Source organism: Siphateles boraxobius, unplaced genomic scaffold (assembly GCF_051911475.1).
Source record: "Siphateles boraxobius isolate OS27281-9 unplaced genomic scaffold, OSU_SipBor_1 6, whole genome shotgun sequence".
Lineage (NCBI taxonomy): Eukaryota > Metazoa > Chordata > Actinopteri > Cypriniformes > Leuciscidae > Siphateles > Siphateles boraxobius.
The window spans coordinates 29,774,279-29,846,367 of NW_027509186.1; the positions used below are offsets into that span (position 1 = coordinate 29,774,279).

General features: G+C 37.0%; 2 protein-coding genes across 3 annotated transcripts; one reads left to right on the top strand and one right to left on the bottom strand.

The window, feature by feature from the left end:
* Positions 1–16,235: 16,235 nt before the first annotated feature.
* LOC143716308 (A disintegrin and metalloproteinase with thrombospondin motifs 8) lies at positions 16,236–30,088 on the bottom strand. The gene is made up of 9 exons (XM_077208791.1): positions 29,089–30,088; positions 26,063–26,302; positions 24,342–24,474; positions 24,094–24,261; positions 22,470–22,762; positions 21,513–21,699; positions 21,266–21,438; positions 18,346–18,521; positions 16,236–18,261 (listed from the first exon to the last, which is right to left on the bottom strand). The coding sequence occupies exons 1-9, from the start codon at positions 29,791–29,793 to the stop codon at positions 17,529–17,531; spliced, it is 2,808 nt and encodes a 935-aa protein (XP_077064906.1). The 5' UTR covers positions 29,794–30,088; the 3' UTR covers positions 16,236–17,528.
* A 2,737-nt stretch (positions 30,089–32,825) lies between these two features.
* adamts15b (ADAM metallopeptidase with thrombospondin type 1 motif, 15b) lies at positions 32,826–42,044 on the top strand. Of its 2 annotated transcripts, none has more exons than XM_077208795.1 (8): positions 32,826–34,026; positions 35,317–35,449; positions 36,372–36,539; positions 36,625–36,908; positions 37,906–38,083; positions 38,152–38,327; positions 39,359–39,534; positions 39,821–42,044. In XM_077208795.1, the coding sequence occupies exons 1-8, from the start codon at positions 33,100–33,102 to the stop codon at positions 40,590–40,592; spliced, it is 2,814 nt and encodes a 937-aa protein (XP_077064910.1). In that variant the 5' UTR covers positions 32,826–33,099; the 3' UTR covers positions 40,593–42,044. The 2 variants fall into 2 exon arrangements, with proteins under 2 accessions (XP_077064910.1, XP_077064909.1); XM_077208794.1 differs by having other exon boundaries at positions 32,950–34,026; positions 37,885–38,083.
* The last annotated feature ends 30,045 nt before the right edge of the window (positions 42,045–72,089 follow it).

A 72,089-nucleotide genomic window follows, 5' to 3' on the forward strand; every position in this document is an offset into this window, starting at 1 on the left:
AGTTCATCTCTCTCGAGTCTTCGGGTTCGGGACGGGTCCGAGTCTTTCGTTCTTCCTGTCAGTCCCATAGAGGCTATGCTGTCCACTACCGGAAAGAGAAATGATTAGTTCATTTTTTCCGAGTCTTCGGGTTTGAGTCCTTCGTTCTTTTGCCACTTGACTTGTCACCGTATTGAATAGCCTACTAATTCACAACCTTTCTACAAACAAGCACGAAGTTAATGTATAATATAATAGTAGTTAATTAATGTATAATATATAATAAAACACACCACAGATGCACAAGAAACATTTAGAAAAGAGACGGACAGGGACAATAGGCTAATAAGATGGAACTTTTATTTTTCAGATAATGTTTATTGCACATATTTTGTATTTTAATTCCTAAATATAAAACAATATACATTCAGACGCAGTCAATAATACGAATCTAACGTTGTATTTGATGCGAGATACCAGCGGTCACGTGACAAAAGAACGAAGGATTTAAAACCCGAACTCGAGACTCGGGAAATTAACTCGAGAAATGAACTAATCATTTTTCTTTCCGGTACTGACAGCATAGCCTCTGGACTGACAGGAAGAACCAAAGACTCGGACCCGGCCGAACTCGAGCACAAGACTCGAAAGATGAACTAATCATTTCTCTTTCCGGCCCTGCTGTATCACACACGGCACGGTCGGCCCAGCAGACAGATCAGAGTCAGACACTGACGAGTCGACAACTAACGTCTCGAGACACAAGAGGAGAACTAACCTGATAAATATGAAGTTGCAAAGGAAAGAATGTCTCGGATCAGGAGGTGAGGTGAACTAACAGAATCAGACTGCAGTAGCCTGAACTTAAGACCCAACTACTAATCAATTAATAAAACATTTTGGTTTCTTATAATTTGGCTTTGGCTGCATTACCCTATAGTTTATTTTTATTCTTTTTATAAATGTAATCAACATTTTCGTAAGTACTAGATGTGTTGGGATATTTAACATGCCTTTTTTAATTATATTATGCTGAAATGAACGAAATGAACGAAATGACTCGAAAAAAGATTCATTCATTTTGTTGAACAAGACTCAAAGATCCGAGTCAGTAAAATGATCCGAACTTCCCACTTCTACTTCGATGATTTTCACTTTTGTTGTCTCATGTTTTCTCAACGAGCTCCCCCTTTTTGGAGTTTCTCGCATTTTGTGTTTCTCGCTCGTTCTCCTTCTCACGAGATTTCCTATTTCCAACTTACCAGGATGTTAATCCTCATGTTGCAAGGTTGGCTTTCCGCCTAGGAATCAGGATATTATATGATAAATCACCAGAACAGGATATTAAACCATCCAAATGATTTCTAAACGGTTTTATTAAAGGGATACTTCAGGATTTAACATTAAGCTTTGTATTAGTAGAAAACCAGTAGTATTTTCGAATTACCGTGCTAACCCCCCCATTTCCCCCTGATATGAGAGATTTATGTATTTTTAGTCTGGAAAAAATCCTCCGATGACGCAAAAATCGTCATTTTGCGTCATCGGAGGATTTTTGGCCCAGAGGCTTAAAACTACAGCCAGAACTAGTAGCTAGTTCCGCATGTTTTTACCACGCCCATATTGGGCGGGATCTCACTCACATAGTGTAAAGACGGTGTCAGCCATCTTTCTGTAGAAGCTAAGCTAACAGGCTCTTGCTCTGTGTATAAAGTTTGTATAGTAGGCTAATCACGATAGTGAAAGGTAACGTTAGTTTAGAAGTTGAAATGACAGAAGGGGATTTCAAAGATCTGTTGCGCGAATCTGATGCTCGCGGCTACCTGTACGAGCCGCAATACAGCGATGAACTGTCGCGTGAGATGGAGGAACAACAGGCGGCCGGAGCAGCTGCTGCTGCAGGGGAGCATACCTGACTTGAGCCCGGCCAGACTCCAGCTGGTGCGGACCGGTCGTGTCAGTGCTCTCGCTGTGCGCCTATGGAAACAGATAGAGAGACCTATTGCTGTCGCGAATTTCAGCGATCCCATTTTCTTCTGGATGAGATAAATTGGAAACACCAGCCAAAGCCCGCAGGGACAAACGGACGGCTTAGTGTAAAGTGAGTAACGTTATTTGGTTTGTTTTTCTTTTTTTTTACCAAGACGTAATGTACAGAGTTTGGACACCCGGCATTATCTCAATGTTCTTCCCGCGTAGTCAGCAGAGCTATTGTTGTTATATTTAAATCTATGATAGTAGACTATACTGTGTGCAAATAGTCGCATTGCTAACGTTGTGCTTACTGTTTTGTAGACAATATCGCCTAACAGCCTATCGTCACTTTATGGAATGGTTCCTGCAATGCGAGCAACTTGGTAAAGACTATCGTCTCATTTTGCCCATGTGTTGTCCAGGATATCAGACGGAGATATCCAGCTCCTGACGGGCAATACTGTGAATATAAGGAAACAGCTGAAGCTCTGGAAGAGCTTTGAGTGTAAAAGTGTGAATATTAATTATCTTTTTTATTAAAAGTTATAACACATTGGTTGTGGTTCTTTTTATAAACCTTTACTGTTACTAGAGTATGTATAGCCTAGAGAATGTGTGGAGAAATTTTTCGGATACTGCCGCCTGTAACCGGTAGGCGTGGTTAGCCTGGCCTCCTAAGGGCAGCAAAGCAAGTGCATTCTGGGAGTTGTTGTCTTTCAGCTCCATGAGTAAAAAATACATTTTCTACCTTTTCTCAGTCTAGAATGCTTCAATTTCAAAAATAATTTCACAATTCTACTATATAAATGATCACTATTAAATACACATTAATCTTCCCAGAGCTGAAGTATCACTTTAAGTTGAAATAATTGCTGAATGCCCCTTTAAATTACAAACAAGCCTACATTATTAAACAGTCACTTGTCGCCAACTGGTGGTGTAAAGATGTAATCAATACAATCGTTATATACTGGCCATGTTACTTTCAAATGATGATTAACTCTATTTTTATCGCTACCATAGATTAGTTTAAATTAGATTACTGTTTATATCCAAACTATAAACTTAAAAACTATAAACTATAAACCAGTACGTCTGTGATAATATGAATATTTGTAAGACTGAAATAATGATACTGGTTGAAATGACTGTTTGTTGCGATTTCACGCTACCTTTACCTATACTGAATGATAAGTGATAGCCTAACTGCCTTCTCTGGCTTAGCGGCAGGGCCAAGATTTGAATGTTTCGGTGTGATTTTGTCAAAGGTTTAAAAGACGCAGGCGAATCGTTGTCATTTATGAATGAGATCTCGATGTTTTAACTATTAGCCTATACCCGGGCATAGGCTACCTAATCCTCAGAGTTTTTGCGTCAAAGGCTAAAAAATATTTTCATTTATCATCTTCCTTCTAATTTTTTTTAAAAAATTATTAATTGTTGAGCCTACCTGCTTCATATTTGATCAAAAAGCACTGTAAAAAACACACAAAAATACAGCAATATAACTAGGGGAGACCGGGTATGGTTGTAACACGGGGAGAGTTGTAACATCAGCATTTCCGCCAATTGGGGATAAGATAGGAGTCATGTGATCATTTCAATGTTTACCTACTGTCTCCCTGACAACGCATGGTGGTTGTCAAGTCTGAAAACTGATTCAATCTGAACTTATCGAGAAAAAACTGATTTTGAGGTAAGAAAGTAATTTTTTTGACCAAGACTATTTTTTGTCTAGTATCTAAAGTATTGCAGATAAATAAGATTGACTTATATTAGATTAAAATGTAGTTTCTTAGGCAAAATGTGATGCAGTTTGCCCCTGCTAATTTCAAACTAGTATGCTAATACAGCTAGCTAAACAGTGACTGACAGGGGTGGGGTGGGTTGTAACACTTCTTGAAAAAGTGTTACAACCATCCCCTATCATACAACTGATTGATTTTAATATTTTTATAGAATGCCTAGGCAGTGGAAAAGAAAGACAAACAGAGGTGTGACTGCCAGTCTTTTAAAAAAAGAGGAAAGAAAAGACAGAGCATCGTTGGTAAGAATAAAGGCAAGAAACAGAAAAAGGAGAGAAAGCCCACCAAGAAAATGTTGAACTTTGAGGATTCTGACATCTCAGATGAGGAAAACTTTTGTGTTGTGTGCATGGAGCCATATGGCAACTCAAAGCCGAAGGAGGTCTGGGAAAAATGCGCCCTATGCAGTCTCTGGGCCCACAAAGCCTGCACTCCTGGGTTACCAGCATTCATTTGTCAGCACTGTGACTCTGATTAAGAACACACACACACACACACACACACACACACACACACACACACACACACACACACACACACACACACACACACACACACACACACACACACACACACACAGATAGATATGTTTTTTTTGTTAGAAATTGTAGTTTGTTTATACTGTATACTGTTAAGTATTACTGTTAAGTAAGTTTGTTCAAGTAGACACATTTACATACACACACACGCACACACACACACACACACACACATGCACACACAAGTTCTGACACACAAAATCAGACAGTCTGTTCCAGAGTTCCAGATTGAGAAATTGTTCTTTTATGTCAATAAACATGTTTTTGAAGCATATCTTATAGTGTGGCATCCATTTTTGCTTCTTTTGTGTAATTGTTACAACTTACCCCAGCATGTGTTACAACCTACCCCAGTATTGGGGTAGGTTGTAACGAAGGTACTTCATGTATTTGACACCACCTCACAAGGTCTGTGATATTCTTGTAGAGGATTGCATTGGATTGATTTGTAGTGAACACGTGTGGGTACTTTGTATAAAAGTTTGAGAACTCTAGCTACAAAATTCAGTGAGTTATAGTTACTGAAGCAAAAAGTGTTACAACCATACCCGGTCTCCCCTATAACAACATTGATCTGACTGCATTGACACTATTGAGCTGGACGATGACATCACTGTTTTCTCCAGAGTTGCAGCCTATAGATAAATGAACTAAATTAATAACTTGTTTACAACAGTAATAAATCAACACTGAATTTATACTTAAGCTGGACAATGACACTATTTTCTTCTGCTATACAGCCGAAACAAACTTTGTTGCATTACTTTCCTGTTATCGCTGTAAAGCTGCTTTGAAACAATCCGTATTGTAGGCCTATATATATATAAATAAAGGTGACTTGACTTGACTTGAATATATTCTAAAATGTAATATATTCGTGTGAATGTGATGCGCTGAAAAGAAAAATAAATTTTTATTTTTTCCACTTTTGACTGAAGTGTTTAAAAGGGCCATATAAGGGCAATTTTTAGAAACACACACACAAATTCTCTCATCTGTAAAAGGAGACACATATATTTATAACAGTCTCATCTCATTATGGGTGTGTAATGATAAACGTGTGCTGAAGTTTGTGGTTATGCATCTCATTAAACAGTTTGATCTCTGTAGATTGCAGGGAAATGATCTAGAATCTTTTATTTGCTCTGTCACCCTGAGCAGTGGCTGGTCTTATCACAGGAACATTCTCTTGGCTCACTCAAAGGAATTTTCCAGCACTCTGTGTAAAGAGCCTTGCAGTAATAGCCTTCAGGGTGCCTTTAGATCTTACTTAGCCTACTGTATATCTCATATACAGTTATATTTGCACTTATTATTTCAATCGAGTTGTTAGCTCTCTTCAATGACTCAATAGTTCCAGTAATGAAAAGTAAATAATTTAAAAAAAATGTTTTCATGTGTAGCCCATGTGCATTGTATCAAGATAGGAACTTGCTACATTATGAAAATGTCATGTTTTATAATGTTGGGATATGTACCTGTAAAATGCGTGGCTTAAACATATCTAGAGGCTGTTAGCGTATAAATTCAGCAATATCACAAGAACAAGGGTGCTGTTGTTCAGAATGTCAAAAACTGCTGTGGGCTACAGGCGCGACGCCAGGTAAACAAAAACAGCAGATTCCAAGTGGGCTTGTACAACAGTAGCCTACAATTCAATAAAAAATAAGTTAATATTGAGTAACGTACGTTTTAGACAGAGGCTATTGTGTTTGTCTGTTTTGTTTCGGCAACCGTTCCAACACAAATTAAGCAGCGACTTTAAGATTCTCCGGGACTGCCGTCTCGTTCCTGAATGAATCAGTGTTTTCGGTTGAATGAGTGCATGAATAATTTATAAATTGGCATAAAGATGTAACGTTCAGAAAAAGTCACTGACAAAAAAATTACGGTCTGTCTGAAACACGGAATTTCTTTCCTGTGCTTAAAACAAAAGAATATATTTTAGAAATTCATACAGGTTTGGAAAGACTTGAGGGTGAGTAAATTATGTTCTCCACAAACAGGTTTCACCATAACAGGTGTGTGTGTGTGTGTGTGTGTGTGTGTGTGTGTGTGTGTGTGTGTGTGTGTGTGTGTGTGTGTGTGTGTGTGTGTGTGTGTGTGTGTGTGTGTGTGTGTGTGTGTGTGTGTGTGTGTGTGTGTGTGCGTGCGTGCGTGCGTGCGTGCGTGCGTGCGTGCGCGTGTGTGTGTGTGTGAGAGAGAGAGAGAGAGAGAGAGAGAGAGAGAGAGAGAGAGAGACTTAAGTCTTCAACAGGCGTTATGCCCAGCTTCACTAGCTACTTCCTGCACTTCAGCCAGCTCCTTTGTTTCCTGTCTGCCATTATTGGACAAACTGATTAATCCAGGTGTGCCTGATTATTGTTACTGAGGCCAGGCACACCTGGATTAATCAGTTTGTCCAATTATGGCAGACAGGAAACAAAGGAGCTGGCTGAAGTTCAGGAAGTAGTGCAGCTGGGCATAAAGCCAATTACGAGCCACTGTGTGTTTGCTCTGAAGATTTTGAGTTAAAAACATATTGTAAATCAATGTCTAAACATGTTTACATTATCAATCAAATTACACCAGTTCTGTTTCACGTGATAGAACAGGTTTTCAACTTTTCCACTTATACTAGCTTTCCATATGTAACTTATTTACAGCCCTTCTTACAGAAGCCTAAAGTGAAGTAACAGTAGGATCATGTCTTTCGGTTTTATTAAGACCAATACTTACGTCCTGCAGGGGGCATGACCTGAACATTGACTGTTATAAAAAGGACCATTTATCAGGCTTAGTTTGTGATATCTATCTCCTCATTATTCAAGGAAAGGAATCTATATAATTTCTTGGCACAGTTTATCCTGCTTTAAGAGAACGTAAAGTTTTATTGCATGCATTAAAAAAACTGTAACTTTAGCTTTTTCCAGTCCTTCCACACCTAAATGAAACTACAGAAATAAAATTGTTATGGTAACAACAGGCTGATTTCAGCAGTAGTGATCAGATAAATGACTTTCTACTCAGTTGCTTATGAAATTATCCATGCTATAATAAATTAGGTATGCCAAATGAAAGTGTATTTAAGTGCTGACTTCAGTTGTTTAAAACTCAGCCCATAAAATGCAGGCATGCGAGAGTGCAGGCGATGTTGAAAAATAAAGCAAAACAATAAAAAAAGTTCCATTTTATATGCGATTTGATAAGCCATTTTTGAATGCAGAATAACACATCTGGCCTTTGCTGTATGTTGTGTGAAACATATGTGATAAAAACATTTGTTGATTTTTCTTATTATCTTTCCTGAACTATCAACTTGCACAACACTTAATTAAATGGCAGTTGAATGATTTAGTCCAAAAATCTGGACATGTCTGTCTATAACATTCATTTTTCTCCTTTGTTCTAAACCCCAAACCCATCAAATAAGACTATTTTTCACTTTCTCCTGTCTGTGTTTTGATCGAACCAACAGAAGTCTGTTTTTAAGGGATACGTTATAACTTCTATACGTTATAACAAAATATGTCACAGGTGTCACAGGGGTTTTTACTGGTATCATGTCCGGTTGGGTTTTCCATTGCACCTAATAACTGCAGTGGAATAAATCTGCTTGAAGGTGCACAGTCATTTTCAGTCATTGTTTCATTGCATTTTTTGTTGGTGAATTCAGTGTGCATTTACCATGCGGCTGATCAAATATATGAAATTTTAATCAAGACTGAAATTTGAAAGATGAAAATGAACTCAGTGAATTCAAACTTTCTAAATATACGAAAATATCATGCACTGTCTCATTATCAATATTCAATATATTTGTGTACGGATGTAAAGGTTTTAGAATGTTTCAGAATATGTAGGAATCTTTCATTCCAGAGTTTACTGCGTAAATCATGACCGTGCAACATTTCCATGTTCTCAAAATAAAACAATAAAAAGTTGTGAAATTAATTACAAATGGAATTGTAGCAATAGAAAAACAAAAAAAGTACTAGGACTGTTTTAAACTGCATGAAGTGTGAGAGAATGTCTTTATTAGGAAATATATTTTTGATCTTTATTTTTGATACACACGTTTTCAATTAGAGCTGCTAAATAAGAGGGATCCTGCTGTTTTATGCCTTTATTTCATTTGTGTGTTGTTCACATGGCACCAAGCACATATTTTATTGGACAAAGTGAAGCAAATGTGAAGCATATTATTTCTATCCACCGTTAAATAAGTTAAAATTTGATTAAATTGATTCAATTTTAATGTCTTTGTTATGAATCTCTTATGTTTCATAATAATGAACATGTCCAAGATATTTGAGTGTTTTGTGCATAAAGAGCGGAACTAAGCCTGAGGTAACCTTTTTGTAGTTGTTTAAATAGAACACAGTTGTCAAAATGTAATGCGGGTAAAAAGAAAAACAGAAAATCTGTAACTACTCAAGGGAAAACAAATACCAGGACAAGAGCAAATAATTAAAACTTGATCAAAGCCTGACCTTTCCCTTTGTCTCAGGTTCAAATTCTGAAAAAAAGAAAAACAACTGGAAATCACCATGCTAATCACTGCAATTTACTGCATAAAATGTAAGTAAATATATAAACACTTAAACTGTAAAGTTTAAAAGTATCTGGTCACATGCATATAGTGCATGTTAGGCTACCTTAAAAAATACCTGAGGACACATGTGAAAGAGTACAATTCAAATAAGGTTTTTAGAAGAATAATTCTCATTAATGGAATTTAATAAAGTAATGACTTTGTCAACACAGGAAGGAGCTTAGCTTATAAACCATTTTTATTGTGTGATCATAAAAGAGAAAGTAAAGCCAAAATCATCATCAGGATTTTCCAGAAGTCGGTGCAAAAAGAATTATTTAATAGGATTTTTGCAAAGCTGAGTCTTATTCTTGAAGTGTTTAGTAAATCTTTCCTTCTGGCAGATTTAGAATAGCATAATGTCTGAAAAGTTGTACATACAGGTTCAGTGCTTTTGAAAAATGTACATAGACAATAATTAGGTGGGGGGGGGGGGGGGGTGGGGTCCAATAATATGTGAATTGTACAGAATATTTAATGCAAATGTGACACTGTCTCTTTAAGACACATGGACAGTGTTGTAAATCGTAAAGGCTGTTGCTCAATGAGAAAGCCACACTTACAGATAACAACAGCTTGAAAATTAATTAAACGTATTGAGCTGTTAAAGCTATTGCCACAAGGTTTGCAGAAGTAATTCCAAACAATTTTTCCACCAAAAGACTAATCTGGTCACAAAGACGGTGGTTAACTTTACTGAGGCCAGCACATCTTTAAAGAGTCATATCATCTGGACAATAAACAGGATATAAACAATGGTTGATTTATAATCTGTTAAATACATATTAGCTACATACATGATGCAGTCCACTGTATTTTGATGCAAGACACTGTCATTTTAGGTGCTTGAATTGTTCTATGAAAGCAAATTTATTCTGTAATTTACCCACTTTTTCGATCACAAATTGGGTATAAGAAATAGTATTGTACGTTTGACCTGAAAATAATGATTAGCTAGAACATTTTAAATGCTGCATATTAAAATGCTTATTGAACTTCTGACACAAACTTGCTGTGGCATGTGGAGAGGTTCTCTGATTCAACTGATTTTCCATACTCCCTTTTCCTTGGATTAACCAGAGTTATAATGGGAAACTCAACGCCCTAGCTCACCTTTCATCACGATTTGTGTGCCTGCCAGCAATGGCTGATGGTAAGCCATCTTCACTGTCTCCCTCCTGAACTGAAGACATGATGCACTATTTCCACAATTAACATCATACTTGCACATACTATTATAATTTTCCGAGGGTAAAATGCTTTATTTATGTTATTATTTCATGTGCACTTCTATATGATTTTATGAAGATGTGCATCCTGGAGGATGATGTCTGTATGATTATGTTCGTGTTGGGAAAAGTTACTGTTGATGCATTACAATATTTCGTTACTCCCTAAAAAAGTAACTATTGTGTCACTTTTTATGGAAAGTAATGTGTTACTTTCTCGTTACTTTTTCTCACCTGAGCTGGGCTTGCTTGTATGTTTTTTAATAAAATTTAAAAAAGTTATATTTTTGTCAAATGTAAAAGCCCTGTCACAACAAAAGTTAAAGTAACACCAGGTAACTTTTGCTCTCGGAGTCCCCCTACAGTTGGGAAACAGTATTGTCCTCTACTACTGTCGTAAACTCTGTCATCGTGCATTTGTTGACAACCACGATAGCCCTGAACATAGACATCATATAGATAGACGCCCTATCGACCGCTACTGCCTATTGGCGCGGACGAGCCGTGGGGCCGCCACCGGTTTCCCGCTCCGCTCCGTGTAATCTGTTTGGCAGGTGCAATGAGCTGTCAACGCATTTAATTAATCATATCTCACTGAATACCGAACTGATTTTCACACGGTTTTTTTTTGCTGCAAAGGTCATACACGTAGCTACGATACAGGACACATTGAATATTTTGTTCACAAAATACAACTAGTACGGTAATGTTAAATGTTAAATCTTACTTGTGTAAAGTAAAAAAAAAGTGATGGTCCGCCGATTTGAGCAGGAATATGCTGCACAGTGCTCTGGCATCTACTGCTGCTATGCAACGCAAATAGGAGTATGACCGGTTTAAGATGGCGGCCACATTTCTTGCGCCACAGCGGCCAATAGGGCATCTAGTCTCTATATGATATCACTGTAGGAGGAGGTCACATGCAGGTGTTCTGCTTGCGTCGCGTGTGAAATATCTTCATCCCAGGTACAGTGGCATATATTTCAGCATGTCGTATGAATATAATTTCATGGGTTTTATTTTTTTTCTAACGACAAATGATCGCGATGATCACGTTTACAAGCCAGTGTCATTATAGTAGCCTAGTCTATTGGTTACCGTTTTACTGAATCTACATGATACTTCAATGCAATGTTTGAGTGGTAGATAATAACCATATATCGTCAATATTATAATATCAGGCTACCATAAATAAATCTGCAAATTTTACAAATCGATTTGCATTATAGCTTGAGGCAAGACAAATAATCATTACCTGATTCATGAAGATAAACGGAGGATAAGATAGCTTCCGTAACATAGTCAGGCAGACAAAAAAACTGCGTGACAAAAAAACCAATGACACCGGTTGTTACGTTGAATGTTACCCAGATACAATAGTGCTATTTTCTGATTGGCTAACAACACCAGACGAACAACACCAGAGGAGACGCGCTTGAATTCATGCCTGTTCCACAGTGAGAGCGGCGCGGCCAGAGTTTTGGGCGCTGCGGCATATTAAATATATTACAAATAGTTTTTCAGCGTGAGAAATGCAATGTGTGGCGGGAGAGCGTGACAAAAGACCGAAATGAGTGACTGTCACGCTCAATGCTTGACACTTGACAGCCCTGCGATTTTAAGGAAGTGGGGGTGGTGGTGGAAGAGACGTATATGCCGTAAAGCAGTCGAGTTTTGTAGTTCTCTTTGTTCGCCGGTTACTACCCGAAACCCGAAGTTTAAAAGTACGATTAAAAACGCTACAGACCCCGTCAGGCTATGGCAGACGTGTCATTCAACCTTGTAAGTCGATGTACCATCACAAGAGACTTGGAAATATATTATGAAGGTTGAAAAGTTACCTGGTGTTACTTTAAATGAATAAGCCTGAGGCAGAAGGAAATACAAACTCACGCCTGTACAGTAGAGAGCGCAACCCAAACAAACCTTTCAGCTGTGCTGCAGAAGAATAAGACGCAGGAGAAGAAAGTTAAAGTCCCCCTGTGGTGAAAATAGGTGCTGCGTCCCAATTCGCATACTATCCGTCCTAAATAGTATTCGAAAATAGAACTAGTACGTCCCAAATTGTAGTATGTTGAAATGAGTGTTCCAAAGAGACCCGGGCCGGATACTATATCCGGTCAGAATCCGAAGTTCAGATCGATGCACATTCTAACGGCTGATATTGCCCACAACCCATCGCGCGTTGGACGATGATTCGGTTAGAACTACAAACACGAGTGAAAAGTGTTAAAAAAAAAAAACTACAGACCTGGAGGACGCGCCAGTCCGGCGGTTGTGTAGAGGTTTAGATAAAGGGGTTTAAAGGATTAGTTCACTCTTTAAAAAACTTTTGCTGATAATTTACTCACCCCCATGTCATCCAAGATCTCCATGTCTTTCTTTCTTCAGTCGAAAAGAAATTAAGGTTTTTGATGAAAACATTCTATTTTTTTTTTTCATATAATGGACTTCATGGTACCAAACGGTTCAAGGTCCAAATGACAGTTTCAGTGCAGCTTCAAATGGCTTTAAACGACACCAGGCGATGCATAAGGGTCTTATCTTGCGAAACGATCGTCATTTCAAAAATAAATTAAAAAGTTTAAGTTTTATAAGCACAAACGCTCGCCTTGCTCGTTCATTCAACGGAGGAAATGACTCGAATAAAGATTTGTTCATTTTGATGAACGAGTTCGAACAGGAGAGTCACGAACGTGCATCACAGAACCGAGCTAGGCGAACGTCCCTTTTTTGCCCCTCATTATATCCATAGGCATTTCCTGAAATGCCATAAGTTTAATACTTAGGCCTATATGAATCTCACTTGTGGACTTTCTGCGTGAGGGATGAATCACCTGGCTTCCAGTATGAATGAAACAGATGACATGTGAGTGTTTAGCAATCCATATCACTATCTCCCCCCCATTTTGGGTAAAAATAGAAAAATAATACTAATGTACTTTGTAACGTAGTTACTTGAGTAGTTTTTAAGCAAACTACTTATTTACTCCTTGAGTCGTGTTATTTTTCAGTACTTCTACTTGTTCTCTAGTATTATTACTTAAGTAGCAATACTTTGTAACTCACTAATGTGTTAACCCCAACGCAGATTTTTTTATATATATACATATATGCTCAATATATTCAGATATACTGTATATAATGTCTCTTAGAAGAGACACAACAGACTTGTGCTGAGTCTGACCTTATTTCTAAAAATGTAATTTGTTCATCAATCTGAGGTATGCTATGTAATCATTTAATATAATTTTTTTCATTTCAGACTGCCCAGAGCTGTTTTTAGCCCACTACTTGGCTGCAAAGAGCATCTTCATTGGCAGCCATTCAATAATACATTGTTTGGGAAGCAGAATTTAAATGATATATAAATACTATAAAAATACAAAATAAATATATATTATAGATTTTTGGAGGACTCTTAAAAACAACAAATGACATTTTTCACTGTCTGCTGCCTTTGACATCACAGCTCGGCATAGTCGCTAGTGAAGAGTTGACGTCAGGCAATCAGCATGGTCATGATGTCATTTTCCTGCAGCTCTGCAGTCATTAATCACTTGGCATGTATAGTTCAAGTGATTGGCTCCTGGCAACAGTACTGAATGCCCATAGGCTACCATGAGGAAATATGGCAGATTTCAAATCAACCACTACTCCAGAAAGTGCCACTGAGATGAATGGGAGTGCAAATAGTTTTCTAGTCCTCACTGGATGGCAAAACTATTTTTTTCTTATGCTGTTTGCCTAGCACTTAAAAATGGACAGATTTATATATTTTTATGCATTTTGCAATGCATTAGCTCACTGCGTGGCCTCGTTTAGAAACAAATAAGGGTGTGTTTGGAGTCTTTATGCTCAAGGGTCTACATGAAAATAGCAATTAGTTGATGTGAGAATAGGAATTTTTCTGAGCGCACAACACAAATCTGTCATCATTGAGCCCTTGAGCAAGGCACATACTTTAAGCAGAGTATTGTAACTCATTTTTGATTGAAAAGTGCTTGGTAAACAACAAGTAAACAATAATCACGTAAGAAAGTTCAGCCCGATCTCACGGCAATTCGTACGAATTTTACGAGGTGGCTAATTCGTACGAATTCATGCGACCTCACTCGTACGAATTAGTACGATTTTTGCTAAATCATACATATTTTACGAGTTGCCCAATTCGTATCAATTTGTATGAATGACCTACCCCTGACCCCGCCCCTAAACCTACCCATCACGTGGGTTCAGACAAATCATACAAATTCGTACGAGTGAGGTTGTACAAATTCATAAGAATTATCCACTTTTTAATCACTCGTACAAATTTCGTACGAATTGGTCGTGAGATAGCGTTGGAAAGTTATAACAGCTTGTAACAGCTGTAATTAAAAAGAAACAATTTATGAAAACATGCACCCTAGAGAATGATAATTGCATGATTATATAACAACAGGTGAAAATTAATGAATCTCCTTTTATTGATGGTCATTTCCACTGGCTCAGCAGAGACACAATAGATTTGTCTTGGCCTGGTTTCTTGAAAATTTCAACTGGTTCATTTTCTGAACTTTGTGAGCTTTACTAAGTCGGGCACTTAATCTGGATAATTTAATTTGGATAAAAAAGTGCTGGCTTAATAGTAACTGCATATTAGAACATTGTGTGTCGCTGTAATTTAGCGCAAATACTTTTTTGCTTTGTGTTTTTGAGTCGAGTTGTTGAAAGTTCAGTTCCACATCCTTATGGTAGATTTGCACAACATACTAATTTGCAGTCTGTTCTTATGCGGCGGTTTATGAGAACATGATGTCTGGTGAAGTAGGTAAGCAATTAACAGTTCACAAAACACTTTTGTTACACTATTATGTTGGTATAAAAGTGTTCAGCAATCAGCCCATATACAAGTATATAATTTTAGTATTTACTATGAATAATTATAAATTAAACAGACAGTAATGCAGGGCTTCACAATGTTAATAGTTGAGTTTGACAATATGTGAAACTATTAGAGATTACACTTCATTTTAAAAGTGCAGTTCTGTTCATTTTATCAGTGGAATGGAAGAGCTAGACAGAAGATATAGTGCGAATTTATGTAACAATTGTAGCAGATGCATCTCATTCAGAGCCAAACTCATGCAAAACCCTTTCTAAGAGATAGAGAGCAGCTGCCTCTCAGACATGTGCTTTCTCTGAGGAATAGGATTTTCCATCAAACAAACATTCTCTCAAAGGGGCCCCTCTTTTAGGAAAGAATACTTCTTCAAAATTAGGGAAAAAACTCTGAGGCTATGTTGGCCCAATAAACTCCAATCTGATTAAGGCAGAGACCGAAGTTTGGAGTTGTTGTTACTATTTGAATGCAATGCCAAAATATGTTTCTTGCAATTCCAAGCCGCACATCAGGGCCACAGTGTTAGTAGACCATCAGGTTTCTTTGGCAGTGATGATTTTCAGAGGCATGTTTAGCAGTAATGATTTTAATTTTTATTTAAATTATACAGTTGAGACTGTCTGTTGATTGCTGAAGGTCTGTAATGTTTCTAACCTTTCCTAGCTCTCAGTTTAACCTTACTTAAATATTCATATTACCACAAACAGGTGTCTTTAGGATCTGTCTGTGAAAACTGTTCTTCAAGGCTTTGTGGAGTGGAGAGTTGTCTGAAACACTCCAGCTAACTGCCGGCGAACCTCAGGGTTCGGTGCTTAGCCCTCTTCTTTTCTTGTTCTGTAACATCTTTGTGCCCTGTTATAAAGTCTCATGACTTTTTTGCTATTACTGCTGTGCAGATGATAAACAGTCATTCCAGTCCAACAACACAGCATATATCTCAATGACTTTATGACATTTTGTACTGGATGAAGGAACGCCACCTCTATCTCAACCTTACTGAGGTCAACAACACTATAGCTTGCCAGGAATCTAGTTATCGTTTTTAACCTCTAGCTGAACTTTACAAATCGCATCTTAGCATGCATATACAGGCTTCATATAATTATGAAAATTAGAGCCTTCTTATCTCGTTATGCTGGTCCATACACTTTTGTAGCCATTCATATTAAATTTAAATATCTATTGGTTTATGTTTTGCACTTACCCTTCCGGTCTAGCTTTATAATTAAATAAATTAATCCAAAAAGATGATTTTGCAATGTTTAGGCATTTTTATTTTCAGACATTTCATTGATAAGTTACAAAACAAAAAGAAAGCAGCATCTGGAAAACATTGCATTATTTGTATCTATTTTATACAATAAAAATTTACAAAAATAAATAGCTTTACAATGAAGAAGTAACAAAGTACAGTCCTTCACTGAAGGGATATGTTTTGCTGCATTTTAATATGACTAATATATGAAATGTACACAACTGGACATTCATATTCAATCATTTTAAAGGAGCATTACCTTTTTGTCAGTTTAGTTTTATTCTATACTGTTTTTTTTCTCAATAACGTTCAACTACACAGCTCTTTCAAAATCTCAGCAGACATCTACTCATGAAGCATGAAAACACTGGAAGGTAGGATGTTTCCAAACCTCCATCTTTTCATTCACGTAGCAATTCACAACAATTTGCTATGTGCACTTTTGAGATTAAACAGTGTTTAATACAAAGAACAGCTATAGTAAATGGTAAATTACATAACCATTGTATAACCCCCCGAAAGGACACAAACATTGTTTGTTGAGGAATTTTCAAAAGTAAAATTTAAACTAGATCTAACACTTAATTTTAATTATTATTGTTCCAGGAAATAAATTAGACTCAACCACTGTGTAACTCTGATACAGTTTTCAATATACAAGAAAATAGGACTAATATATTTAAGATCATGCTTTAATCAAGTGTTCTTGCTAGACTTCCACTCTGAAAGTGAAAATAACCTCTGATAAATGCAAGCCATAAAAAAAGTAAAAGTCAATAATTATTGACCCAATCACCCAATCAAAGTAAATCAATAAAGAATTATAGCACCTTCATAGTGGCTTAGCGTGCACATACAAAATACAAATAAGTTTTAACTAAATGATTTCTGTCCCTAAAAAAGTCAGTCTGAGATAAATGTAAAAGTCTTGGCTGATTTGGTGTGTTTTCTATTTTTCAGAATCATTAAATATGACATTTTGAAAACTAATTTATATGTAATTGTGAGACACAAGTTAGGGAAACAGCATTGCTTGCTGAGGTAGATATCTATTGGATAAAACTTCAATAGTGGTTATTAATATACATGTATATTTGGAAAACCAAAGCCCAAGTGATCAGTCCGTGCAATATCCATGACCAAGTTCACTCCACACAGCTCAACCATTTCTCCACCTAAAGCTGAATATTTCCTGCTCCAACCTGAAGCACGGTCAAATGATAATCTGTATATTGTTTCACAGGAACGTCTTATCACCTCTGAATAATTTGAAAGGCAGGACGATGTCCTCAACACTCTTGGTAGAAACACTTTTCAGATACTGACTGAGGCATCTTGGCAGTGTCACAATTCTCCGGTTCCACAATCTTCCCAGTGTAATCAATGCAGAGCATCTTACGCTGGCGTTCACCGTGGCCACAAGTTTGTGAGCATGAAGACCAAGGTCCTATTTGCCACATGGGACATGGCAGGTCTGCGCAGGGCCTGATATCAGAAGGTCTGAGATCTTTATTGCAGTGGTTTGAATAGAAGCCAGCGTTGTCTTTACATTCCACATTTCTCCTAGACCATCCTGAACCACACGTTTTGGAGCATTCAGTCCACTCGCCCGAGACCCACTGTGGCACCCCAAAGGGATGGATCAGTTTGCCAGCCATCTTTTTGTCTTTAGGTTTGCTGAAAGACATGGTTTTAGGAATGTAGAACGTGTATTTGACCTTTGGTGGTATGGATTCCCCAGCGGTGGAGAGCAGCTGTATTGTGATTGGTTCCTGTAGCTGGTGGAAGCTCTGAAGTCTCTCCAATGTGGTGGACGAGCCACTGTACTTCAGCACAGCCCCAAGCACTGGAATATACTGCTCCACTGTGGAGACCGAGAAGTTGCCATTCAAGATATAATTGCCATTTTCTCTTCGTATAGCCAAGTAATATCCATCGTGTGGTATACTTCCATGGCTCTGCTGTTTGATGTTAATGTTAGTGGCTCCACTTGGAATCGTCACAATGTCCCTATATCCATGGCTAAAAAAAAACAGGTGAGATTTAGATTACTGTGGCCAAAATGAACCAACTTTTTCATTAAAAATTGCAGTGAGATATTCTTACACGACTTTATTGAACGAGCCAGATATCATTCTGCAGCTCTGACCATTCCCTCCACACACTCCGCATTTGTCGAGCTTCTTATTAGAATCGATCTCCAGGTCACAACCAGCTTTGATACATTGGCCTTGCACACAGAAGGATGTGGTATCTGGACCGCATAGGGTTCCATCAATTACCTAAGATTGAAACAATGTAAAAAATTATAATAATTTTTACAGTAAAAGACTAAAAATGCTATGGTAAAAACCTGTTAATTGGTTAGCGGTAAGTTCCCTTAGTCTACATGCTGAAATACTGTAATTAATCTAATGGGACATTTCATGTAATTTTACAGTTAAATACAGTATTTAACTGTATAATTACATGAAAAGTTTTTGGAAGTGAAAAAGAATTTCATAATTTACAGTGAAAAAACATAAACTTACAATGAAACTGAATGAAAATTAATTGAAATGCATTACACACAGTCACCTCTGATAACAGAATCTAAATTGTAATTTAGACACATGCATTTTCTGTAAAGCTGCTTTGAAATGATATGTATTGTGAAAAATGCTATACAAATAAATGTGAATTGAATTAAATATAGGCTACTGGGGTGTGGGATATATGCGTCACGCTCAGCACACATGAAGCTTGCTGCAAAGCACTGGCAAAAGTAGTCGAATTATTTGGATGTGTCGGGTGACAATAGCAAGGAGATATTTTGATTGTTTATTAATAAACAAATGTTTACTGAATGTGTTAGCTTTCATTCCTGCAGTAGTGGATTACATAATCAAACCATTTATTTCTAATTGTTTCGTTTAAAAGTACACATAAATTGACCGTCTATAGGCCTATTTCTCATGTCTGTGAGGCAAGTATCTTATAAGTTGAGTTTCGGTTCATTTGTGACGCGCTCCAGTTCTTGCAGTCGAAGACGGATAAATGTTCTACTCTCAAGTGTGTTCTGTGCGCTTTTAAGTGCCTTATCAGATTTATCGTTTTGCTGGTCTTGGCAGCAATTGTCTTGTTGAAAATATTGCATCGCGTGCTTCTGGCATCGAGTCCGGTACATGGGTAGGTACACTTATAAAATTATTTCCACATATTTTCTATCTATCTGGGTTGGGACGCTTACGCACACACACACACACACACTACAGCCTCACGTGCGACGAGCCATGTCTTTGGACAGCCGCGTAAACTAGTGTTTTTCCGCCACAGCCAATCATGCTGCATGCTTATTGTTTCACTGACGTTGACGTGATTAACCACTTTAAGTACCGAAATTTGATACCGAAAAAATAGACATGTTTCAATACTCTGTAGTATCGAGGCAATTCGGTCGGTAGGCTACCTAAAAAGTTTCGAACTCGATACCCGCCCTAGTCATGGGTTTGATTCGCAGGGAAAGCAAGAACTGATCAAATGCAATGCAAGTTGCCTTGGATAAAAGCATCTGCCAAAAGTCTAAATGTAAATTTAAAGGAGAACTCCGGGCAATTTTTAAGTTAATCTTGATCGTTATATCTTTGTGAGTAGCCTACTGTCTATAGAAAAAAGACATAGCTTGCAACACGGAGCTGTTCCCGCAAATGCCCAGAGCTCCAACTCAGCGAAAATAGCAGTTATGGGGGCATAACTGTCTTGAGTGTCTTTGTGCCTTTTAACAGACACAAACTGCAATTAAAATGTCTGTCCAACATGAACAGGCCCCTTACATGTGAACAAGATGCGTTTAGCAACTTAGCCATTGTTTAAATTCACCTAAATAGTGTTTTAGACGGCTAGCTGTAGTCTCTCGCTGAAGTCCCGTGGGAACTTAGTTGTAGCCAAAGGTAAATAGTTGTGATGGGAAGTCCGGTTCTTTCGGACAGTTCGTTTCAATGAACCGGTTCAAAAAACTCGTTCACCAGTTCTTTTACGTCATCACGCAATGACTTCATATAGAGACGCAATGACGTAAATTCTTTCATTCCACGGGGATCATAAATTCTCAGATGACGGGTCCGAAAGAAACAGTTTTCGATTCAGTGCACTGGTGATTCGAAACTGCAACAATTCTTGAGAATCGCTGTAGCAAAACGGCGCTGATCGCACGTGCGCGCGAAAGAGAGAAATAGCAGTGTGCAGGTGGGAGGAGCGTAGTGTGTGAAGAGTGATGATCGGAGAGTTGCTCACAAGTGAAGAAGAAATGGTTCGCGTTTGTGCCGTTCCGAATTATGGCAACAGCATTTGTGGCTAGTTGTACTTCAACTTGATGCGCAAACTCCCATACAAGTACTACGCGCTAAAGATTACCGCATTTGCAGCGAACACTTTGACAAGGATGACTACACAGACACAACACAGCAGGGCCGGTTGAAGATGAAAGCGATTCCGTGGACGAAGACGGGTGCAACCACTGTGGAGGTAATGTAAACTTTATTTATCCTTCCATTTGGGCGCTGTGTTGTGTCTGTGTAGACATCCTTGTACGGCACAAACGTGAACCATTTCTTCTTCACCTACACAGCACTGCTATTTACCTTTGACTACAACTGAGTTCCCCCGGGACTTCAGCGCGAGACTACAGCTAGCCGTCTAAAACACTATTTAGGTGAATTTAAACAATGGCTAAGTTGCTAAACGCATGTTGTTCACATGTAAGGGCCCTGTTCATGTTGGACAGACATTTTAATTGCAGTTTGTGTCTGTTAAGAGGCACAAAGACACTCTTTATGTATATGCCCCCATAACTGCCGTTTTAGCTGAGTTGGAGCTCTGGGCATTTGCGGGAACAGCTCCGTGTTGCAAGCACCAATCCGGTTCGTTTTTTTTTCTATAGACAGTACTCACAAAGATATAACGATCAAGATTAACTTAAAAGTTGCCCGGAGTTCTCCTTTAAGTGTGCTCACAATAAAAAATAAAAAAATAAAAAAGTGCAACTTACTTTAGGTGCAAATACTCTGAATTCACTGCTGCCTCGTGCTCTGCAAAAGAGTTTACATCTATCCCGTAGCGACACTCCAGCGTATTTTGGTATCCACTGCTTCACATTTCCATGCACATCGAAGTTATTGGGACTGTTGTACTTCTCACATTGTTCCTCTCTGAAACTTTTCCCTGCAATAGTAAAGAATTGTTACCTAGTATAATAACACAACATGAAATAACTGACACTGAAGAGAAGAACACACCTGGGATATTTTCACAGGCCTGTTTGTTGCAGGACTTGTAATTCACTCTCTGGCCCACACAGTATTTTCCACCGTTTTGAGGAGATGGCCGGCTGCACTCTCGGTAGGAGAACATCACACCGCCTCCGCATGATCTAGAACATGGTTGCCATGGTCCCCACTCGCCCCAGCCTCCATCCACAACTGGCTGAACCAGAAGAACCACACAACCAAATGAATGTCAGACTACTGTGTGTGATTTTAGTCACACTAGTGTCACCCAACCAAACAGCAAAACTAATGACCAAAAAACATTTTAAAAATAAAACATATTTTCCTTTCACCTTGAATATATGTGTTTATAAATCTTTATCAAGATTTTCAAAAACATTTTTGTCATTCTACTCACTAATAGAGTTCTTTTCACAGGTTCATTTTTAGACATAATATATTTTAGTGGCAAAAGTATTCTTTATCACAAATGATTAATTCATAAAAAAATTAATCAATTTTTAATTCAGAAATTTAAAAATAAGCTCATTATAAAAAAGGTGTAGAAAAGTCATTGTATGTATGAATTGCTAAAAGTTTGGGGTCAGAATTAATTTGTAATACTTTATATACAACAATTCAGCAAAGAGACATTACATTAAAAGTTCCTATAACATTTTTATTTTGTAATGTTACAAAATATTCAAATAAATGCTGTTCTTTTTTAAACTGTCTGTTCATGAAAGAATCCTAAAAAAAATGTTAGTTTCCACAAAAATGTTTAGCATCACAACTGTTTTTGACATCGATGATTATAAGAAATGTTTAATGAGCAGCAAATCAGCATATTACAATGATTTCTGAAGGATTCTGTTGGACCCTTTTATTAACTTTTCTTTATAATCTTCTGTGTTCCTAGTACTGATAAAATAATTAAATGAAAGGCTAAAAATCCTATTTGTGTTACTCAAGAGTAGCTTCAAATACCTTAGGCCTCATGACTTCGTCTGAGGACATGCATACACTGTTCAGGCAGGTCGTGTTGGGGCCACAGCTTGTGCCGTCCGCCCAGGGAAGACTCCCGTTCCTGGTTGTGCACACAGACTGCCCTTCTTGCTGACACCAGAGCTGTCTGCACACCTCACTGGCTGAAGTGTTGGGACACTGTGAAAACTCCTCTCCAAATATCTGTTGGCACTGGCGGTCCAGGCTGTAAGTTATGCCTGGCAGCTCAGTGGGTAAGGCCACTATCGTCTCAGGGGTGTCCAGTAAACAGTCTCCTGTTATTATCCAGAGGAAGAGTTAGAGGGTAGTAAATCATGAAATCAAAGGATTGTGAAACAGTAGGAACATTGGGCTCCTGGAGCTGACATTTAGGGAGACTTGCAGGAATGCACATCTGGGGGAGTGAGCCGCGAGGAAGAACACGAGTGAGCAGAAATGCACGTGGGGAACATGGGCCACTGCCCACTTCAACTGATACAGCAGTTAAAAAGGAAACGTGCAAGACCAATACTAAAGAGACGTGGCCCGGTGGAAAGAAAACATTTGTTACATTCCTTTTTATGAGTTGGAGTAAAGTGACTGCAAAGCATTATCTCTGACTCAATGGAAAGGAACTGAAAATGATGAATCTACATAATCACAAGAAAAGGTGACGTAAAAGTGTTTAACTATAAACGAGGGGAACCCTTCGACGCTCAATGCATAAGTTAAGCAGACTTTTTAAAGGCATTCACAAACATCTTTTTCCTGTGCTGTAGCAAACTCTTCCATTTATTGAAGCTGGGGCATTGACAAATAAGAGTATCCATAAGAAAAGGAAAAATCAGGATTAAAACACAAGTGACAAATTCTTACAAATGTACTCCTTGCTGGTTTAGAAAAACTTTTCTAAAAATGTAATGTGGCGTAAGTGTAGATATCTTAATCATTATTTTTTTACACAAGTTTTTTAAATGTACTTTTAAAGACAAATAGTATTTTTTTAGATCCATTAATTCATAAATATTACTTGGAGAGTGGCACCAAATGACATACTAACCTTGTTTTGTCATAAAAATAATAAAACAATATTATTTTATAATAATCGAATAATAATATAAAATATACCCTGACACACAATCATGAGGGTCTGCATTAATATAAAACAAGAAATGCTATCAGAAATGACCCCATTTTTATGATATAATTTCCTGTTTTATTAAATATTAATTTTGTAATAAATAATACATATTACATAATTATAATAATACATTTAATAAATAACTTTTCTAATAAATAATAATATTTATTTATTATATATAAATATAAATATTATGCCAAATTAATTACTTATTTTCATGAATTTCATTCTTTTTTTATTCATTATGATATCAGGACATTTGTATCACTCTGAGATTTTTGACTTTATGACCCAAGAAATATCAAAATGAATTTTTATTCATAAATTAAAAACATGTTCATCATAGAATAAATGATTTCACGTATATATGCTGTTCGCTGTATACAGTATATGAAATGCATTTTTCACGTATATTTGAATAAATTAATAGATGAAAAAATAAAAAAGTGTCACGTCATTGACCCAGTTAAAATGTTGTGCACATACCATGTCCATTGTCGAAAAACTCTGTAACGTACAAAGCACTGCAGGAGGACCAAGGCGAGGCCTTACTGAACTGAGTGAATACAGGGGCCATGATATGGTGCTCGCCTAGATGTCCAAAAAGCTGCTCACAGTTCTTAGTGTCATCGTGAGGCATACTCAAAACATGGCCTGAAAGAAGAACAAAATCGAATTATGGAAGGTCCAATCGATTTAACAATTGCTTAGTGTTTACAAGAGGACATCCACACCTAGCTCATGGGCAGTCGTGTAAGCGGCCTGAAGGCCATTGTCTTCAATAACAGAACAGCTCCTTTTGGTGTCACACATGGTTCCAACATCAGCTACACCCAATGTGTCACAACTCTGATGTCCACAAATGTCCTGAAAGGCAGTTTAGGATAAAAATAAATGTCATTCGTATTGCAGCTCCAGGTCCCTGCTTAATAGTAAGAGCGAAAAAACATATTTGCCAGTGTTTCCATCATAAAACCAAGCAAATAAATAGTTTTGGCAGACAGCAGACCTATGAAGTGAGAAAATGTAACTATGTGGCGTCTGAAATGTATCTCAAAAACATGACTGGAGTCTTTTCCATCCTTTGCCCAGAGATCCGAGATGGAGACAAATGTTTCCAAAGCAGAAGACCACAAAACACACATGATTCAAGGCACATCTGGCCTTGGCACAGTCTGAGAGCCGGTCTCACATGTGTTCACCTTTCAGAGAAGCTAGTCGTCTGCTCCTATTTTCAGCCTCGTTTTCGGTTTCAATATGCCATAACGTCTGCTCTAGTAATGAGCAATGCACCATACACTTTTTGACACACTTTTCAAAACACTCTTTGACAGTTCAAGCTCATATTTAAAGGGATAGTTCACCCAAAAATTTTAATTCCGTCATTAACTACTCACCCTCATGTCGTTCCAAATCCGTAAGATTTTCGTTCATCTTCGAAATACAAATCTTTTTTTGTAGAAAATCTGAGATTTTTCTGTCCCTCCATTGACAGCTATTCACATATAAACATTGATCAGCAAACATAAGCAGAAGCTTATACGAATCAGCTTGATGAGAACAAACGTGCTGCGCAACACGAGAATAAACCTCATTTGTTCTCGCACGTCAAGCGATCATGGTTGAGCTTCCGTTTACTACAACTGATGTGGGAGTTGATGAATGTTTATATGTGAATAAAAGCCTAAATTAAATCTGTTCATCATATAAGGCGATCGTGTCTTTTCAGAATTTTTTACTAAACCACTCAATTCATATGGATTAGTTGTACGATCTCTTTATGAACGTTTCGAAGCGTCAAAGTGGTAGTTGCGCTTATTTGCAATGGAGGGACAGAAATTTGATAATGAAGATGAACAAAAGTCTTACTGGTTTGGAACATGAGGGTGAGTAATTAACAAAGGTGTAAAGTCCAGGTTCAGAAAGTAAAAGTCCTCCTCAGTATTTTGTTTCAATCGCCTGGATTTGCTAATTAGCACAGTTTTTCAGCCGGGAGATTAGTGAAGCCAGTTATTTATTAGTGAAATCAGCTGGCTGAGTTCATAAACATATGGCAGGATTTTTACTTTCTGACCCATGGACTTTACACCTCTGGTAATTAATGACGGAACTTTCATTTTTGGGTGAACTAACCCTTTAAATCATTATGTTTATTTTAATTGTGATTATTTTAACAATCTTTTGTCATGCTGTAAAGAAGTACACTTATTTTGATGTTTTGACTAACATGTTAAAGCACTTGTAAAGTTATCATTTGAACTGTAGTTCTATGTTGTTGCATGTTATATTGAAAGTTAAAATATTTGTATTGTAAATAATAAATTGCAACTTCATCATTAAAAAAGTATGCTTATGTGTACTTCTTTTAACAAGGGACGGCTATTCTAAATTCAGCTACAGTCAAGAATCTCACTTCATCATTATCCCATAAAATACATAATAAATCACTGCTCACCTCTCTAGTAAAAAGTATGGCTGTATCGTAGTGCTCTGGATGCCGGTGGCTGGGCGGGTTGAAGAGCTGTTGCCAGGCACAGAAGTTACGCAGAACGACGCCTCCATTACTGGAGACTAACGGTCCAACCTCTTCGTCCTCCACGATCAGCATCTTCACAAGCACTATGTTGATGGAGTTCTTAATGCTGGGATGTTTGTAAATCTGAGCAGCCATTGACATCAAGGTCAACATGTAGTGCTAAAGAGAGAAAACCAACAGCTTGCTATTCACCAACTGTGCAGCATAATGTTAAAGGTGCAGTAAGCGATTTCTAAGAAACACTGTTGAAAGTGGATCTAACCGAGCACCAGAACAAATTTGTGGCCAATTAGCAGTAGGGGGCGTGTCCACTTATGATGGAGGAGAAGAGAGAGTGAGCAAAGACTGTAGAAAGAGGCTGAGAGGCATTACAAAAGAGAAAAGGTCAGAGGAATATCAATGGAAAAGGAAGGGGTATGATCAGGCAAGAACTTTAGGACCCATGTTAATATTAGAAAAGGTTTCCAGCACTGGAGAGACTGAAGCGGGAAGGCCTGAAAACAGACATGAGTAACATTGGTTTTGAGTGTGTGCTGCTGGCTACTAACAATCAACTATTGCTTGTATATACTCTTGTGTCCTGTATGTTTGTTCGTCATCTTAACTTTATTTTCCAGGAAGCTTTATTAAAGGTGCTCTAAGCGATGTCGGGTGACGTCACATCTTGTTGACGTTTAAAGTATTGTCAAACAAAACGGAGGCTAGCTAGACCCTCCCTCTTCCTCATCCGCACACTAACCCCCCAAATCCTTTTTGTTGGTTATTGGCTGGAACAGTTTGTTATGTTTCATGGTGCGGGTTAGCACAGTTTGTTTTTGTTGCCGTTTGTGGAGCCTGAGATGTCTGCAGAGATCGAGTTTTTTTTTACAGAGTGTTCAGGGGACAGGCAGCTATCGGATAGTGAGGAGATGTTTGCTGTATGTGACAAAAAATGTTTTGGCCTAAAAAATATGTGCTTAGGCCGTGTGTACACCAAACCGTTTTTTTACGCACCTGGCGTATAATTCCAATTGTTTTCAATGGGAGCGCCGCGTTTTTTAAACGCCATGAGTGTAACGAGGCGCTGAGCATGTATTTTGAGAGTTGAAAACTGTTCAACTTTGGGTAAAACGCTGCGCACATCACTGTCACTTTTTACACAGCCGTCCAATCACAGTGGAGGAGGGGCGGGACAAATATCACACCGACCAACTGTCACAACATTCTTTCTGTACAACGACATCAACCAGCAGAGCTAAACGAACAAAATGGATGAAAAATACCTTTTTAGAATGAAACAAATTATCTACGAAATCAGTTACAAGTAAACTGTGCTGCGGATATTCTGTATCATAGCAACGAATCATCTCAACTGAAAAAACGCAGCGCTGCCAAAACGCTCTCAAGTGCCCAGAGCTAGGCGTTTTCAGCAGAGCGTCTAGCGTTTTCAGCCGGCTAAAAACGCTTTGGTGGACACACGGCCTTAGAGCACCTTTAAGCTTCCCTTCTGCTATAATACAGAGACATCCGCTCTTGCAATGCCTGTTCATGCATTTTTGGAGGCGGAGCAATGAAGGGAGGGATGTGTTTGTTTGGGTTGATTTCAAATATCAACAGCGTTCAACAAAGATTCTCAGAAATCACTTACTGCACCTTTAAATGTAAAAGCATGACATCATTGGCAGGACAGTTCAGAACTGCTGGAATGGAATGGGTTTTACTCTGCATATTTTACCAAGTTATTGTGGAATATAAAATCTCCAGCTTTTTCAAATGTAGTACACTGCAATAGACAATGCATAATAAAAAAGTGAATATTTTGATAATGGAGACAGGATTATTGACTACTTTTAGCAGGAATGTCAAAATGTGTACCCGTACTGATTGCCCATTTACAGTATATAATACAACATTCAATATTCTTCAATAATGGGAATAATTACTAGCCGATAGAGATTATTCTTGAGATTTTTTTTTTGTTTACTCTCCACATAAATATGTGGTTTGTTTGTTGGAAAGTCCTGACGTCAACAGTAGAAGCAGCTGGTCCTCCATGGATTTCTTTGAGGAATCTGCAAATTTGGATCCCAATATCAACATCTGGATTGCTATCTGCCTCATGATCCCGACCCAGACAGTGCATTTTTTCACACTCTAGTCTTTTCCAATCAGTTTTTCGATGACTCAATGAAGGAGAATTTCAGGGGGTGGTGGATCATAAGTGGGTGTAAAGATCAGTACAGTACAGTTCATATGAAACGTGACTCATTCTTGTACAACTGTAGTCTATATACATTTTGACATGTCCCTCAAGGTACACTAAATAGCTCTTACTGTTAAAGGTTTTATCCTTCTTTCGATATAAGAACAACAATGTGACTTCAAAGGGTGGGGTAGCCTATATTATTAAATAGTATTTGTAAACCTAAGATGATTTGCAAGATGGACTCCCTGCATAGTCTGTCTTGTCTGTTGACTGGTTTTAGCAGGGTTTGGGGCAAATTTAAATTAGTTAGACTGGAAGACCAGCTTTCTGACCTGCAAAACCAGTATTGGCCATGCTGGGAGACCATCTTAAATTAGATGAGACCTTAAAACAGCTAAGACCAGCACACAATCTTAAGTCAAAACTTAAGCTGTTTTTTTAGCAAGCTTTTATTAAAGGTAAAAAATAAAAAAATTCTTATTTATATTGTAGGCCTATGTAAACACTTATTAGCTGTGGCAAGCTGGTAGACCATCTTCGACCAGCAAACCCCAGCTGCCAGTCGGGCATGCCATCTGAAAGTGGTCAGGCTGGTTTTTGTAAGATGATAGCTGGTCAACCAGACAATGACTAGCTTGCATCATCTTGCACCAGCTATTAAACATCTTAGACCAACTACCATATTCTGAAACACATTTTTCAGCTGTCAAAATGATTAAAACATATAAACATATCTTTATTCACACGTGTGAGCCCTTACCTTGATCTCATCTCCATAGAAATGTGTCAGGGAAGCGTCACCGACCACCAAAGTCTCTATAAACCTTGGCGTGGAGACAAAGCGCGTGCGCCTAGACGACGGCATCTGGATTATCGACTTTTGATGTTCGTCTCTGATTTCTGACAGCTGTTTAGAGACCTGCGGGGACTTTGTAAAACGTCTTCTTTTAATGACATGCAGCTGCTCGGTTAACTTTCCATATGTTCCCAAGCCGAAAAGTTTAGGCTCGAGTGTATATTCTTTACCATCTGTAATAAATGATCCTAAAATCCCACGACATAAACTGACAGAAACAATAGAGTCCTCATTGGAGTCAACAGCGCCGGTGTAAAAACAACCGTTTAATAAATCTGCTCCAGTCTCTTCAGTTTGATTCAAGGTGTTATAAAGATCTGTCTGGTTGGTGGTTGACGCAAGACTTTCTTGTGGTTTGACTTTGATGCGATATACCTTCAATTCTGGCGATATAAAGGTGCTGTCCGGTGTCAAATTAAGTGTGAAATTCCTGCCGAAAGCCGTGAGTCTGAAGCTGAGTTGTCCTTCACTCCTCTTTGCCACTCGTCCACCGGTCCTTCCAGTCAGCCGTACAGGTATAATCTCCTCAGTCTCAAACGAGTGAGCAGATGTTTCAGCACAGAGGCAAATAATTAATGTAGATATGATTAAATACGACCACATTTTCATAAAATGGCGCTGTTTCAAAAAGAAATCAATAAATAGGCCTATAACGAATTGATTACTTCGAATTTATACCCTTATGATACACTTTCAGAAACTGAATCATTGGTCTATTACTTGTCTGAAAAATTGTAATATCCTAAACGTTTAAAATTACTATCCAATGCATGCCTTCATTAGCTTAAATCTGTTTTGAAACGGAATAATTCATTATTTAATGCACTATCACTAGGTAGGCTTCACAAATTGAAATTCAAAGAAATCGGAGCCAAGTGCGTGAGCTCTTAAGTCCAGGACTGTCTCACGGATTGAGGCGCTGGTATTTATACTTTCTGAGAAATGAGAGGTTTATTTTTGATATCCAGCGCTGCTGCAGTCTCTCCTCCCACTGTGTCCTCACGAAAAACCTCTGGATCGGGTTTGCCCAATGAAAACTGAGAAGCACGCCCCTTCCTAAATAGCAACAGTTTGTAAACTGAGTAGTTAATATTAGTGTATTTCCAGTTTTCATGTGCTAGTAGGGCCTAATATGTTCCAGTAAAATGTCAAATAGGCCTATTTAATATTTGCGACATTTTAATGCTTGATAAAGTGATAAATAATATAGGCATACAGCAGATTTATGTAAAAAAAAGAAAAGAAAAAAAGACAATGCTTAATTACTCCACAAGTGCTGATTGATAAATGATCACCATTGTGCTGTTTTGTGCAATCTGGAAATCTGCTCAAGAGGGGCTATACAATGTGGTAGGTTGTATTCAGATTGTTTAAAAGCATCAGCTACATCACTATTTTAGAAATGTTCGTCAGTGTGGCTGACTCAATGTAGCCTATGTAGAATGGGGACATAATGTTCAGTCCCCACAAGGTGGCAGTAAGACGTTGTAAATGGATGTGCACAGACGCACACATTCGCTTTATTCATGTTTCGTTTTGATTCGTACTAGTCTGAAACAGTTGAGATATTCTGTGACTCAGACACCAGAGGGCGACGATGATTTAAATGAGGTAGAAATAAGTTTAAAGACTACATTCACGATAGGCTATTTGAACTATTAGTAGCGCAAATACATGTAGATATTACGTAAAAATGTAGGCCTATTTAAATCTTTTAAAGATAATCTGTATCATTGTACTCCCTCAACTGTTCCTCTTTTGCAACTGTTAAGATTATTTTTTGCAAACAATTTTGTTCCATTAACTCTATTGTCTTAGGTTGCAATAAAACATTTGCATTCCAACTGCATTTATTGTCACTGAACTCCACCAAGGTTACAGTAAACAACCTTTTTACGAGTATTTTTCATGTTAACTATGTATGATTCACAACCAGTTTTTATGCATACCAATCGAATAAAAAAAATTGTTATAACATAAAGAGAACTCAATTCTCTATAAGCCTAAAGCAAAATTATACAAAATCTGTCATTTAGGTCAGCACTGAGGGTCACAAACGCCAGAAAAGGTTCTGATTTACATGCTAAAATCAGCAAACCAATGGAGTTTTTCCAATAACTAGACTAGGCTAGTCCATATCAAATGTGACTGGTTCCACTATGGGCAAGGGCAAAGAAGCTGCAATGTTCTACATGTGGTTCATTTGGCAGTTCATGCAAGAGTTCACAGTAGGTGTCATGATGTCAGTCATCTACTGTTTGTGCTGCTTCCACAGAGCTTTTAAAGCCCTGTCTAAATGCGTCTCTATAGCACGCATTGTGTATTATCGTGTAATTTATACGCGAAAATGAGTTTTTACGTGCATATGATAGGCCCTACGCAGTTTTTGCGTGCATTTGATACGCCTTTTATTGCGTGTAATACACACGCACCCCACACGACTAATCCTACCCCTGCGTATGCACGTACCCTACCACTACTAAACCTACCCATGCGTGTCATATGCGCGTAAAAACTCATTTTGGCGTTTACATTGCAAGATAAACACAATGCGTGCTATAGAGCATTTAGTGTGAACGGGTTGGGAGTTCAGATGATGAGAGGAGGTGTTGATGGTGGAAATTTGAAGGACTTTGCTACAGCATCCAGCAGCAGTACACAAACTTGCAGAGCCTGAAATATAACAAATTACAAATATAAAAATGTGCACATTTTGGATGGATGTGAATGATAGAAAGGTAGCACCACTTCAGGGAATCCATGATGGCTAAAAGGAGGAAAGACTGAATTGGTGTTAACACTGCACATATGTTTGAATGCCATACTAGTTATAATGCCATGAATAGGCCCTACATGGGTAATTATTATCCTTGCATTTGTTTAGAGTTGTATTGTAACAATATTGTGTATGAATAAAATTGTTAATGGTTTTCATTTGTGTTAATTCTTAGTGTCAAATGTCAATAGTAGCCTAGGCTAACAACTTTATCAACTTCATGATTAATATGTTGTTCGTGAATATGATATTCGTGAATGAAGCTTTCTTGTTACGTACATAATAGGCAGTTGTAAATGCACCATAAAAATACTTCTTTCCAAAATAGTACTCTTAAAAAACACTTGAATACACGTAGGCTGTTCACATTAAACGGATATTAAACAGACACTTTTTTTCTAAACCTTAGTGTTTACCCTTAGTTCAGTTTTATCAGGGATTCGGTTCCATTGAAGTCTTGTGCGAATCTTTGTTCATTGGCTTCATTAAGTAGTAAACGCTCATGGCTGCCAATAATTCATAAAGTAGCCTAAAATAATAAAAATGATTAGGATTATGTGTTTAAATCTTTTCATTAAACCTCCTCTCATTAATAATAGCCTATCAAATATTTGAAATGATTAAAACATGCATTTCATTGCATTGCATTTATTTTATTAACTTCATTCAATTTTAGTATTTTTTAAATAAAAAGTTAAAAATTAGGAGTAGGCCTACTTAAAAATAATTGATAAAAAAAAATAAGACCGTTTACACAGTTCCCTCAAAGTCATTTGCCAAGTAGCCTATTTTCACACCTCTACAAATGAAATGACAGGCATTTCTATAGAGTGGGAGGTAACCTCTGAAGCGCGCCTGGCTTGATGCTCATATTTAGAGAGCCAGAGGTATCTGCGGTGTTCAACATGAACCATGAGCTCTCGTCTGAACCTCCCAAAAACTTATATTACAGTCTGCAATGTTTACATATGACGCAAAAGAATAAAAAAGAGAGAGCCGGTTTCACAGAGAGAAACACCATGGCGATGGATGGCGATTGTGGCAATGCTTAATTCTTATGACGGATGTACAGAACCATGATCGAGAGCATTACGGTGTGATTTACACTTTGAGGGATATATAAATCACCAACAACAACGATGTCGCTTTTCCCCGTTGTTTTGTTTTATCACTTGCTTTTTTTAACGAAAATATACCTCTGTATGGAAACTGATTTTTGTGAACCTGTTCGACTTGACCGTGAAAATTCCCCAAGTCCTGACAAACTGAACAGAGAACTTGTTGTTTACAGAATAAAAGCTTTTAATCAGGAATTGTATCTCAATCTTCTGCCTGACTCAAGTTTTCTGGCTCCTGACGGCACATTTCAATATGACACCTCATCCTCAAGTGCTTTTTTAGGACCTGCTCTTAGAAGATGCTTTTACTCCGGTGATATTAATGCAGACAGGAGTTCATACGCAGCTGTCAGTCTCTGTGAAGGTGTCCGAGGTGCGTTTTCTTATAACGGGATGGAGTACCTAATAGAGCGAAGGTCGACCAAAACAGGACCAGGACTGATCTCGGATGATGTTGAGAAAACGCACATCATCCGCAGGAGAAGACATCTTCACGCTCGGAACTCAACATCTCGGTGCGGAGTTACATCTGGCTTAAACCTGGGCGCTGTGGAGTCCTTAGAAAAGTACAAGTACGTGAAGGGACATACGAGGAACTTCACAGAAACTTTGAGCAGATCGAAAAGATTCGCCTCTATACCGAGATACGTAGAGGTCCTGGTTGTTGCTGATGAGTCTATGGCAAAATTCCACGGTGACGACCTGAAGCATTACATTTTGACTCTCATGTCTGTCACTGCAAAGCTGTACAAACACCACAGTATCTTGAACGCCATCAGTATAGTGGTTGTAAAGCTTATGGTGATTAATGAGGCAGAAAAAGGACCCAAAGTATCCGGTAACGCGGCACTAACCCTGCGCAATTTCTGCACCTGGCAGAAGAAGCTGAATAAGAACAACGACAAACACCCAGAGTATTGGGACACGGCTATTTTGTTTACAAAGCAGGTAAGAAATACATACGGGTCAATGCTATATTAAGTCAATTAAAATACCCCAAAAAACTGTAATTCATACCAAATGACTTCAATACATCCCTTCTATGATGAACATGTTTTGTTGTTGTTTTTTGGTTAATATATATATATATATATACCATAAATACCAGGAAAGTATTGTATTAATTTTTTTTAGTTGCCAACTCAAAATATATGCAGAAAAAATTATAAATGATTTTTCAAAAATGTGTCAAACCACCAACCATGAACACAAAGATTACATTTCTACTAAGCACACATGCTTTAAGCAAGATTTCTCCTTTTCATCACCTCTGATATCCTGATTAGTCACTGACCCGTATCTTCTTTTCCTAATTTGTTCCTTATAGTCACCTGGTATGGCTGAGTTTGTTACGCATTACATCCTTCAGTGGTTTTGCCACAGTAGAATCCCTTTCTAAACGAACATGACATGCCATCTGGATAGAAAATAGTAAAACATTTCTGGAAACATGTCAAAGCTAGGGAGTGCTCCTAAAAGAAAATGTAATTTTCTACCACTTGATTCCAATACAAACTTAAAAGCAGCATTACATCATCAGAAAGCTGAAAGCACAAGTCAGGAGTTGCAAAAAGACTAAATATAATACTGACTCAAGCAGAGGATTGATCTATGTCAGCTGTCTCTGCTGCCTGTGCCAAGATACCTGTGCTGCACCTGTTATTTCAGCAAGATTAACTCCATACCTTTACTTGTAAATAAAGCAATACAAACTTCGTTTCTGCTAAATATTAAGTAAAAATGCTATTATTTTTAAGAATAAAAAAAGCATTCACAGCTCCACAACTGAAAGCTGAACTAATAATACTATATTATAATATTATCTTCCTTCAAACTGCACCGCTCCTCATGTTTGACAGCATGAGAAAGTTGAACCATTTTTTTCAATGTTCAATGTTCCCAAATGGTATCCCTGAAGACTCCAGGTGGCTGCATTATGATGTTCTCACATGGTTCCATCTGTCCTAAACTACAGCTGTTTACAGGCATTCTTGACCACCCTTGCTGGTCCTGTGCTTCTCATTATGTCAATAACCAATAAGCATGTATTCTGATTTGACTTACTGGAATTAGACGGTTCACACACATAGGCTTTGGATCAGACCTAAGCAATGAGGAAGATTTAAATGACTTTGAGTGATTTATATGGTGTAGATGTTTCTACCTAGCTGTCATCCTCATACTGCTCCTGAAACACTTGGTGCTTGTTATGTCACAATACAATGACTGATTTCACAGGACCTTTGTGGGGCCACTACGTGTGACACTCTGGGAATGGCTGATGTAGGAACCATGTGTGATCCCAAGAGGAGCTGCTCAGTTATTGAAGATGATGGTCTCCCCTCTGCTTTTACCACCGCACATGAACTAGGTGAGATCTATGTTTGGCTTCAAAGTCAGACGTTTGTGTGCAAGAAAAAGAAGGTGAACTGAAGGTCAGTGCCCACCCTGAGACTGTCTGTGGTGCAATTATGTCGAATCCTTTAGGGTGATGGGATTTTGACGAGGCTTCTCACTCGTGAAATTCTATCTCTGATTCCTTGATCTTTAAACTTGAATATTGTGCCAGCTGTTTCAAGAAAAAAAATCATACTGTCATACTCTATTACTAATTTAGTAGAACAATGACAACAGCATTCAAGAGTTTTTCACATCTCTTGATTCCTGGGCAAACAAAGGCTTAATAAAAGACAGATGAGAAAACATTGGCAGATGCTGAAAGAACCACATTCAATGTGGCTGGTCCATGAGTACCATCCTTATAGTGTGTGTACAGACCTTTTAAACTCTTTGAACATATTTGAATGTGTTAGTCATTGTACACCTTTACATTGTAGATAGATAGATAGATAGATGGATAGATGGATAGATGGATAGATGGATAGATAGATAGATAGATAGATAGATAGATAGATAGATAGATAGATAGATAGATAGATAGATAGATAGATAGATAGATCCATCCATCCATCCATCCATCCATCCATCCTTCGGATGAGACGTTAAACCGAGGTCCTGACTCTCTGTGGTCATTAAAAATCCCAGTATGTCCTTCGAAAAAAAGAGATGGATGGATGGATGGATGGATGACTGATTGACGGACAGAAATGAAATAAAATGTTATTTTTGTTGAATAAAAATTAATTAATTAATGTGACATGATGAAATGTTGACTGAATGTAAAGAATATTTTTGTCAATAGACAAACTAAAAATATATAAATATTTATCTACAGTTCCTTTATCAAAATTAAAAACTGACCTGGCTTGACTATTTCTCTTGCTCTTATCCAGGCCATGTCTTCAGTATGCCACACGACAATGTGAAGGCTTGTGAGGACGCATTTGGAAAGTTGAAGGACAACCATATGATGTCTCCCACACTGATCCAGATTGACCACAACATGCCATGGTCTGTCTGCAGTGCTGCCATCATCACAGACTTCCTGGATGCTGGCCATGGTGAGTTTGCTGACTACACTGACATGTATATCTCAGCCACATCGAACAGTATGCTCAGCATAAATGTACTCTTTGCTCTCTATAGGTGACTGTCTGCTGGATCAGCCCCAAAAGCTCCTGGCTCTTCCAGAGGACCCTCCAGGTGTCAGCTACTCGCTCAGCCGTCAGTGCGAGCTGGCCTTCGGCTCAGGATCTAAGCCTTGTCCGTATATGCAGGCCTGCTCCAAACTGTGGTGCACTGGGAAAGCTAAAGGACAGCTGGTGTGCCAGACTCGCCACTTTCCCTGGGCTGACGGGACTACCTGTGGAAGCAACAAGCTGTGCTACCGGGGGATTTGTACTGATAAGCAAAATACTACCAAAGACAAGGTGAGTGATATATCCGACTGCAGACAAATGCTCTTGATTTGTCAGTCACCCCTGGATATTAAAATACTATCATGCTCCCCACAACTGCATTTGATTTGATCAAAAACAGCAATATTGTGAAATATTATTACAATTTAAAACAACTGTTTCCTATCGTAATATATTTTAAAAGGTAATTTATTTCTGTGATGACAAAGCTAAATTTTCAGCATCATTACTCCTGTCTTCAGGGTCACATGATCCTTCAGAAATCATTCTATAAGCGGATTTATAGTACAACCATTTCTTATTATTATCAATGTTCAAAACTCTTCTGCTGTTTAATATGTTTTTATATATAATGTCTTTACTGTCAAAAAAAAAAAAAAAAAAAATTGTCTTTACTGTCACTTTTAATAACTTTAACGTGTCCTTGCTGAATAAAGGTTTTTGTTTCTTTCAGAAAAAAGTCTTACTGACTTACTGAACAGTGTATATACACAGAATAGTGTACACACAGTGTATACAATAAATTATTATTATTATTATTATTATTATTAAATTATAATTGATGAACACTGTATTGTAGTCCAATTTTCCAGTAAAAAAATACTAAAAATATAAGAAGTAAAACTTACCAAAAACTATGTAAGGCATTAATACTTGTTTTTCATAAATTATTAGTTAAAAACAAATGAAAAAATCTGCCTATATGCACAATAACAAAAACACTTTTATTCAAGATATAATATTTGAAAACAAGTCTACAAGATACGATATTATCCAGTGTTGATTCTCAAATAAATGTAACTTGTTTTAGGAATTTTTAGATAATTATTTAAGTGAAAAACAAGTAAAAAAAAAAAAAGAAGTCTTTTTTATGTGTTGTACAATGTTCATGATAATTCTGCTGACAATTTGATGTTAGTCTAGGCTAGCTTAATATTTGTTGAGGATGTTCGCCAGTCTTTGCACCAGGTATGTAATCATTTCTGAGTCGTGTGGACTCTTTCCGCAGGTAGATGGCCGTTGGGGTCGATGGGGTCTGTATGGTCCGTGTTCCCGTATGTGTGGGGGAGGGGTGCAGCTCGCCAAAAGGGACTGTAACAACCCCGTCCCTGAAAACGGGGGCAAGTACTGCCAAGGACTGAGAGTGAAGTATCGCTCCTGCAACGTAGAGCCTTGCAAAGATTCAGGTAAACGAAATCTTTCAGCCTCGATATCCGTGTCAATATCCGTATCTGACGATGATTATTTGGGACAGGAAAGAGCTTTCGTGAGGAGCAGTGTGAGACGTTTAATGGCTTCAGTCTGAACACTAACAGACTGAGTCCGTCTGTGGTCTGGGTCCCCAAATACTCTGGAGTCTCTGTTAAGGACAGATGCAAGCTCATCTGCCGAGCCAATGGCACCGGATACTTCTATGTCCTCGCGCAGAAGGTAAATAAATTGATATACCCGCTTAAATATTTCAAAGTTGTTTGACATTAGTGGTTTATATGCAGGAGGAGTTTTTATCTCATGGAATGAATAACATCAACTTTTCAAAGTGAACAAGCTACTTTTAAAAAGTAATGGTGGGAGCTTATCTCTAAGATATGGCTGTGTGGAGTGACACAGTGCAGGGCTGCTTGTCACAATCACTCATGCTGTAGATGGGAAGAGAGAATCAGCCACAGTATCAGCAACCTATACAGCTAGTGTCTCAGCTTACAATAGTTACACAACTACAACCATGTCCTAACCAACTGCAACACAACAAAGCGACGAGTGATGCTACAGACTGTTAGTTGCTTGGTTTCTATTTCTGAGCCCACATGACGTCCCATTGGACCAAAATCCTGTTTCTCGCATATAGTAAATTGAAAAAAAAAAATCATATTATCATCATAATATTTTGCTCTACTTGGTCAACATACCACACACACTGCACCCTTGTGCTTATTTATTATTACTGACTTCTGTATATTTCATGCTTTTACTTATATGTATTTACTTATAAGTTTCTTATTATATAATACTTTTACTTTTACATTTCTAGTGCATTCTTACTTAAATCTTTCTTTCTACATCTTTAGGTCATTGAAAAGTTTAAGAAAGGATTCTTGAGCAGCAAATCAGCATATTGGAATGATTTCTGGAGCATCATCTGAAAATTCAGCTTTGCCATATAATGAATATTTCATTCTCATTTTTATTTCTTTTTCTATTTAAATATTGTAAAACAACCAGTGGAGGATGAAAATATTGATTTTGTACAATTACAAAAAAAAAAAAGAGTTTGACTTGATGAAACATGGACAAGGAGTGCTAGAAGTTGCTCTGTTGCACATTTGGCAGAACATGCCACTAACAACACCAAGGTCATAGGTTTTACTGGGAACTACTCTTGTATAACTCAACACCCTTAAGTTAACATACTTAAAAAGAGGCCGATGGTGTAGTGATGGTGAATGTTATCTGTGTGACAGGTGGTGGATGGAACCACTTGTTCCCCTGATACCTCAGCGATCTGTGTTCAAGGAAAGTGCATCAAGGCTGGCTGTGATGGCAAACTGAGCTCCAACATGAAGTTTGACAAGTGTGGTGTGTGTGGTGGTGACAACCAAAACTGCAAGAAAGTCTCTGGAATGTTCACAAAACCCATGTAAGTGCTTTATCTTTGAGTGAGTATATGGTTTTAATTTTATTTATATGCATCTTTAATATTATTATTTATTTCATTGTAATATTTTCATTTTATAATTTAATCATATAAATGTTAAAGTCTCGTGGAACTTCTTCAACTTCAAATTCCACTTCAACATCATATCCCAGTACAACTTCCAATTTAAATTCCTGAGCTGTGTAAAAAATTCAAATTCATGCATCAAAAAAAAAAAGCCACATCTTTCATTCTGAATATTGTCCAATCTTGTGATCTGCTTTTACAGGAATGGATATAACTTTGTGGTGACTCTACCGGTGGGAGCTGCAAACGTGGACGTAAGGCAGCGCGGTTACCGCGGTTTGATTAACGATGACAACTATTTAGCAGTAAAGAATGTCCAAGGTAAATACCTCCTGAATGGAAACTTTGTGGTTTCAGCGGTAGAAAAAGACATTATCGTAAAGGGCAGTTTGCTGCGCTACAGTGGAACCGGCACATCGGTGGAGACGCTGCAGATCACTAGAGCTCTCAAAGAGTCTCTCACCGTGGAACTGTTGTCGGTGGGTAAAATGACACCGCCTCGCGTGCGCTACTCCTACTACCTGACTGTGGGAAATAAACAAGGCAAGATCTTAAAGAAGGAGGAGAGGAACCCTACGCATAACAGCGTGCTGGAAGACAACAATAAAGTGGAACTGGAGAAGCCGGCCTATCAGACGCCGTCTTATAAGTGGGTAACGGCGGATTGGAATAAGTGCTCAGTTACCTGTGGGAATGGGGTCCAAAGTAGATTGATACAGTGTTTGGACTCGGATGGGGAAACAGCCACACACTGTGACGGCACCCAAAGGCCCAGTACTATGAGGGTGTGTGGTGACCCTTGCCCAACTTGGAGCATCGGCGAATGGTCCTCATGCTCTAAAACCTGCGGGAAAGGCTATAAGAGACGCCCACTGCGATGCATCTCTATGACTGGGCTGCTTTTACCTAGAGACCATTGCTCAAGCAAAAGAAAGCCACAGGAACTGGACTTTTGCACCGTTCGGCCCTGCTAGAGACCCATTATGTGTGTTCTGGGACCTATTTCATGGAGCTAAAACGTGAAAAGCAGTGATCTTTATACTTGTTCGTTGTGTGGTGCCTCACTTTTTGTAATGAGAACATCGTCATGAAATAAAGACGGAGACGATGAGGAATTTTACCATGTTACATTTTAAGGTATAGTTAGATATCACCTACCTCGAAAAGGACAGGGTGTTTTAAAGCAACCAAATAAAACAGATAACGTTAAATTGTAAAATGTTGTTATGGCATTAACACTATCACGAAAACAGACTTTTACAGCATCTCGTCTGCATTTGGTTTGTAGATAAAGTGAAGATATCAGATTTGTGGCAAAAGTGTTTGAGTTTGTATTCAGATTTTATATACATGTGAATAATTTGATCTAAATGTGAAGCATATTGTATGCAAAAATAGGGCATCTTGGTCCATGCACTATTGATAATTTGTATTCGTATATTAAGATGAGCTAGTCAGTAGATTAAAGTGTTCCTAATCATTGAAGGTCCAACAAGCAGACTTTAGGGTTACATATAAGTATAGAGAAGACAAAACAATGGTGCCAAAAGTAGGCTTTTAGTTTGGGTTTATTAAACATAATCAATATCTCACCCTGTCATTTTGGGCTGAAGAGGACAGATTCTGAAAACATATTTACATTAATAAAATAAATAATGTTAAAGTTTAATATAATGGTACTGTACACAAAGGGATGAAACATTTAACATACTATAAATAAATCAGTTTATATACTTTTATGGAAATAAACTTCATCAGTTCAGCTATACTGTCAGTATACCATAAGAAAGTATTTGGGTTTTGTAAAACTGAACTCTGCTAAAAGACACTGATGCACATATTGTACAATGGATGCCCTAAATCTAAAAATCTTTTTTTTTTTTTTAAATCTAACTACCGGTAAATCCAGTTTTCAGTTTTGACTGGGGGTGGATACAGGTAAAGTGGGATACCTTCTAATCCATTGCCATTGCCTTTTTAAAATGTGATGCCAAATGGCTGAACCTCTTATACAATAACATTTTAAATAAATCTCCACAGTATGGTGGGGGAATATTAAACAAAAATAGAAGTCTTATTTTGCTAGTATTCATACTACACATGCAGCTGCTATGGCCACTATGATTTTAGTAAAGTCCCCATATCTCCTGGATGGAAAATCAAGTGTTTTATTGTAAATTAATTAGATGTATTCTCTGCTGGACTTATGAAGATGTTTTGTAATTTGTGCAAACAATCCCTGTAAACCAGATGTTGTTGCTGAGAGCATCTCGTTCATTTAAAAGGTGCTTCATTTTTTTCTTTTTTCATCATTTGTTAATACAGCAAAAAGGCACTCATGTTTTTTTCTTGAAATTCATTGTATACTATGTATACATCCATCGACTGTGCACAAATAAATACAGAAATTACATGAAATGTTTAAAGGTATCTCCTCACACTATTGGGTATGGGGAAGTGTGTATGGATCATGAATATGTTAACGAAAAGTCTCAAACTGTGCTGAAAAGTCATTTAGTCATGCATGTTACACTATAGGTAATCACTTTACCAAAGACCGGATGAAGCATCATGGACAATCCCATAGTATTCAGTGACACTGGAATTCTGCTGAGACGACTGAAAACTCATACCTCAGGCCTGATAATCCTCTACAATTGTGTGCCAGAGCTCAACCATCTGATAGACTGATAGACCGATAGACTGATAGACCGATAGACTGATAGATAGAGCATCAGAATGGATGGACGCTTTTACAGGTGAAACCTAGAAGTGTGAAAACCATAAAATATCTGCATTCATAAGCAGTCACCTTAAATGGGACTATTTCTCTTTGTCAGCCCTGCACATCCCCTGTCAATTAAAACCAGTGGTGGTCAGCTATTTCCAACTCAATGATTTTCAACTAATGAACCCCCCCTCCCAGAATTATAACATTAGTCGCAGCAACCACTAACTTGGCATTAAAATTACAGTATTAAAAAGTCAAAAGCATTACCTTCTTGAGCCAAGGTTAAATTAAATCATACTTTCAAATAAAAAATAATACTTAAACAATATAATACATATCATAATTTAAATATTATTTATGTTATAAATAAAATATAGTTTTTACAAATTAAAACAAACAAATAAATGCACACCTTTGTAGGCCTGAGCGAATATTTGTGCAACCCTTTCAGTAGTCCCTTTAAATGCATGCGAATTAAACGTGGAACAATGCCCCTCATCATTACAGTATGCTAATGCCTCTCTCAGTATGCAGATTGAGGACTGTTGGGATAATCCAGACACAGGATGGTTTTGTTTGGTGAGGCATTCACTTGCGGGGGACACACGTGCTTTCCACTACTTGTGTGTTCTAACATGTAGGTCACTGTGATTTCACCAGACATGCTCCTGGATCAACATATTTTGTTGATCCTGGAGCAACATTCCTGTCTAAAATATTTGTCCTAACCCTATCCCTATCTCTAAACCTAACACCACTCATAACTTATCCATAAAATCAGAGGGAAATATGATGTGAATAACACTGATGTAGAATTACCTGGTTGTGCTGTAAGCTTAAACTTGACATAAACTGTAAACTCGTCCCTCAAATCTGATTGGTTGACTGGAATGTTGTCCCAGGATCAACAAAGATGTTGATCCAGGAACATATTGTAGTTGGTGAAATCACATTCACCCATGTAACTATCTCATGGTTGGTCTCATCTGACAGCTTATAAACTGAAAAGTATCGTGGTGAACTTAATAGAGATATTAAAGTATCCAGATGTATAATCTAACTATTGCATAAACATGCATTTAGGAAAATATGTTAATGTGCTTTTTCCCCTCGTGATCGCCACCCATTTGCCTTCAGGTTTATGGTCTTTTGGTTTCCTAACAGTTGGTTTTGGTGTTTGTATTCCACTGCTTTGCTCGTGTTATAAGAAGGAAAGGTAACTGTTGATCTAGGAGAAAGCTGAAACTATATAAGAAAGCCAGTGCCTACCTGATTTGTTACAGCTACATTATACAGTATGTAGTTCCATTCTACTGTCTGTATCGTAATAGACCACATGGGAGCAGACGTCACAGTTGTCAGTGCAGAAAATTGGACGAGATTGACGGAATAAGAGAACAAATGTCTTGTTGTGCCTTTAGATGTCAGACTCGGAATGCAAAAAAAAAGACATTGTGGGATTAAAAATTTAAGAATCTGTTTACGATCTGCTTACCCTGTGTCCTGATATAACATCACATGAAAAAATAAGGTGAAGTACATTGTATTTAGCATTAAGGTAGATGATGACATCAGATGAATGATTCTGTTAAGCAAAGATTTTAGCAAGAGGTTTCTGCCCGTTCCTGTTCTCTTTATTGCAAGTCAAATGAGCCAGATTACTGAGATTACTTTAGTCTTTAATGGCTCTTGGAGCCCCTGTCCCATTCTTTGAATAGTTTTGCTGATTGGATTAGGACTGGTGATACTTTAGAGTCTGGGGTGGGTTGCTATAACTGTATAGTTCATTTGCATGCTTTGTTTAAGGTCGTTACCCAGTTGCTTTGTCTCCATTTTTAAGTACTGCCCCCTAAAATGTATATAAACAACAATGTATCACTGCCTAAATTTGACTTGATGACTGCAGTGACCAAACCGCACGTTCCAAGTAAAGAATCCTGCTGAATGCACAACCAAGTCTCCTGGTCTTCGCTTCTGGGTTTCCTACAACGCCCTTAAAGCTAAACAGATGTTTCTGCCTGCTTGCAAGCAATTAAACCAGGTAGGCTCCGCCCACAAAACATGTCATCGCTGTTTGCAAACACCCAAATGGTCTATAAATAACTTGGCCCGCATGCTTTCAAGGTTTTGAGAATATTTCCTTCTACCACTGATAAAGCTGAAAGCTAAAGTGACAGTAACTTTCCTTATCTAAACTTTCAGGTTATCCTATGTTTTCCTTCAGTTCTAAGAATGACTTTTACTTTTAAAGAATAAGAGGTTTTAAAGAAAAACAACAACTTTATTGGTGTCTGAATTATAAATAACTGAATTATGAACATCATCCTTCAATTTTCTTTTGTTCCAATTATTAGTTCAAAATAGCAGCATGATCTTCCAGCCTTACAATGAAATTATATTATTTATATTATAATTTAAATATACTTCGTATATATCTATCTATATGTTTGTCTGTCTGTCTGTCTGTCTATCTATCTATCTATCTATCTATCTATCTATCTATCTATCTATCTATATATATATATATATATATATAGATAGATAGATAGATAGATATATAAATAATATGTTTTAAAATAAAAAATATTCTAAAACATTTTCAAAAGTGATTATTTCAGCCTGAATAATTTTGGAAATGATGGGAATCTGGTGTCATTAGTGAAAACAAAGTATATTTCCACTGACGAAAAAAGCAACATTTTTACAGCTGAAGATATTGGCTGCAAGGGAGCAAATGGTTTTCCATGTGGTCATATGAACTACTAATAAATATTATTCTTACTTCATGATGCACACAATCTCGCCCGCGCACACACACACACACACACGCGCGCGCGCGTGCGTACACACACACACGCACACGCACACACACACACACACGCACGCACACGCACACGCACACTGCATAGCTGCAATAAAATGAGTATATGGCTATGAAACTAACAGCTTCACATTTCAGGTCTAATGTATAATGAGGATTACGTTCAACACCTAAAGAGACTATTAAAAAAAAAATTTTCAGCAGTACAGACAATCCATTCAATAATCATGTGCATGATGTCAGAAGATTTAAAGCATTTATTTAGTACTTAATCCAGAAAACTCTTAATGCAATTTTTTTTAGCTTAATGAATCTGGAAAAAAATTAATGCATTGAAATAAACTTCAGGAGTTTTATCCATGTTTGACTGACTTCCAATAAAAATGGTCACTCTCCTATCCAAACAGTGCACACAGTTTGTCTAACTCCACGATATAAAAACTCTCAGCTGCTTTGGATCTATTGTTCCACAGGATTGACCTCGACTGCTCTTGAACCTTGAGAACACCCATGAAAATCTATATGATCAGCGTTGCTGAAGTTAATGCTTCAAGATGGCACAGGGAAATTTGGACCCATTTTAAAGTCAAATAAGTGACGATGTGGCAAATAAATGAAAGAATGGCTTTTTTTTTTTTCAAATGAGTCTGTATCTGTTGTGCATTCAATCTCATAAATCCTTGAATTGAAAATGTATTAGTGATTTTAAAAAGAACTCACTATCACACATTCAGTGAATGTTGGTGGATGACATATCCTTATTGTAAGCTTTTAACCTATTGTTACCCATTAATTCTTTGTTTCGGACCACCATACAAATCAAAAGCCAAGTGTGAAGGCGGCCAGCAATAGTTAAGCAGGAGAAAAAATGCTCTGTGAACCAAGAGGCCATTTCTTTCTTTGGCTTCACTTGCCTGTTTCAGAGAGCTGCTTTAAGTCCACGTCATTCGAGACACGGCTTTTACAAGGTCATTTGAGAGTTCAAGCTTAGAAAATGAACAGGACCTTCTGTTACGGGGGTCTTGCATAATGAGCTGTTGGACTGTAAAAAAGTGCAAAGAAATCTCGAAACGTTTAAAATGATTCAAAGCTCATTCTAGAGAGGACATGATACTGCCAATGAGGCTGTGCGAGGGAAGCCACAAAATTTGTTTCAGATAAGCACATTTATTTAAAGTTTCTCTTTTTTTTCTCTTTAATGTTTACCTTTAAATTTTCATACATGTAAATGGATGAATCTAAAAGGGACAGTACCGCAAAAAATGTTCTGTCATCAATTTACCCAGTATAAAGTTGCTCCAAACCTGTATTAATTATTTTCATCTGTGGAACATAAAAGAAGATATTTTGAAGAATGTGACAGAATTAAATTTTGGGGGGGTAAAATGTCTCTGTAAGCATTTTGCTTTCAGGTCAGATAATCACTATAAAAAAAACAACTTTATACCTCGCAAAATCTGAATTTCAAAATGCCTGTCAATGTGCAAATATGGTATTCAACAAAATTCTTCAATATTCCATGGAATTGCAAATACTTATTTGGAATTTGATATATGGCAAAAACACCACATCGACCTCACCCTCTGCATTAGTTAGTGGGCATAATTAGGGATTTTCCAGGGTTACTGCAGATTTAAGTTGCTATGGTGAAAAGGTAAAACGCACATCAAAATAAGGGTTGTGCCTAATGTGTGTGAAACCTTAGAGACATCAGAGTAAGGTACAGAGAAAAGCCACTGGTGAGATCACAGGCACTCCCTGAACACAGAAATAGCCTCAAATTGTGACGCTGTGCAACCATCATCATTTGCCCAGGCTGAATTTGAAGCAAATGGCACCTGTTGTTGACAACTAAATTACTGTTGCGATGGAGAAGGAAGTAATAGTTGATATATTAAATGTTTTAGTGGAAATAGTGAGGCAACCTATAGCTAGAAGTCTAAAGAACAAAAAAATGACTGTTTCTCCATGTTTTATGGGCTCCTATGTGAAAAAGAAGTGTGCTTAATTGTTTCAATAAGCACTTGAAGTACTTCAAATAAAAAATAAATATATATTTTTAAATAAAAATTACAGAGAATATAGTGTGATATTAAAGCAAAAAAAGGCCACTTAAGGGTATTTTCATACCGTTTCTTTACACACTCTTAAAAAGTGCATTTCGTTATAATGTCAAATTAAACGTTTTAATTATCTTTTGTCATACTTTAAATAAGCACACTGATTTTTCAAACTTCTTCATTTAATTGTAATTAACATGCAAAAAAGTAAGTTTTAAAACACAACACTCTTTTAAAGGGGACCTATTATGCTCCTTTTTACAAGATGTAATATAAGTCTCAGGTGTCCCCAGAATGTGTCTGTGAAGTCTCAGCTCTAAATACCCCACAAATTTATTATACCATGTTGTAAATAAAATCGCATTTAAGTAAAGAAATCGCATTAGATATGTGTATTAGCCAGCGTACAGGTCCTTCTCAAAAAATTAGCATATTGTGATAAAGTTCATTATTTTCCATAATGTAATGATAAAAATTAAACTTTCATATATTTTAGATTCATTGCACACCAACTGAAATATTTCAGGTCTTTTATTGTTTTAATACTGATGATTTTGGCATACAGGTCATGAAAACCCAAAATTCCTATCTCAAAAAATTAGCATATCATGAAAAGGGTCTCTAAACGAGCTATTAACCTAATCATCTGAATCAACTAATTAACTCTAAACACCTGCAAAAGATTCCTGAGGCTTTTAAAAACTCCCAGCCTGTTTCATTACTCAAAACCCCAATCATGGGTAAGACTGGCGACCTGACTGCTATCCAGAAGGCCATCATTGACACCCTCAAGCAAGAGGGTAAGAAACAGAAAGAAATTTCTGAACAAATAGGCTGTTCTCAGAGTGCTCTATCAAGGCACCTCAGTGGGAAGTCTGTGGGAGGGAAAAAGTGTGGCAAAAAACGCTGCACAACGAGAAGAGGTGACTGGACCCTGAGGAAGATTGTGGAGAAGGACCGATTCCAGACCTTGGGGGACCTGCGGAAGCAGTGGACTGAGTCTGGAGTAGAAACATCCAGAGCAACCGTGCACAGGCGTGTGCAGGAAATGGGCTACAGGGGCCGCATTCCCCAGGTCAAGCCACTTTTGAACCAGAATCAGCGGCAGAAGCGCCTGACCTGGGCTACAGAGAAGCAGCACTGGACTGTTGCTCAGTGGTCCAAAGTACTTTTTACGGATGAAAGCAAATTTTGCATGTCATTCGGAAATCAAGGTGCCAGAGTCTGGAGGAAGACTGGGGAGAAGGAAATGCCTGAAGTCCAGTGTCAAGTACCCACAGTCAGTGATGGTCTGGGGTGCCATGTCAGCTGCTGGTGTTGGTCCACTGTGTTTTATCAAGGGCAGGGTCAATGCAGCTAGCTATCAGGAGATTTTGGAGCACTTCATGCTTCCATCTGCTGAAAAGCTTTATGGAGATGAAGATTTCATTTTTCAGCACGACCTGGCACCTGCTCACAGTGCCAAAACCACTGGTAAATGGTTTACTGACCATGGTATTACTGTGCTCAATTGGCCTGCCATAGAGAATCTGTGGGATATTGTGAAGAGAAAGTTGAGAGACGCAAGACCCAACACTCTGGATGAGCTTAAGGCCGCTATCGAAGCATCCTGGGCCTCCATAACACCTCAGCAGTGCCACAGGCTGATTGCCTCCATGCCATGCCGCACTGAAGCAGTCATTTCTGCAAAAGGATTCCTGACCAAGTATTGAGTGCATAACTGAACATAATTATTTGAAGGTTGACTTTTTTTAAAATTAAAAACACTTCTTTTATTGGTCGGATGAAATATGCTAATTTTTTTAGATAGGAATTTTGGGTTTTCATGAGCTGTATGCCAAAATCATCAGTATTAAAACAATAAAAGACCTGAAATATTTCAGTTTGTGTGCAATGAATCTAAAATATATGAAAGTTTAATTTTTATCATTACATTATGGAAAATAATGGACTCTATCACAATATGCTAATTTTTTGAGAAGGACCTGTAAATATGCTACTGCTAAATATGTGGTTAATATGAATCAAACAACAAAAGAAAAACAGAAAATCACTCACTGCTCTTGATTGAATAACTTTAGTAGCTTTAATAAGAATCCATTCTAACTTGAATGCTGCTGTTAAATGCTCTGGCGAGGAGATAAACATGGCGGACTGTGTACAGCTCACTGAGGGCGGGGTCTATGCTAATAGGGCAGAGTAATAGGGCGGGGCCTTAAAAGTATATTATTTCCTTAGTAAGTACTCTTTTTAAAGAATGCTTAAGTGTACTTCTTTTTACAAGGGCGGCTCCAAAAACTAAAATATTTAGAGGCTTTGGTGTAAGAGGTTGGACATTGAAAGACATCATAAAAGTTCTCGAAAACCTCTGTAAAGTCTGTATAACAGACTTTTACTTTTCTTTTTTTTATTTCAAAATGAGCAAGAAATACAATATTTTGATTAGCCTGAACTGAGGGAGCTTTCAGATATATTTTGAAATGTCAGGAGGGATCATCCGTAGTATCCAGTGCTTCTCTTCCAGCAAGGAGCTGAAGATGTGAACCATGGCTGCTTCTCTGGCCAGCCGGTCTTTCTTGCCCTTACACAACAAAACTGCCTTTTGTTATCTTAAGAAGATGGAACTAGTGGATGCCAGGAATCCACTATCAATGCCAAAGCTTTGATCCCTTGGACTGTCTCCACTGATGCTTGGCCTTTTTCAAGCTGACAGCAGTAGTTCTTCATCAAAATAAGATATTAACTCACATGTGCATTAAATTATACACAAAATTACACAATGAATGCCTTGTACAGTAGTAGCTAATCAGGGGAACAATTGCCTCGAAATAAAGGCACAGCTCCTTAATGGTCAGGCCTGCTTGTTTGTGTGAGCTTGAATTAATCACAGAACAGCAAGGGTTAAATCTTAATTTGCTGTGTGTGCATGGCAAGATGACAAGTGGCCGATTACCCTCTCTCCTCACACGCTGTGCAGACACAGGGTCTAATAAGAGTGCAGTGTAAGGAGAGGTAGTGAACCAAGATCTGTGTTGGCAGAAGAGGCAATTTACCAGACACTTGCTCTGCCATGACTGGATGGGAGTAATGAAATCATGTGGCTTTCACCCTTCAGCTGATTTTAACAATATGGTGGAGAGACGCCTTATTAAGAAGGAATCCAGAGAACTGATCTCTCCTGCTGTTTGATAACACTCCCTTCCCATAGTGCCCTTGTTCTGTGAATGAAGCCAGATGGCTCCGCAGCGCAGAGTATATGGGAACATATACTAATTAGGGATGTGTTGAATCATACAACTTACAAATAATGAGTGTGTTATCTAGTTTTCTGTTCATGTTTGCTTTTTTACTAATAATAATAGCAATGTACTATACAACATACATTTATAAAGTGTTGCTAGATTTCTTGTAGTCCTTGCGTATCTGTCTGGTGTAATGTTTCTCAAAGCAGATATGAAAAGTAAGGTGTCATATTCCACAAAAGGATTAAAAAGCCAATGCGACAAATAAATTGCACCATTGATTTCAAATCAAATTTTTTCCATATGCGGTTCTGCATATCATCTCTAGGTGCCATCAATTAGGTATTAATACATTACATTAATTAATACATAACATTTACAGGTATTAATATGTAACATTTACAGTTTTTTTTTTATTTTTAACAAATGCAGGATTTTTTAATCACAGAGCCTTTATCAATCACAGAAGGATTATCAAATGGATTCTAAAAACGTATGACTTCTGTGAATTTACGTTGCGTTTCGGTGTATTTTTATGGTTGTCAGTTACAAGACTATAAATGCCACTGGAATAACAACTGAATTTGAATTTTATATTCAAAAATAAGGATTCATTCATATTGGTAAGGTTGGTAAGGTCTGTAAGGTTGTTCCTACGTAAATATTTTACGCTTTAGTGCTGTAAATATGACAATATTGTATGTTTCAGTGTCTATGGAAATGTAAGTAAATGAATCACACGTCACTAATCTCGATTAATCGCATGTAACATTAAGGTTTTTGTTTATATAATATATAAATTATTATATTTATATATATATATATATATATATATGTAAATACACCAATTTATGTATGCATATATATATGTGCGTGTGTATGTTTATTCACACACAGACATGTGCACACACATACACACACACACATATATAATATATATATATATAAATATAATATACAAACAAAAACATTTATGTTAGATGGAATAAATTGCGATTAATCGATTTGACAGCACTAAAAAATAAATACAAATACTAATGAGATCACGTTGATTAATTACATCTTTAAAATGCATGGCTAAGTTTTCTGTATGCAGCAATGAACACAGCACAATATGTGATTTTTGTTTCGCAAACAAATGACTCTTATGAACCAGTTCTTTTTAATGAGTCAATCACAAAGATCTCGATTTTGCTCGTGATTTAGTGGTTTGAATCACTCAGTTAGTGAATTATTCAGAATCGTTACTGAGTTTGCAACAGAGTCCATCACCGATCCGCAAATCAATTTTTGGTTATTTGGGAATGGTTACTTATAATTAAAGATATATATTCACAACTGAGTTTTATTATTGTATTCTGAAATAAATTTAAAAAAAACTTATCTGCAGTTTCTGAAGGTTACAAATCATGCACCTGGGTCAGGTACGCCTTGTCAAAGCCCTCAGTGTTTTGTCAGTGTTCTCAATCAATGGTCTGTCACTGCATGAGGTAATGCTAGTCCTGAGGCCTTGAGACGGTTTCCTGCTCAAATCATAGCTCTTGCACAACAGCTTTACTGCATGAGCTCCACAGACTTGTATTTGTCTTCGCTGCCGCAGGTTTCTCTGAGGAGGCGACCTGTATTATTCAGTACCCCGCGGGAGTAGTAAAATTTAAGAGGCCATCCACACCAAAGAAACCAATATTGCATGTGTTTAAATAGGTGTGTGTGGTTTCAGGGAAGACTTAATCAAGGCAATGTTTTGGGCTATGCATCAATGACAACATGCCTTCATAGCTTTTCAAAGGATTCTTAATCATAAAACTATTAAGTAATACCTAATATACATTAAGATTTAGTTGTAACTTCAACGCTTTTAGTTTGGTAGAAATTAACATTTGTTTCAAATTTCTTTCATTGACATAACAGTGTACTCCCACCACATTGCCAGCACATTTATGGTACAGTTCATGTACGCCCAAGTACATTACTACAATCCCTGTGAGTTGAGTCCCGGCACGAATCCAGTATGCATAACATTCCCACAACACTTCCCAGCAGTCTTTTGTAATGCTGACCTTCAAAATTTGCATTTCCATTTACAAACAACAGTGAGGTTAATTTAGTTTGATAGTTTAATTAATCCCTTTTCTTTGCATGATACATTGACGTTACAGTACATAATAGCTCTTTTGACATTGTCCTTAATATGTACATTTGTTTCATGTGTCATGGAAGAGGCTCTCGGAAGCGAGGTGTAAACGTCACATCCTTTTGATTTGTCCAGCAAAACCATCCCGAGTTCTAGTATAAATATCAGTCTACAGGCTTTCATTGAATTCATATTTTTTTTTTTTTTTTTTTTTACAAGCTGGCATTAAAATTCTTACATATAGCACCTTATATATAGCCTTTATACTATATTTTATTATCTGCAAGTACAGTTTTTTTTTAAATATACTTTTAAAATTTGAAGTACACTACAATACAATTAAAAACACTCAATTTTTCACAAGAGCTGACATTCTCAGATAAGTCACAAGTTCTCCCCCTCATTGGCTTACCATGCTGTGTTTTCACTGTGATAGATCAGCTAATATAACGTAAACACTTTATATTTTGTCATTATAATGGAAGTTAAAGGATTTTGCAGGGCTAAACAAAAAAAGGCATTTAGATCAAAACATCCATCAAGTTCAGAGCAGTCACTCCATCAGTTCTTTAATTTCCTGCATGTATTGGTAGTACAGAAGTAAAGGACACTCTTGGATGGTTGTGCTTTTAGTAATAGGATAATTAGTCACCAGTGGTCCATTTCATTCATTCATGAGCCTCTTTAACACTAAACATGAAAGCCACAGATATACCCTTTATTTTCAGCTGTATGGATGTGTTTTCAACACCACCATGTCGAGCCAATAACGTCTCGTCTCTTTTGAAGCCAAGAGGATTTTTGATGTCTAAATGATGGATTCTTGTTTTCCAGCATTTGCACTGTCTAAAATCCCATATTCTCCATTTACGGATTACAGCCAAGGGAAATCAGCGTCTAACACTACACTCATCTCAGCTGTCTCAACTCATCAGTCCGAAGCACTCATGGGCCAAGCATTTGAGGGAACATCTAACAAACACTGTCTGTTTTAATAAACTTCTATTGTCATGTTTGTGAAAAACAGATGGAGAAAATTTATATTTTGATGGCCTTCTTGAGTGCAAAAGAACATTTAAGTTTAATTACTCTCATATTTTCAGAAAATAAAGACTTCATTTGAGCCTTTTCAATTATTTTGATGCTTCAGAAGACCAGTGGCCAGATATCCAGCGCAAACCCTCTTTTGGCGATAAAAAATACTGTCAGGATTTACTAAAGATACGCAGTAAAAAATTAGCGATGAAAAGTCGTGGATACAGTTATTTTTGCAGCTGACCTTATTGTTTATGCATTTGTAGGAGTTTCTCTCTCATACATGTTTAAATTAATCATGCGACGTGATTTACGGTTTGCGGTAGTCCATTAAGTGATATTTGCACCATTATTTATCGGCCAAAAAAAAGGTTAATGTCTTAACTAATTTTGCGCCTGATTTGACATGGAATTTGTCACATTTGTCACAATTTGCACATTGTCAATAGATCCCTCAAAGAACTTTCCAGTCCAATTGGTGCTTTCATTAGATTGTTTAGTAAATCCAGCCCTAAATGGACGACTTTTATGATTTATTTTATGCTTTAGGTTGACAGCTTCAAGACCGGATTCATGAAAAATTCTTAAGAATAAAATTCTTCCATTTTCCTCCTATTTTCTTACTTTAGAAAACAAAATATTCATGACTTTTTCTCTTAAAAATACTTCTTATAAAGAATACAAATTCTTGAAAAGAATCTTCTTAAAAATCATTGTAAAGAACATCTTTAAGTTAGGATAAGCTCCAACTTGCCTTAAATCCCCAAAGGTGAGATGTATTGGGCTCTTTCAAATGAATTGCTGTAATTAATCATTGCAACATAACGCTAGCTTTGTATAATACATTTAAAACTATTAATAGGGGACATAACTAATTCAGCACATATGAGTGTGACCATACACAGGTCGCATTCGCTCTTGACTGGAGAGCGCAAATGAATGTAATAAACAGCTACATCTTGAGACAGGTCTATTTAAAAATAACTATTAAAGTCAATCCGGCCCAAGTTCACATTGATTATAACTGCATGGAGAAGTGCAGCCAACACGTTCTTCAAAGTTTCTCTTTTTTAAATTCATATAGATTTGGAAGGACATGAGTTTGGATTTTTATTTTTGAGTGTACTGTCCCTTTATGGTTTTGTAATGTCCTTCTGACCTTCCGTTTAATAGTGCTTTTCATCCCGCAGTATCTATGACAAGACAAACAACCTCACATAGTTAAAACTAAATATATGTTTCACTGTAAGCACTAAAATAACAGTTACACAACCTCAGTATAAACACTTTTTGAGACAGATTGAGGTAAATGGCTCAGTGTACATCTCACTGTGTCAATTTGACTGCAGCCTGCAAACCTTCAGCTTACATTACCATTATGAAACTACAGAGTTCAGCTGCTCCTAATGCATCAACAGGGATAAAAGGCTAATCGCTTCAAGAGAAACACAAATCTGTCTGCGGGATATCCATCTGTGCTCCTTACCGCACTTTTCATTTTCAGTCAGGTGCTCGGAGGAAACACACGGACCTCTAGGATGGCATTCTGCTGACATTCCTCTGGATTTGGCCTCATGTATGTTTTGGAGTAAACAGTTTAATGTAAACACAGCCAACACCAGAACAAACTGTAAAGGAGTCCACAACAAAAGACAAACTAATGCAAGCAAGTGCATTTTTATACAATTATGAGTCAAACAAGTTCAAATATTATCACATAAAGTTCTCAATTTGACATTTAGAACTATCAGAACTTTATTGTTTGAACTAAGATACCTGAGTTATCACATGGACTTTATGTGGAAACTTGGCTCAGTTTTTTGAGATTGTAAGATAATTTGAGTATCAGATTTTCCGAGAACTCACATTGATTTCTGAAGAAAAGGCCAGAAAGACTTTTTGGAAACCTGAGAAACAATTAGGTACAAGCTGCATGATACAAATGATAATTTGTTACTGATACATTTGTGTACTTTCAAAACGGGCTAATTAAATGATTATAATGTGCATTGATACTTGTTTAGATATACGCACTTTAAAAAAAATAGCATTTCAGTACTACCTAAATTGTGAAATCCAGCAAGCACTCTAACTGCAATTCTGAGCATGTAATTTCCTGTTCACTGTCTGTTTTGTTTATTCTGATTTTTGCGTGGTTTATTCTACTTATGGATTTTGTTTAGCTTATTGTAAACAAATATCTGCTTGTGGGTAGTGAGAAACCTTTTCCCAAAAACGGATCAAGCAACAGTTCAAAGAAAACAGTGCAATTGTCTTAGAGCAATGTCATCTAGAAACAGTCAATAAATCAGCAATCAACCATTCCCAGCTATGTTTCCAACTGAAGCATAAATTTGATATTTTATAGTTAGAAATAATATCTGGACCTATGAACATGGGCAACAATAACAGATCTGATGAATTATTTGATTTCTCTCAATCTGGCAGAAAGAGATATTAGACAATGGTTTTTGTACTCAACTTGATTAAAAATTTTAATGATCTAAAACTGTTTGTCAGACTGGTCTTCATGGATACATTTAAACATCATCCTTCAAGCAATTTACTTGGAAACTGTGGTAATGTGTCCTGACTATTCCAAAGAAAACCCTTTGGTGAGTAATCCTTCCATTAACTCACAAAACTAATCGGCAGCAGTTAAGATTTACGATTTTAAGTATCACAAAAGTGTACCACTGCACCACTGAGAAACTCAAGAGCAGCCACTGACACTGACCAGGTTTCAACAACATCACATTTCAACAACTTCTTTGCTTCAGCCTGCTCGTGTCACAGCCGTTGATGGTAATCCTTTTTATTCCAGAGCCATTCAACAATCTACTATGACTTCTAAACCCAGAGGAAGACCCAGGAGATACATGAGTTCAGCGCCAGGAACCAGAGGGGAACACGTCACATTCAGACCTACTACTCACTCAGTTCCCCACCAAAGGACCCTCTCAATGGACCGCCAACATCAACAGTTAATTATAATCTCATTCCTCTAGACAGTGTTTATACTCGCTGCAACCTTTGGCATGTATTCAAACTGTTTTTCAGCGTGTTATGTCCAAAATCACTGTCTGTTTTCAGTTATTCTGATTCTTGTCTGATTTGTGCTAAATATATACAGTACATGTGCATTGTGGAGGTGCCCATCGGAATACACAGTAGGCTATACATAATATACGCAACATGCAAGGGTTTCTAGTTCAAAACCTGATAATAATATTAAAGTATATGGATATTGTAAGTAAGACAAAAAACCTCACAGATGCAGGATGTAAATTGGTCATTAAGGTTGTCAACTATCTATTAGCACTGCTTGGTCTTACCGGGCCACTACATACCTAAGATGAACTGGAATCACTCATTTCAACCACTAAAGAAACTGTTTCTACTTGCTGAAGTCTCAGAACTGTAGTTATTTCCAAAAGACAGCTTTTGTAATCAATCATGCACCAGAACTTGATAAATTGCTTGGAACGAGTGATGTTGTCTGTGCCTGATTCTGTATAGACTTGCTGTATCCATATGCTTAGGCCTTATGGATAGAAAGATAAAACTTATACTATAAAACCATATAAGGTTTTATAGTTGTATTTATCGTTCTATGTGGTTCTATGGTTTCATAGTTGTATTTATCGTTCTATCTGTGGTTCTATGGTTTTATAGTTGTATTAATCGTTCTATCTGTGGTTCTATGGGTTTATAGTTGTATTTATCGTTCTATCTGTGGTTCTATGGTTTTATAGTTGTATTTATCGTTCTATCTGTGGTTCTATGGTTTTATAGTTGTATTTATCGTTCTATCTGTGGTTCTATGGGTTGTAGTTGTATTTATCGTTAAATCTGTGGTTCTATGGTTTCATAGTTGTTTATAGTTGTATTTATCGTTCTATCTGTGGTTCTATGGTTTTATAGTTGTATTTATCGTTCTATCTGTGGTTCTATGGTTTTATAGTTGTATTTATCGTTCTATCTGTGGTTCTATGGTTTTATAGTTGTATTTATCGTTCTATCTGTGGTTCTATGGTTTTATAGTTGTATTTATCGTTCTATCTGTGGTTCTATGGTTTTATAGTTGTATTTATCGTTCTATCTGTGGTTCTATGGTTTTATAGTTGTATTTATCGTTCTATCTGTGGTTCTATGGGTTTATAGTTGTATTTATCGTTCTATCTGTGGTTCTATGGTTTCATAGTTGTATTTATCGTTCTATCTGTTGTTCTATGGTTTCATAGTTGTATTTATCGTTCTATCTGTGGTTCTATGGTTTTATAGTTGTATTTATCGTTCTATCTGTGGTTCTATGGTTTTATAGTTGTATTTATCGTTCTATCTGTGGTTCTATGGTTTTATAGTTGTATTTATCGTTCTATCTGTGGTTCTACAGTTTCATAGTTGTATTTATCGTTCTATCTGTGGTTCTATGGTTTCATAGTTGTATTTATCGTTCTATCTGTGGTTCTATGGTTTCATAGTTGTATTTATCGTTCTATCTGTGGTTCTATGGTTTCATAGTTGTATTTATCGTTCTATCTGTGGTTCTATGGTTTTATAGTTGTATTTATCGTTCTATCTGTGGTTCTATGGTTTCATAGTTGTATTTATCGTTCTATCTGTGGTTCTATGGTTTTATAGTTGTATTTATCGTTCTATCTGTGGTTCTATGGTTTTATAGTTGTATTTATCGTTCTATCTGTGGTTCTATAGTTTCATAGTTGTATTTATCGTTCTATCTGTGGTTCTATGGTTTCATAGTTGTATTTATCTTTCTATCTGTATTTCTATGGTTTTATAGTTGTATTTATCGTTCTATCTGTGGTTCTATGGTTTTATAGTTGTATTTATCGTTCTATCTGTGGTTCTATAGTTTTATAGTTGTATTTATCTTTCTATCTGTATTTCTATGGTTTTATAGTTGTATTTATCGTTCTATCTGTGGTTCTATGGTTTTATAGTTGTATTTATCATTCTATCTAATTTAAAACCATATAGAATGATAAATACAACTATAAAACCATAGACAGACTGATAAATACAACTGATAGATAGATGATAGATATTAGATAGATGATAGATATAAGATAGATGATAGATATAAGATAGATAGATGACAGAATAGATATTAGATATAAAATAGATGGTAAGTAGGTAGGTAGATAGAACATGGATAATCTGCAAATGACCAGTAATAGAATGCAAGATATGTCATACAATCCATTTAGTGCTGAGCTACGAAACACACCTGCTCAGAGCCAAAACAATAAGCCCCTTTTCCTATTCTGTAACCATGGTGCTTTCACAGAGTTATTGTAAATACTGATTCTGGGTTGTCTTCTCTTTTCAATCACTGTGTGTGTCGACTTCAGGGGTTTGGTTACACTTCAGTGTGAAGAGTGACACGCTGGAGACCCTCCGTGCACATCAACTCCTAAACAAAAGAGACCAAAAACAAAGCGCTCATTGTGGAAATAATATCAACATGACCTCATCTTAGCATCTTGCTTCTAATGGGAGAAGCTGTACCTGCGTTTTGTTTATTGTGAAATGAGGCCGTGTTCTATTCTTAACATTATGTAGAATTTCACCAGCTTAATTTTTTTTAAATAATAATGCAGTTGGTAACAATGCAACTAAATATTAAATATTATTTATTTTATGTATACATATAAAATAGAATGAAAGTTAACAAATAGATATATACATCATATTTTTATATTATATTATTATTGTTTATATTTTTTTCCCCAAAAAATTATTATTTACATTCACTAAGAGGGTTCAATGCTCATCCCTCATCATACGTGCACATTTCACATTTACTCTCTTGCATACGTTACACATGATGACCATTACATCAGATAATAACAGAAACGTGCGCCTTTGTATTTGGAATAAATCCAACATAGCACATATCCATAACAGCACATGGAGCTGATTACACTGTGAATGCCAAAGCATTGATCCTCAATTACCTCACTACCAAATACTGGCTGTTAAGATCATGACCCGCATGGGACAGACAAAGTAATAACTTTTATGGTGAACAGCTGCCATTTACAAACTACACCAACCTGCAGAATACAAGTCTGATTGTGACAACTTTACTGTTCATTTGAGGTAATTTTATGGTAGGCCTACAACAACTATACTTAATTTCAACAAACTGAGCGTCATTCATGATTAACTTCTAGACAGCAGCTTTGTGCAGTTTAGCGAGAACTACTTTGCTAAACTAGTATATTATATGAACCTGCCGGTCTTTGTTCCTATAGTTAACAAGATAGTCAACTAGAAAATCAAAAAACATTCTTATGTATTTTTATTTGCAGCAAAACCTTCTCAGAAGAGTTGTATCTGACGGACATTTTTAACATCTAATTTAACATTGTTCAACCCAGCAAACACAGAACATTCCTCTATCATTCATGTAGCCTATGGATCTGAACGTACTGAGGATGAAAAATTGTTGTCGCCTCCTACACTGAATCTGCCATTTTCTGATAATATTTTTAGGTAAGGAAAAGGAGAAAGCATTTTTTGGCGCTCATGTAATTCCAAACAGCCATTGAGCTGCAGACTCCAGGAGTGAGAGATGGATTCTTCAGCCAGCTCTTTCTCAGAATACCTCTGTGTTCAGTAAACATAAAGGTCCCTGAACTCAATTCAAACAAGGCCCAACAGGCTGAGAAGGCCAAACATTGAAAAACAGCTGAACTCTGAAAGCCTGAGAGAGTGAAAGTGTTCTGATCTGTACACCATGAGACCTGAGGATGGCTCTATGACTGACATCCATTTCAGACCATAATCCTTTAAGACTCAGGAAATGTTTACTAAGGTATTATTTGACTGCCCTCAGGTACAGTATGCATTTTTGTATGGTTTCTATGCATATTTGGGGGGGGGGTATGCGCATATCTGTTAAGCGGTGCAGGACAACGTCTCCCCAATCTTTTCTTTATACTTTCATCCACGGATGGATTTAGGTGAAGGAAGGTGTGTTTTTACAATCACTTTATTTAGCGTTTATGTAAACACTATGTTCAGATTGTTCAATCGGTGTCCATGTAAACATAGCTATTGTCCTATCCATTACCATGCTAAAAACAGATTTTTTTTCCAGGCTTATTTGATGACACCAAACGTTTGCAATGTAAAATGCACAGTATGCTGCATTTACATCATAACAGAAATGACCATAATTGCAGAGTTAATGGTGATTGTATGTCACTCACATTGGCTGTGTAGTAATGTAGGGCATAAAGTCGATGTCACATCAGCCTAACGGGGAGAAGCTGGGGCTTTTGTAAATTCCAATTCTAAATCTGAGAAAGTCAAAAACACAATTAATTCTAATATGACACGAATGCAGCATATGATCTAAAGCAGTTAGCTATGGCTTTACCTCTCTCAAGATGAAAATCTATTAGGCTAAAGAACAATGATTTCTTTATAATTACATGTTCACTATTAAAACTGGATTTAAAAATAATCAATTCTCATATCTGCTGATATTTTTAAAAATGAATAATCCATTCTCTTGAAGGTATTAAATATGTAAAATTTACATTTATCTTCTTAAATAAAAAGGGATGCTCATTCACAAAACATTAGTCTAACATTTATGGAAAAAATGCAATGAAATTACTAAAATTGATTCAGTTCTGCACCAATAAACGACTGTTACTGGTTAGGCTTGATTGCCATTTAAGTTGCATTGCCAAAAGGTTCCTTTGATTTCTGTTTGATCTGATTTTCACTGGCTTATGGAAATCCCAGTTCTCTGCCCGTATGATTTTCACGAATCCTGGAATGAAACATCATACATGACATATTCACGCATGACTGCTTGTAATCCATCTTAGTGACACACATTCCTGAAGACTGTAGCAGCATGATGTGAGACAACGCAAATTGGGTTGTTAAGCAAAAACAAAATCATATAGCATTACATAGTGTAAGACAAGTTCTCTTTAACTCAGCTGTCTTATTAGATGATTTGCAAGGTCACATGCCCATTCCTTCTCTTTTCCTTAGTCTATAAGGACATAGTAACACTTTTGCACATGTATTCATCTTGTGTTGGCTCAGATCAAGCTCAGTGAAGGCAGCGGGGGACGTGCGGTTAGATTTTACAGCAGTGGTTCAGGCGCTCTATACGAGTTTCATTTTGAACAGAGATCAAGCCAATTTTCAAGTGCTCCAGCAATGATGTTATCACAAATGTGTTTTCCACTTACAATTTGTTCAGGTAAAGTGGTCTGTTTCAGTCTAGATTGTAGCCGGATGTTGTTGTTTTTTTAAGCTTTTGACATTGTTAAATTAACCTCACATATGCACATTGATAATTATGCATCTACAACAGGGTTCCTGAAATGAACTCTTACTCACATATTTTTAAATTGCAGTAGATAATAAGTTACATAATGAAATGTAAAGGTTACAGAGCTGAGGAGGAGAATAAAATATTTAATTACAGCCACAAAAAGCAGTGTGTTATAGAATTATAGACCTGTAATTGTGACTGTATGGGAAAGCAGAATAAAGAAATTATGAATATTTTCTACTGGGCTGAAATGGGGATTTCCATTCCAGAAATCATGAATGCATAGGACTGCCAACAGAATGAGTCAATGGAACATCCATTGCATAATCGGCCTGTGAAAGTGAATCACATATCATGCTGTATGTAAATTAAATCACAGTCATTCTGTCATTTCTCCCTGTGTGCATCATCATTCCACAGTTATTGAGAAGTGACAACCACAAATGTTACCAAAGTTCTGCACAAATTAATATAATTTATGCATATTTCTCAAAAATCGCTTGCTGCACATTTAATGCATTTCAATGATTTGCCGAATAAAAATAACAATTTCTTTAAGAAAACACATATAAATATATAACACCACTTTGAGAATCATGTTCGCTGCAGTGAATTAAAGAATTAAGGAAAGTTAAATTCTAATAATTTGTGGTCTTGCTGTTCAAACTTGCTGTGCATATGTGAGGTTAATTTAACAATGTCAAAAGCTTTCAAACTAAAGCATGTCTCATTTAATACATGAACATCAACTTAATGGAACAGTTCAAAAATGCAGTCATCATTTACTCACCCTCGTGTCGTTCCAAACTTGAGGTGCTTTCTTACTTGTGAAGCAAAAAATAACATATTTTGAGGAAAGTTTTTTCAAAGTCAATGGTGCCCAAAACAACACTACATCCCTTTGACTTTCATTATATGAAAAAAGCAGACATTTGTCTTTCAAAGGTATGGAATGACATGATGACAGGACTTTCATTTTTAGTGAAGTCATTAGAGCATTGACGCCCATCATGTAGAATAATCGTGAATTAGACTGTCATTGTTGCCTTCATAATGTCAAATTGCACAACATTGGTGAAGTGGAACCAAACTTCAAAGTCTGTCAACTCCACGCAGAGCAACATATCACTGACATCGGTTTTCTACCTTGGACTTGTGTAGGCACGTTTGAACATTAACACAATAAGTAACTAAAGTTATCATCCTCTTGCATGAAAGGATTCCAAACTAATGCATTAATCAGTTCCTTGCAGTACATTCTGTATCCATGCATGGATATATGCAACTGACTGTAGGCTATTTGTTTTATGAGCAAAGTCTTCCAATAACAACCACAGGGAGGAAAAGTTTAACCCCCTAACCACCTACATACACATTATTCTTTATTAGAATAACTAATAAACAATTACTATTGTAGAACTTCTGCACCAGCTGGCTGCAGTTGGAAATGTGCTCAGGTGTTTCCCACTGATTCCTGGGAGAGCTCGGATCACTGTTTTTAACATACACGTATATTGAAGTGGTATTTCAAAACCTTTCGCTACATGACAGGACTGAGTCATTAATCAAGAGCTGAACTACACTGAAGTTTCTATAAGAGCCTTTAAGACCACTGACATTCCAATCTGTGCTATGCTGAAAATAATAGGCTTGCTGTTTTCATTTAGCTCTTTCATCCATCATATTCTAATTGGCCGCTCAAGGGAGTGATTCTGCAAGATCCTTAAACTGCGTTTCGGAGTAGAGCACATATTCATTCACTGCTCACAATGTCCTTTCAGACTTGACATAATGAAGTGTTGTTAGGGCATTCATGGCATTTCGGTACTACACTTCTTTGCTGCATTCAGCAGAATTTAACGTGTAGCTTTTTAGGAACTGCCTGAGAAAAGGTCTTCTTTGAAGACTATTTTCAAGAGCAACTGTGTATATGGTCATCTTTTAATTTTCCCATAGAATAAAATCACTTGTGAATGCATTTTCAGACTTTTATTGGTTTATAGGATCAGCTCATGTTTCTTAAAAAAACACATCAAAACTAGATGTGTGGAGGGGTCAGACAGAAAGTAGCCTAAGCCTCCGCATAATATGCTTTACTTGTAAATATGAAGATGCATTTCTGTTGACTGATTTTAAATTTTAATTTTGGCCGCCCCTGAAATGGAAAACACTTGTTATAAGTGAAATGATTTCTGTAAATCCAGTGCTCAAATGCTGTGAGGGTTTCAGTTTTCAGTGATAGGCACATGACTGGTGGCAGGTCAGTGTGTGTGTGCAATTCTACAAACCTGGAAGACCTTCTGAACATATATAAGCAGTAGGCTAGGCTTTTTTAGAATGTAAAAGATAAGTAGAAGGGAGAATCAATGAATTATGATCAATTTATTGCCATTGTGAGAATAACATGAAATCATAAAAAAGTAACTCTGATTATGAGTATTTTAAAACGTAAAAGCTAGGGGTTGCACAGACTAGTCGACTTTAATGCTCTGCCATGACACTTTAAGCTTGACACAGGCCCAGTCCCAATTCACATACTATCCGTACTAAATAGTAGGTCCTATTCGAAAATAGAATTAGTAGCCTACATCCCAAATCGTAGTATGTTGAAATGAGTGTTCCAAAGATACCCGGATGGTCTACCATTTCCGGTCAGAATCCGAAGTGCAGATCGATGCACACTCTAACGGCTAATATTGTCCACAACCCATCGCGCGTTGGACGAGGATTCGGTTAGAACTACAAACACGAGTGAAAAGTGTTAAAAAACTACAGACATAGAGGACGCGCGAGTCCGGCGGTTATGTAGAGAGTTTTAGATAAAGGGAATTTATTGATTAATTATCAGTATCTAACCTGACGAAAATTTATTTATTCAACGTTGGCTACGTTATATTGCATCTGCAGCAGCATTGTGAACTTTTGTAAAGATACGTTTAGCCATTACCTTTTAAATGCATCATTATATTCAAATTGAAAACACATGAGGAGAGTGAGAGTCTTCGCATGAAAGACCCACGACTGGCAGATGAAACGTGCTCTCCGAAACGGTAGAAAATCAAATTAGATTGAATGGAGGATTTTAACTGTGACAAGATGATTGACAGGGCAGTTTACGGTGACAGGATGCACGCGACAGATCTGTCCGATAAAGATGACGTGATATGTCCCAAAGCGTGCCTACTCTTTTGCTACACACTCAAAAGTATGTACTTTTTCTTCACAAAAAGAGTACATAATTTTAGGTCGTAGTATAAGTAGGCGAATAAAATAATAAAATAAAATAAAACAGGTGAAAAACAGAATGTGACAAAAGTAGTAGGCTATGCCCGAATTCAAAGGGCCTACTCATAAAAGAGTGGGCAAAAAGTAATCTGATGACCTAATACTTCCAGCCAGATTCTGAAGTGTGCATATGACGGACACTTTACTATCTCATGTCTCTATCCCTAGCTATCCCTGTCTCTCCATTCACAGAATTTCCTGTTTTCACTATTATAGGGAGCACTTTTACAGATGCTATTACACATGTTCTGAAAGAGTACACAATCTCCAGACCACGAGCAATAGGAGCATGTTGTTGTCTTTGACCAAAAATGCAGTTTTCTCAGCTTTTTGTTTAAAATGTTGCTTTTTTTTAATGAAAGTTAGTTACCCACATTCAGGATATAATTTTAAAAAATCCATGAAGCTAGAATAAAAGTTTTTTATACATCTTTGTTTGTTTAAAAGAAGAAGCACTGCTCTTTCTTTTGATACTGTATATTGCATGTTCAGATATTCATACAACAAAATGAAGGTCCATGAAAGTTTTATGATAATGATAAAAAATGCTGGCGCTGGCTGGAAAAAAAAAACACACAGGCAGAGAAAGAGTAATATGGTTGCACATTAAAATGTACAAAATAGTTAGCATGAACTATAGTTCAAATGTGTTCTTTCGTTGCTCTGCGATACTAAATCATTAAGGCAACAAACAAAAAAAAAGTTTACAGAATTGAAATCTGTTTTAATAAAAATTACCCCCTAGGACATAGAAGTGCCTGAAGTTGAAGAAAAACCCCAGAGTATTAATATACAGTTAAATTACGTAAGTCTTTGATGTTCAACCAGTATTAGTTCTCAACTTCAAAGAATAACATAATCTGCCTGTTCAATTGTGAAAGTTCTCATAAATAGTAATTGTTTTAATACACACAAGCAACTCAAAGACGATCGTATCTCCTCAACATCTGTAAGAGGTTTAGCAAGGGTACAAACTGATTTCCTTTTCTAAAATGTAAGCATGGCTCACACACGAAAAAAAGCTTCGGCCACATGTTTTAAAAGCTGTCAAAACAGCTATGCTAATACAACCATGTGCCTCCCCGAGGTCACTAATTATATAAAGCCTTTAGATGGTGGAACAGCAACATTCTCAAAGGTGACAACATGCAGATCCGCTCGCAGTTTTCCCTTGACCTTTCTCTTACATGTCACCAGTATTTCTCATTTAAATGTCAACACCTCGATTTAGACAGGCTAATTCGCAGAAAAACATGAAGACGCATGCATTAGAGCCTCAACATTTCAATGGCTTGAGTGGAAGAAGCATTTTATACAGAATGTAATGTGTTTCATAGAGAGCCACTGTTCTGGATCATTCATAAAGAACATTACCTTCATCTGCATGAGAACATGTGTTTAGGGAAAATGCATGTTCTGCCCTTGGAAAAAAAAATGAAAACAGATTCACATAAATGCAGACATGTGTAACGGCTGAATACCTGCAATACGCTGTTCTGTACAATAAAGGCCACAGCTTAAACTCATAAAGGCCTAGTATATCATATATATTGAAACGAAATTGTCTTTTGATGCGAAATATGCATCATATCAGCCTTTGAGGGCATAGGCTGTACTTCTGGACATATTAATAAATGTTCTGCCAAAAAACACAATATCAAATTTGTTTGTGAGCCTTTGAAAATGAAAGATTGCATACAAAGAGCGAGATATCTAACCAAACACATAGCAAAGCTATAGTGTTTTTGACAGTTATATCATAAAAAAGGAAAAGCCTAGGAATTGCTTTGCTTAGTGAACCAGACAGAAATGTTTATGATTGAGTGTGAGATGGTCACAAGACAAAGTCTTCCAAAATAAAAAGCATTGAAGTTGTAAATAAAAGAGATGTTCAGAGTATGTTTTCATTTAAAAAAAGTCCTGTCTAATTCAAAGTTTAAGTTGTTTCTGTGTAATTATTTGTAAAACTTACAAGAAATTTGTTTTTCAGCGTACAGCAAACTGAGTAAATGGAGACTGACGGCCTCTCGCAGGAATGATGTGTTATTGCCAAACATTATTTTGAAGTTTTAGACCACCTTATCAATGTAAACAAAAGCACAGTCATCAAAGATTTGTTAATTGTACAATTCAAGTTATTTTACTCAGTGACTTGTGAAGTCGCTTTGGAAAGAAATTGCCTGTAACAGTCATGCAACAGTCATGAAGTACGCTCAGTGAGTAAACAAAAAAACTTGATTTATCATCATGTGCACTGGTTAATGTCTGTTGCTGTGGATCCTACAATAGGCCCTCTCGTGACTTACATGCCTCTTGTGAACAATTCAAGGATAATTGACGTGAAATATATGACCATGTGCTTCAACTATTTGTTTTAGGCTCCAAACACTTGCTTAAAAGTAACAATTTGGCATTTTTTCCTCTACTCAATCCACTTCACTTTGAGGGAACATAAATAAGCTTGAGCACTGAGTTCTTGTTTTGATCATGTAAGCTGATAAGACTGTTTAAAAGCCATTGTTAAACATCCAAGGCCTTTGGGAATGAGAGGTCATATGGGCCATTAGTGTCACTCAATTATGCTAAGAACCCTTAAGGTAAAACCAAACATCACTGCTAATGGCATAACAAATTAGTGTTTATTGTAAACATTTAAACTGATAAATCTAACTATGTATTTTTCTAAATCAACACATTTATATTTCTTCGTCATTTACAATGATGACTGCAAATTGAATCAGACCACTTGATTTTCCATCTCATTTACACTGTAAACTGTAAAAAACCTAACATGCACTTTATGTGGTAACATCTAAATTAATAGATTTATTAAAGTCAAAAAAGGATTATTTAATACAACTGAATAATCCTGATATATATATATATATATATATATATATATATATATACACACACATACATACACACACACACACACACACACATAAAATAATATACACTGCCCGTCCAAACAAAAACAATTTCTAAATGCTCCCTCCCAACCTTTCACTTTTTGAGCCTGATGAATCTTGACATTTTCATCCTGGCCATGATGTGTCTTCCTACATGGTTCTTTAAGAAATGAAAAGCTACACACTCCATCAATTAGGGTTAGAAGAAATGTTGCCAAACATATAACATACTAGAAACATAATAATAACTGCAATAATGATCCAAACTCTTAAGCATTTTGCCTATTCAAATCCAAACCGACTTTGTGTGTGTGTGTGTGTGTGTGTGTGTGTGTGTGTGTGTGTGTGTGTGTGTGTGTGTGTGTGTGTGTGTGTGTGTGTGTGTGTGTGTGTGTCGCATCAAGTAAAAATAGACCCTTAAGGTAACAACTAAACATTGTTATTTTGTTAACAGAGTATCTTCTTATGATGTATTGAGATAAGCACTCATGTGACAGATCTGACTGATTTGCAGATGACTAATACATTTGGATTGTCCGAGCATTTCTGAGACATGACTCACCCCTAATATCATTCACCCACAATGCACAGCAGAGCTCCACCAGCTCTCCTCCATTAGATGATCTAACTCACTGGCTCTTCTTTGACCATGTCATAAAAAGCAAGAGCACATGAGGAATGCAGGGAGAAAGAGGCCAGTAATCTCTGAGCTGGAAGGTGGGACTCGTGCCTGAACAGGGCTGGCCTGTTTCCCTAACGCTCCGGGAAAAAGCCATGGCAACCCAGTGTTTCAGCACTCAGACTGGGTGGAGAGGGAGTTTATATAGCAGAAGAGAGCGATGTCTGGCAGATGTATGCTGGAGGTCAACTGAACACCTGTCTCTCTCACAACGCAGCCAAACTTCTCACTCATTACTCGCCACATCAGTTACGTGTGTTTACCAAAAAAAGGTATATCAAGTGTTGTTTTAGTTCTCCACCGGTTATGGTCCCAATTATGTCATTGCGAAGTTTAAACAGACAGATGATTTCATATGTAATACTGCACCATCATTTACAGTCGTTATTAAACAAATACAGCGATTAAGCATCTAGCGCTCGTATTTCACATGTATGTTTTTAATTATGTTAAAGGAAGGCCCACCTAACATGATCTGCATTACGTCATTCACACGGAATGTCCAGGTTCCTGCCTGTGATTCTATGTAAACGAAAAGGGACAAGCTGCCACATATGACATGCCAGTACAGTTTGGTAATTCAAATCTTTCCAGCAGTTTTTCAGAGTTTAGGTACTGTGTGTGCTCTGGCAACACTCATGAAGAAACCTCACAGCTATTGGGCACATATTCTGCACAACCAAACCAACATCACACCTGTACTGTATTCAAACGACATTCAGATTCTATATTCAATTCACTTTGGAGGATCACATTACTTTATCCAAGGCGAAACATTTAGGGTTTAAATGATAATTCCGTTTTAAATTGCGCACCATTGTGTCATTCGAATGTAATTTCGGTCTTTACAAAAGACAGATTTTGTGGTGTTGTTGGTTTTGGCAGAATCTTCAAGCTGCTTTTTACGATAAAGTATAAGAAGAGGGTAATAAAAGTAGCCCATCCTACTGTGTGCTTTATTCTGCATGCATTATAACAATAGGAAATTAAAGGAATCTGAAATGATTTTTCAATAAAAATAATAAAATGAAATAAATATTTTTAAAAAATGTGTCTTTTGTACTTTGAGATTTTTTTTTCATTAAAGGACCCCTATTATGCTATTTAAAAGTTGTTGTTTTTTGGAGGTCTCCAATTTGTTCACATGCATCCAAGGTCAAAAAAATACTTTAATTTACTCATAATACACACTGCAGCATCGTCTGTTTTCTCAAAGTAAATTAAGGATTTGATAAAGGATTGTGTCTCTCTAAACCCCTCCTCTCCGAGAGCCTGCTCTGCTGTGATCGGTCAGTTTGTTGTTTTTGATCTACCACTTACAGCGTGTGCAGAAACGTCAATTACCATAACTGAATTTAAGCTCCAGGGGCTTCCTCAGTGCTTGATAAAACAGCGATAGGAACAGTAATCAATGGTGTTGGTTTCATCGTATCTAATAGAAAGTGCGAGTCCTCATCCTTTAGAAGTGGATTCACAGTACAGAAACAGTGTCTTCTCAACATGTCGACAACACGACATGTTGCTATACAACAGGCAGTGGTGGTAAGTAACGAAGTAAAAATACTTTGTTACTTTACTTAAGTATTTTTTTCGGGGATCTGTACTTTACTTGAGTATGTTTTATTTGCATCTACTTTTACTCTTACTTCACTACAATATTAAAGACAAAGTTTACTTTTTACTCCGTTACATTTCACCATGCCCGCTCCAAGTATTTATTACACTGGCTTTCCAAACCAATGAAAAACTTGGTTTTATTTTGAAAAAAAGAACGCGCAAGCTCTTTGCCAGCATACGCTCACATAGCAGTCAGTTCGCCATTGTGGAAGATGACCGCAGAAACAGGTGAAGGTGCAGCTCTGCCCAGCAATGATCCCGAGATTCCCGCTTACCTTGTATCTTGCACATCTTCTGTTTGATGCAGCTAATGTTATGGAACATGTCTATTGCAGAGCTGCCAACTCTCACTCATTCAGTGTGAGACTCACACATTTTAAATGTGACGTGACAGATAGCTAGCGCCTGATATGGGGTGCCGTTAATCTCTACTAGTTAATTGTAAATAAACACAAATGAACAATAATAGGTAGCCTATGTTGAAAGATACAGTACAACTTATCGAAATGTATATACCTCATACATAATATCGATAAATCAGTGTTTTTCAACCGCGGAAATAGGTCAATAAAACAGCTGGAGAACAGTGTCACATAACGTTGCATTTACCTCAGGAAAAAAACAAACATTTAATGACCATATTTTTTAATATATTTAGTATTAGTATATATATATATGAGTATTTTGCTAAATATGTGCACTATATATTTATTATATTTTTACTTATATCATTAAAATATTATAAAGTTGTTATTATAATAAAAACCGCATGTATTTTTAACATTTAAAAAAACAACCGATAGGGCTCTTTGTAGCCTATGTTTACAGGATTAGGTGAGATTTTCTTTATTTAAAAATTAACATGTATCTACTGTACCAAATATTTATCAAAATGAATCTATTTTGAATCATGATCGGAATCAAACCACAATAATTGAATTGAAATTGTAAAATTTGTATCAAAGAAATAATAAAAGCAATAGCCTACCATTGCACCATAATATGCTGTCACTAAACTTAATGAAATTGTTTAGAATTGATGCAAGATGCTTCATTGTCTCTTATGATTGCAAATCTAACAAATTATTAATTGCAGTATCTAATAATTTGTTCAATTAAAACATTGCATATCACTCCCAAAACAATTGATCTGTTTAATTATTGATATTTACAGTTTGAATATTTACTTTTTACTTTCGGTACTTAAGTACGTTTTAAATCGGATACTTTTGTACTTTTACTCAAGTGATGTTTGAATGGAGGACTTTCTACTTTTACTGGAGTCATTTTATATTTAGGTATATATACTTTTACTCGAGTATAATTTTTGAGTACTTTTACCACCCCTGACAACAGGTTGCTTCTCAGCTACAACTACAGTGTTTGAGGGACGGCGGGTCATAGACGTTGTTCACGGGCAGCCAATGAATAGGCTGGCATTATTCAAATTTGATTCAAACCTACATAGGTACATTACGGAAGTGAGAATAGGATTTGCTGACGACTCGTTTTGGCAGTTCAGAATCGATTCTTTCATTTAGTAGACAACTTTATTTGTTGTGCCCTTTGATCTTTAACACTTTGCAGACCTTTTACAGTCACAAATAGCTATATTACACACTA

Excerpts from the sequence above, each read along its gene's own strand:
- LOC143716308 (XM_077208791.1), bottom strand. The coding sequence starts at position 29,793 with ATGAAAATGTGGTCGTATTTAATCATATCTACATTAATTATTTGCCTC. Across the intron at positions 21,439-21,512 it reads GGCCTGTGAAAATATCCCAG|GGAAAAGTTTCAGAGAGGAA; the intron begins GTGTGTTCTTCT and ends TTACTATTGCAG. Across the intron at positions 18,262-18,345 it reads GGCTCGTTCAATAAAGTCGT|CCATGGATATAGGGACATTG; the intron begins GTAAGAATATCT and ends GTTTTTTTTTAG.
- adamts15b (XM_077208794.1), top strand. The coding sequence starts at position 33,100 with ATGTCGCTTTTCCCCGTTGTTTTGTTTTATCACTTGCTTTTTTTAACG. Across the intron at positions 34,027-35,316 it reads CTATTTTGTTTACAAAGCAG|GACCTTTGTGGGGCCACTAC; the intron begins GTAAGAAATACA and ends CTGATTTCACAG. Across the intron at positions 38,328-39,358 it reads TCTATGTCCTCGCGCAGAAG|GTGGTGGATGGAACCACTTG; the intron begins GTAAATAAATTG and ends TCTGTGTGACAG.